The sequence below is a fragment of the Ricinus communis genome, chromosome 2, assembly GCF_019578655.1.
Source record: "Ricinus communis isolate WT05 ecotype wild-type chromosome 2, ASM1957865v1, whole genome shotgun sequence".
In the NCBI taxonomy this organism is placed as follows: Eukaryota; Viridiplantae; Streptophyta; class Magnoliopsida; order Malpighiales; family Euphorbiaceae; genus Ricinus; species Ricinus communis.
The window spans coordinates 3,242,839-3,300,740 of record NC_063257.1 but is presented as its reverse complement, the minus strand read 5'-3'; the positions used below and the strand labels follow the sequence as shown (position 1 = coordinate 3,300,740).

General features: G+C 32.4%; 6 protein-coding genes across 9 annotated transcripts in view; 4 read left to right on the top strand and 2 right to left on the bottom strand.

Moving 5' to 3' along the window:
* The first annotated feature begins 4,211 nt into the window (after window positions 1-4,211).
* On the top strand, window positions 4,212-8,100 carry LOC8278854 (protein ROOT INITIATION DEFECTIVE 3). Of its 2 annotated transcripts, none has more exons than XM_015717033.3 (8): window positions 4,212-4,534; window positions 4,614-4,742; window positions 4,812-4,945; window positions 5,052-5,199; window positions 5,403-5,602; window positions 6,572-6,699; window positions 7,233-7,480; window positions 7,670-8,100. In XM_015717033.3, exons 1-8 carry the CDS (start codon window positions 4,325-4,327, stop codon window positions 7,844-7,846), a joined length of 1,374 nt encoding a protein of 457 aa, XP_015572519.2. In that variant the 5' UTR covers window positions 4,212-4,324; the 3' UTR covers window positions 7,847-8,100. The 2 variants fall into 2 exon arrangements, with proteins under 2 accessions (XP_015572519.2, XP_002510201.2); XM_002510155.4 differs by having other exon boundaries at window positions 4,215-4,534; window positions 4,614-4,727.
* A 5,913-nt stretch (window positions 8,101-14,013) lies between these two features.
* LOC8278855 (transcription factor HEC2) lies at window positions 14,014-15,352 on the top strand. Its single transcript, XM_002510156.4, has one exon. The coding sequence runs from the start codon at window positions 14,301-14,303 to the stop codon at window positions 15,123-15,125; it is 825 nt and encodes a 274-aa protein (XP_002510202.1). The 5' UTR covers window positions 14,014-14,300; the 3' UTR covers window positions 15,126-15,352.
* Window positions 15,353-32,219: 16,867 nt separating this feature from the next.
* LOC8278856 (uncharacterized) lies at window positions 32,220-35,698 on the top strand. The gene is made up of 5 exons (NM_001323749.1): window positions 32,220-32,535; window positions 32,665-32,858; window positions 32,974-33,007; window positions 34,603-35,213; window positions 35,441-35,698. The coding sequence occupies exons 1-5, from the start codon at window positions 32,220-32,222 to the stop codon at window positions 35,696-35,698; spliced, it is 1,413 nt and encodes a 470-aa protein (NP_001310678.1).
* Window positions 35,699-36,128: 430 nt separating this feature from the next.
* LOC8278857 lies at window positions 36,129-41,398 on the bottom strand. Of its 2 annotated transcripts, none has more exons than XM_015720807.3 (8): window positions 41,041-41,398; window positions 40,700-40,877; window positions 40,475-40,576; window positions 39,727-40,407; window positions 39,256-39,616; window positions 38,449-38,530; window positions 37,561-37,810; window positions 36,129-36,441 (listed from the first exon to the last, which is right to left on the bottom strand). In XM_015720807.3, the coding sequence occupies exons 1-7, from the start codon at window positions 41,233-41,235 to the stop codon at window positions 37,604-37,606; spliced, it is 1,806 nt and encodes a 601-aa protein (XP_015576293.1). In that variant the 5' UTR covers window positions 41,236-41,398; the 3' UTR covers window positions 36,129-36,441; window positions 37,561-37,603. The 2 variants fall into 2 exon arrangements, with proteins under 2 accessions (XP_015576293.1, XP_002510204.1); XM_002510158.4 differs by having other exon boundaries at window positions 36,129-36,429; window positions 41,041-41,397.
* Window positions 41,399-46,715: 5,317 nt separating this feature from the next.
* LOC8278858 (trimethylguanosine synthase) lies at window positions 46,716-51,759 on the bottom strand. 2 transcript variants are annotated; one of them, XM_025157690.2, is made up of 12 exons: window positions 51,507-51,757; window positions 51,332-51,386; window positions 51,181-51,223; window positions 51,011-51,096; window positions 50,837-50,929; window positions 49,860-50,611; window positions 49,432-49,598; window positions 48,677-48,908; window positions 48,412-48,547; window positions 47,828-47,922; window positions 47,567-47,690; window positions 46,716-47,256 (listed from the first exon to the last, which is right to left on the bottom strand). In XM_025157690.2, the coding sequence occupies exons 1-12, from the start codon at window positions 51,572-51,574 to the stop codon at window positions 47,170-47,172; spliced, it is 1,938 nt and encodes a 645-aa protein (XP_025013458.1). In that variant the 5' UTR covers window positions 51,575-51,757; the 3' UTR covers window positions 46,716-47,169. The 2 variants fall into 2 exon arrangements, with proteins under 2 accessions (XP_025013458.1, XP_002510205.2); XM_002510159.4 differs by having other exon boundaries at window positions 49,860-50,929; window positions 51,507-51,759.
* Window positions 51,760-53,826: 2,067 nt separating this feature from the next.
* The window catches only part of LOC8278860 (THO complex subunit 5B), a 4,694-nt gene continuing 618 nt past the window's right edge, over window positions 53,827-57,902 (top strand). The window contains exons 1-8 of the mRNA XM_002510161.4: window positions 53,827-54,372; window positions 54,468-54,758; window positions 54,850-55,189; window positions 55,290-55,627; window positions 55,732-55,988; window positions 56,313-56,910; window positions 56,989-57,117; window positions 57,662-57,902. The exon at window positions 57,662-57,902 is cut by the window's right edge and continues 618 nt beyond it. Of these exons, the coding sequence (XP_002510207.1) occupies window positions 54,160-54,372; window positions 54,468-54,758; window positions 54,850-55,189; window positions 55,290-55,627; window positions 55,732-55,988; window positions 56,313-56,910; window positions 56,989-57,117; window positions 57,662-57,902 (2,407 nt within the window). The 5' untranslated portion in view covers window positions 53,827-54,159. The remainder of the gene's footprint in view (window positions 54,373-54,467; window positions 54,759-54,849; window positions 55,190-55,289; window positions 55,628-55,731; window positions 55,989-56,312; window positions 56,911-56,988; window positions 57,118-57,661) is intronic.

Below are 57,902 nucleotides of genomic sequence, written 5' to 3'. Positions count from 1 at the left end.
TAATTAACCGTAGTGTATATAAAATGGAACAAAGGTACATTACAGCAAGTTTAAGGCTGCAACAATAACATATAAATTCAATTTGTTTGCCTTTGTTCGGCTGAGAGTTTCTATGAGGCCATACCCTACATACAGTGCCCTATAGAATGTAGGTTGGATTTTCCAGAATTTGATAACGAATCGTCCATTAAATTAAGACGTTGTTTGCTTAGTTACAGCTCTTAACAAACTGTCAAAATAAAAATTAATTAGAAGTAGAAGATGGACACATATTCTCAAGGCTGCTTTTGCCTGTACGACAATCTATCATGCCATAATTAAATTAGTAGTTTAAGGTCAGACGATCACATGTGTAGATCTCACGTTCATCTATGCCTGCTTGTGTGTGCAATTGAATTTGGGTTGCACATGTGTTGCTTGCTTAGCTAATCTCATCATATCTGTGAAACAACAATATTCATTCCAATAGTTTTTCATAATTGGAAACAAAAAGTTACTTCCTTAAGACCCAAAATTAATTATAATTGTAATATGGTCCGACGAAATCCTTCTAATAAATGTGATTAAGAAGCAAAACCACTCATGTCTTGTCTTCTAGTATACCCGTATATGTCTGCTGATCTCTTACTCTTGAGACTGCATGTGCCCTTCTTCTTTTTGCCCCATATTCATCATTTTAGGTGAAGAATTCATGTAAAAGGCAGTCTAGTTCTCAACACCACTGCTGTAATCAAAACCATAAATACCTTGTATAAAAATTATTGCATTGAATTTATTTGGGTCAGGCTCAGTTAAGGGAGAAATTGTGACATCTTTTCCTCTGATTGACATTCATCAGTATATAACCCATGTTATCTAATTTCTCACAAGCAAGATTTCTGTGAATTGCAATTTCAATTACTCTATACAGTGTTCATGCATGATCGTGTAATAACTTTTAAGAAAATTCCATTAGTTAGTATATTGATTATACTATTAAAATCAAGTATGGTATGATTCTAATTGATGAAACAGCTTTGGGTGCAATCAATCCACGCAAACAACAGCAATCTATCTTGAATGTGTGGTTTCAATCAGAATTGAATTTTTTCTTAAATACGATGCGAATCTATTCAAGTCCATTCACATGGTTTTGTGATATGTGCTATGGCAAGTAAAGTGTAATTGGATTGGGCAAGTAACTATATTCAATTTAAAAGAAAAAGAAAACAATTTTTATTTTGACTTCCAAATAAATGTTGTTAATACATTTGGTCACCTCGATAAGTTAAGAGGCACGCCATAATTAAACTTCTTTTATAGTTAATGTGAGCTGGGTCTTCCTTTTTCCCTTTTCCTGATAAGTTGTCATGATTTTTTATTTTTATTTTTTGATATGAGCATAAGTAAATGTATAATATACATGTGCATACTGCATAAAGATGGCTCTAGCTCGTGAAGAAGCTGGTGAAAGTAGCATCGCAAAATACGTACCATGGTTCATTTGCATGATCAACTATAATGTCTGTGTGTGTCAGACCATTGATCGTCTTTCATGGCATTCCATTTATATCATCTTCAGCAACTGATTCTTCAGGTTCTGCATTTTCTTGTATTAAGAATATTGCATTCTTTGATGCATGCACAGAATGCTTACTGAAATATGCCTAAGAAGATTTATCCCTTTTTTACTAATCCACTAATTTATTTCCCAATTTTCACTTCCAAGAAGGTTTAATTACCATATTGTCGTAACAATAGGTTAATGATCACTAAATTTTTTTACCTCGTCTGCATTTTAGCGATGAATTAATATAAAGTAGAAAGTTTTCAAGCCAATTCTTTTGATTTTGGAAAAACTTTATCTTTATTAACATACTCTTTCTTCTACATATTCATCTCCCCCTCATAGTCGGAAATAGCTAATAATTAAGACTCATTCAAAGAAAATAGAAAATTTGCTAAAGGCCTTTCCCATATTAGGTACGAATTTTTTTTAATGTCAAATTAGATTGGATAATCATTTTGTGTAGCTATCTAAATGATCTTTTCTTTTTTATTTTGATTTTAATAAACGTACCTACAAGTTTTCAAATTTTTATTAATTAATATTTTTAATTCTAGTTTTTTTATTAACCAAAATTAGGAAAAGTAATGAAAGAGAACTTAAAATTAATATAAGAAATTTATTAAATCTAAATAAAATTAAGCTCTTTATATTTAATTTATCAAAGGATACTCTATACTATGAAAGATGTTTTTATATTTAGATATTATTTTAAATGTCCTTTGTTATATAAGGAGCACCACTGGTCTAATATATATATATATGTCTTTAGAATTATTTAATTTTGAGGGACTAAAGTGTTTTACAATATTAAAAGTTAAGAGTTATTTTAAAATTTTGAACAGCCATAACGTAGTAGAATATAAATAAAAATCTGTTATCTTATAAGCAAATAATAAAGATTTAGATTCTTAATAAAACCTCAGAATCAAAATTCTTAGATTCGTAATACTCAAAGTTGTTTTAGTAATTAACTTTTGTTCTGATGATTCAACCTTGGATAAAGTTATCGAGATGCACCAAGTCATGCAGTGACTTAGATTGATAATATTTTAAGTTCCTCGCTTTGTTATTTAAAATATTTATTAGAATTTAGCAGTATTATATTAAGTGATATAAGAAAATAAAATTACCTCTAATATCTTGGAAAGAAAATAAAACATTACTAAACTTAATTAGAGACTCATTAGAATTTGGAAAACTCTTAGATAGACTTGGTGTATCATGTCTGTCTCTACGTATACATCAAATTGATAAATAATTTATATAATATTTATTAGTATTATATAAATATAATATATATCAATTATCAATAATTAAAGTATAAAATACTCATGATATGAGTCACTTTCTTATTTATTGTAATGTATAAAAAAATTTCAATTTATTTGTTCCATAGTATGTTACAACTAATTAATAGAACAGTAATAAATATAAATATATATTTAATGTGTGTTTGTAATTCTGCAATTAAAAAGTCATCTTTATATGTTTAAGGCTTAGTTTGGCAATAACTTATTGGAAATTACTTTTCTAATTTTAATTTATCTCTTAAAATTTCTTATTTTAAATGTTATAAATTTAATTAATTATAAACAGCTACAAAATTTAACATTTTTCTAAATATTATTATGAAAGTTACTAAGAAGTTTTTAAAAAATAATTAATTATAGATTAGCTCATGTTTTGATAACCAATTTATTGGTGATAAGTAAAATTTTTCAAGAATTGATTCTAGTATATCCCTATAGTCATGATAAATTATATCATGGATTCAGGTCCATATATTATTATGAACTTGAGTCATCTCACATGCAAGCAGCTTTTTTTGTTTTCAGGGCTTTGTTTGATTATTTCTTAATTGTGTTCAATTTCTTTTATATACATATATATAATAGCAATATTACAAATTAATTAATTATAAAATTTATAATAAAATTTTTATATTTGATATTTGGTAAATTAATAATTAAATTAATTATTAACTTTTAAAAAATATTATATATTTTACCAAATATAAATTATTTTTTTATTTTAAATTTAAGCAAGACTTCAAGTTTAGATTTCTTTCATCACTCTAATAAAAAAAATTAATCTCATCTCATTTATAGTTAAAAACTTAATTGTTATAAAATTTTATATTTTATATTTATTATTAAATCTAGCATATAATTCTTAAATTTCTAATACAATAATTTATCATTGAGTCAATTTTAATTTTTAGTAAAAATTATTAATCGAATTCATTAACTAATTTAATATAATTTTTGAAAAAAGTAATTTTTTGACTAAATCAGCATTTTCATTATTAAAATATTGTTGTTTAAACGTATTAAATTAATAAAACTTCAAAAGTAAGAAAAATAATTGATTTTATATAATTAACGATAATATTTTAGTAATAGAATGAGTCAAAAGCTCTAATATTGTGTTAGCTTTTTTTTTTTTATTATCGAAATTTAAATTATATCAATGAATTTTTTTGATAATTTTTTATTAAAAAGTAAAGTTAAAATTAAAAATAAAATATGATGTTGAAATTTTAAAAATTTTAAAATTTCGTACTACATTAATAATAAGTTCAAAGTAGGAAACCTTTTTTTAAGTGGATTCGATAAATCGACCTCGTTAACGACGACGTTTCTTTTTCTAAACATCTGAACGGCAACGTTTCGAGAATTCCCTTTGCTACCGCAACGCTAAAACCCTAACAAAACCATACAAATTGAAACGTTTACTTCGTTTGGTTGAATCCGAGAAAGCGCTTAAACCAACGCAATGGAAGAAGAATTACTACTTGCATCGTCCTCAATTGACGGCGGCATCGGTTGCTGGGACCTCCAAACAGGCGCCGAGCACCTCCGCTATAAATCATGCGCCTCTCCCCCCCACGGACTTACCTGCGTAGGTTCTCGCTTCCTTGCCGCTTCTCAGCTGCGCGACTCTCACGCATCGTCAGGCTCCATTGTTTACTGGTCCTGGTCAAAGGTATTTAAATGCACATATACGGTTTGATACAGTTCCCCAATGAAATTACAATAAGTTTTAATTTTATTTCATTTGATAGCCTCAAGTTGAGGTAAAGTGCTTCCCTGAAGAGCCTATAAAACCGCTTGTTGCTAATAAAGAAGGCACTTATATTATTGGCGGAGGAATATCCGGGCATATCTACATTTGGGAGGTAAAATTTTCAACAGTAAGTATTCTTTAGTGGCCTCGATTTGATGGTGCTGGATAATTTTTAATGATATTGTACGTTCTATAGGTTGCAACTGGTAGATTGCTTAAGAAATGGCGTGCTCATTACAGGGCTGTCACGTGTTTAGTTTTTACCGAGGATGATTCTTTTCTGGTTTCTGGTTCAGAGGATGGTTCTGTTAGAGTTTGGTCACTTCTCATGTATGTATTGCTTTGTTGTAAATTTGCTATTTTTCGTAGTCATATTTTGGTTAATTGGGCATGATTATTGGGTAAAAGTTTGAACATTCTGTTTTTAATGAATCAGGATGTTTGATGAGTATCAAACGGAGCAGGCTAGCCAGCTCTATGAGCACAGCTTTTCAGAGCATACTTTACGTGTAACTGATGTAGTCACAGGTTATGGAGGAGGCAACGCAATTATTGTTTCAGCTTCTGACGATCGAACTTGTAAGGTTTGGCACCCTCTTTGTTTAAAATGGTTGCTTTTCAGATATATTATTCATGTTATTTGTAGTTTTAGCTATACTGTAGAATTGACATTTTTTTATAAACTACAGTTTCCTTGGGATAATTGCAATGCTCATATATCGCTTCTAAATGTCATTTTTCCTGTGAATCCGGTATCAAATTTTTATTCTGACATGTCTTGTCTTAGGTGTGGAGCTTGTCCAAGGGGAATTTATTGAGAAACATTGTATTTCCCTCAATAATTGATTCACTTGCTTTAGACCCTGGTGAAAATGTCTTCTATGCTGGCTGTAGAGATGGCAACATATACATTGCTGCACTCAATGCTGACAGTTCCTCTACCAAAAGTCATTGGTTGCATATAATTGGTTCATTATCTAGTCACAGGTTCGTGATTTATTTATGGCTGCACATTTCAAAAATATAAGGAACCTTCTAGCCTCTGTTTTCTGTTGTTACAAGTTTTAGTCTTTCAATCCCATGCATAACTAACAAGTGATGCGATGTTTTGATAGAATCTTGTGGTGTATGATCTGTTTGATATTAGGCCTAAGGCATGTGGATAATTGTTAGTCTCTTTATGAAAGGTTCATTCGCTTTTGGTCTCATTCATGTTGTAACAGTGGCTGCATATTTCTAAACAAGCTATGGGTTTAATTCATTGATTTATTATAATATATTCCTAATGGTTCTTAACATCTTTAAATTTTTTTTATTTAAATGTTTGTAGGTCTTGTGGAATCTATGACCTTATTGCTGCATGCTTTTGTAAAACTGCTTGGTATAAGTTCAACTATGTCACAACATGTAACTTGACAAGTTTAAAGAACTTTTCTTTCAGACTTAGTTTGCTAAATGATTTGTGATCACTCGAAGGGAAAGCATTGTTTCCCTTGATAAAATATTGAGTGTATAAATGCTTTAGTTTAACTGTGCCTTCACTTTATTCGGGATAGCCTTGAAGAATTCTTGCTCTTATGGATGTTGAACGAGGTGCTAACAGTAGATAATGTAAATGTGTCCAGGCAAGATAGAAACACCTTGCTTTATTGATGAGCTGGATTGCAATATCATTTCAATTTGCTTCATATGAAAGCTTGTAATTTTATAGTTTCATTCTCAGCACCCTTTTTCAAGTGAATCTAATGACCGCTTCCATACACAAGTTTGCAAGTATGGTTTTTATTATATGCATATGGCTGAATCTTATAGTAATGGAGCTTCAAGATCTAATATTTGCTGAAACATTCTGCACACTATCAATGGATTTGATTTATGTAACATGAGATTCATGAATGGTTTGGCTAAGAAAATTGTTTATCTTTTTCACTTACAAATGCTGTTTATTTTGAACAGTAAGCCTGTTACTTGCTTAGCATATAGTGCAAATGGAAATTTATTGCTGGCTGGATCAGAGGATGGCATTATTCGAGTTTGGGATCCTAGAAGCCATAATATTGTTCGGACCTTTAAACATGCAAAAGGTTCTTCTGATGAGCTTCTTTTTCTTAAGTTGCTTATAATTATTCACTGGCTCCTTTTTATTTTCATCATCTTGTTAGAGCTGTAAATCCCCCATGGAACACCAGTTTTCCTGCTAAGAATCATTTCACTCTGGAGATATCTATCTATGTTTCTAATTATTATCAACTATAACAATTTTCAGGATGTACATGAAGAAAGGAGTTTTTTAATATTATCCATCAAGAAATAAGCAACTCAGATGTGTTATAATCATGAACTCCATGACTGTAACCAAATTAATACAGCTTCAAACTAGTAGAAGCTAAGATTTGGAAACTTTAAATTACCTGGAGATTTGGTGCTTGGGGAGATTATCTTCTTGGGTTCATTGATTTGCCAGTAGAAGAAAATGCGGAATTCACCATTTTCTTATAGGAAATAGATAAATACCCCATGCCCCAATGCCAATGCCAATGCCTAGGTTTACATGTCTGAAAAGATCTCTTGATATTTGCTCAAGTTTTAGTGTGAGCTGATTTAATATTCCTTTCAGGTCCTGTGAACAACATTCAAATTGTTAAACGGCCACATTACCTAAATCCTCGTGCATCATCTATTGTGCAAGCTTCCTCAAGAAGGCACGGATCATCTTTACCTCCACCGCTGGACAAATATGTCAATTCAACAGACAAAAGTATAGGATCTACGGCAGTCGTTAGACTCCAGGATACATGTAACAATCCTCTGGATGTTTCATATGTCAGCTATCAAGTGATTGCTAATCAGATCAAAGAGCTACAGGTTTTCAACTGGTTAATAGATGTGCTTAATTTGCTTTATTAACTTAGACCACTAGGTCTTTGTCTCTGATTGCTAGTTCTATGATAACACTGGACAGATGTCCTATAGGTGTCAATGGCCCCTATAAACAGGGTAATTGTTCTCCATGCTCCTTGCTGGCTGATTGAATTCTTCTTTCTTTGTTTACAGCAACAAGGTTCTGCTGCTGCAGCTGAAATGGAAGTGGAGAGACTAAAGCTAGATTGCGCACAGTATATGCAAATGCTTCAGAAATGGAAAAAAATGTATGACAACTTGCACCAATTGTGCGTAAATGAGTTATTGGAGGGGGATAATGTGATAAAGAACAATCAAAATATAATCTGAGGCTACTTGTTTTTCTTTCCCAAGTTGCTTCACAGATTTTGGATGTACATTTAAGTATGATTGAGCGAATTGATCTTGACTTCCACATATTCTCACTTATGCGTCTTATTTTGTAATTTTTCAGAAAATCTTGGTAAACGCATTGTGTAACCGCCCTAAGATATAGGGTCATTTTTGTGAGCGAGGTTATTAATTCACAAGTTTGTGCTTTGTAACTTGCTGTTTAACAAGTATTGGACATTTTATTGCTGTAAGTGTTATTATGAAATGTTTTGTGGGAAATGCATCAGGATAAACAATAGCAACAGACATCCTTAAATGGACAGTCTGTGGGAAATGCATCGGAAGCAAACTTGACATACTCTAAATCTAAACAAACTTCTGATAAGGAAAACTTGGTTCGACTCTAAAACTAATCCCTCTGGACGGTAAAGGTATTTTTAGTCGTAATTTTTCAATTGCATGCAGAACCATGCCATAAAAGGAATATAGGGGAAGTTGTTACTGTAATGCCATGTTCTCGAACTCAAAACAGACTGGTCGCTAATTGTGATACAAAGCATCAAATTCTCTACAATAAGAGGAATAATTGACAGGGCATCGCCTATTACAAGGCCAATTGCATGGATGAGAGGAGATTAAACCGTTGAACATCCTGTACTTTTTTGACAACTTCTATTGAGCAAATTGCAAGGATTGCGTAGCCCAACAATTACTGTTGAAGGGAAAAACCTACTTAGCTCATCTCTCTTTTCATGACGCAAGTACCACTGGCAATTGGCAAAGCAAGATTTAACTGCAGTAAAAAGCCTGTCGACCAAACTATCTTCCCATCATAATAATAATACCCTTTCCTTTTGAGGAGTAACGTGTCCTGGTGACAATCGACTCCCCAAACGTTTTATCACAAGATGGATTGATTGACTGTCTGATATGAGCAAATTGACAAAGGAAAACGACCCGAAACTTGGATCATTGAAATTCATGAATAGAGAAGAAGAAAAAAATGGGACCATTTCCAAAGAATACATAAAGCCTATGTGGATAGTTAAAAATTGGATGGAATGAATTTAATCGATAAACTTTGACTCAATGATGATTCTAAGCGAGTTCTAAAATTGTTATGATATTGAACTGCAGTAAGAACTAATTAACCTTTTCTTTAGAATAAAGAACTGATTATTTTGACACTGCTAGAATTACGTTTAAAAATATAAGACTATGAGTCTGGATCAGAATAAATCAGCAAACAAATTATCTGATTAAAGTAAGTTCTTGTGCACAAGCAAATCGAATCAAAAGCTTCTTTTTCTTTACTTTTTCTTTATTTAAATTAAACTGTAATAATATGAATTTTCTTTTTTCTTCACTGAGCTTGCCTGCTGTTCCCGATGAGGGAAAGAAGGGTGACGAAAGTGGAAGAAACAACAATGATAAAAAAACATAAATGTTTGGTTTATTATATAATATTATATTGTAGAATTATGACAGTGGGCAAGCATTATAAAAATAAAATAAATGGATGTGGGGAAGAGAAGATAAGGTGGAGGCAACTGTCATAATGCAAAGTAAAAACACCAACCCAACAGCAAGATCTCTACCTTCTTGATTCTTTTTATCCAATCGAACCTCTTCTTGCAGAGAACATGTCTCTTTATTCATGTCATGTTGATAAAGAACATTTAAATAGAACACGCATTATGCATTATTTTAATGAAAGAGAAAGAGAAGGGGACTTCTCGTCATCAATCTGGACAGTGCTTTGAAATCAGGGTGAGAGAGAGAGAGAGAAAGGGTTCTCTGTGTTTTCTATTGGTGTTGCAGAAAAGAAAGCAGGAAATTATACAATCAACAAATAAATCTTTCTTTCTTTTTCTCTTGTACTCTTTCTCTATCCTCATCTACAAAGCACAACGGTCTTGTCCTCTTATTGATGACTGAAATTCCATTGCATTAATTTTTCCTGATATTACACAGGCTTTGTGGAGACCTGCAGGTTTTACCACTAAGCAAGCCACAAACAAGATTTTGTGCATATACAAAACTAAACCGACATATCAAGATTAATTAATTTAATGATAAACCTAGCAAAAATTTATTCATGTATTTAAAACTTAAGATAAGAAGATATAATTAATCACCATCGATCTTTGCATTATCCCCAAGACTTCTAGACGATATTAGTGCAAAGTTGCATGGGCATGCAAACGAGACATAATTAATCTAATTACCTAAAAAGTTTCAATCATTATCAAAACAATGCCTAACTTAATAGTGCGATTAGAGCCGTTACATAATATGTTCATGCATGATTTTACGTGCATGGATTGGACAAAACCCTAGCCAGTATTCTTCATCATATCTTTTCATTTTTCTTTTTTTTGGTTACAGCCTTCACATCTAGGGGACTGTATATCACATCAATGGGCCAGCAAGGCAAATTACTTGAAGCCAAAAAATGAATTAAACACTGTTATCTCTTACCAAAATAAGCCTTGTCGTCTTCAATATCTCTAACCGTTAACCCTTTCCGTAGACCCAAGATGTCTCCTTATCAACGTCTACATCATATCATAATGTGCTAAGATGCGGGGCCCACTAGTAAGAATATATATATTATAATTATAAACACTGGAAAAAAAAAATTCACCAGAAGGTGAAATCACGAGCTTTAACATAATCAATCAGAGCTCTGCGTCTGCGGGTGTATTGGCTGCAGTGATTTTTTTTTTTTTTTGTTCCCATTTATTTCGAATTTTAAGGATTAATAAAAGGAACTCTCTTCAAGCTCTTTACCTTTCATCAATTGGTATTGTTTCTCTGCTAAAAATGTGAAAAACATCGATTATGTCCTTATTGAAGGATTGATTATACATTGGCTTCATCAGTTAGCTCAATGCAGATACCAGTTCAAAGGGTAAATCATAGGGCTTCTGATCATTAACTTAATATTATTTGCATATATATATTACATACACTGATGAAGAGACATATCTTAATTACTTGGCTTGCTAAATGGGTCTTTTGTTTTTCTTATAAGCTTGATTAAATGCTTAATGAAATAAATCATTGTGTCGCCCATTAGTGGAGTTTGAACAGATAACCAAGTTTCAGTTGAATTTCGACTAAATGAAATGGAGACACGTGTCAAACATCTATGAACATTACATTTTTAGGAAGAAGAAAGCCATCATCCAAATCCATGGTATGTTCAGTATAAGTTTTCATGAATTAGGTCATTGTTGGTCCATTTCACATGGTATGTATAAACTTTCCACTCTAGGTGCATTACACATGGTATGTATAAATGTAAAGAATGAACAATTTATCACCTTCATGTACTTGAAAAATGCATAAACAATTGGAGTTTTGGGGAATACGAACCATCATTAAAAATTAAATGAGTCACAATCAGATACATCAAAATTATAATACTGACAAGGATGAATTTCCTTTTCCATTGATAAGTTGCTCCATTTCATACAAAACGAAAAATCTCGAATTTATACCATTATATATATTCTTCCATATGCACTGTTTTCTTTAGTAATATGATATAACAGGGAAACAATATTAAGAAATAATTATAGTAGTAATATCATTGATGAAAAAGGCTGATAAAAGAAAATCAACAATTGTGTTTTTTATTCTTAGATTATGTATACAGTTAAACGAGGAAAGCCAATCTGTGAACTATCACTAAGTTTAATATGAGTGATTAATAAATAATACATTCAGAAATCTCGTAATCATAGCTGACCTTTTAAAATTTCAAAATTTGTCCAAATATGTCATTATGCACTCGATTATAGCTCAATTGATGTTATTTGAAACAAGCAATAAGGACCTGCTCCCTCTGTGCTAGCAGAGCATAATCATAGAGAGAAATGTAATTGTTATTCGAAATGATTGGGTGTAAAATGTATATCGGTAGCTTTTCTAGTCTACTATCGAATTCTAGGGACCAACCCTAGATTGATGATAGAAAATATCAAAATAGGGAGAGTTAGTGCAAAGCAAATTTTTGTGAAATCGAAAGATGCATACAGATTGTATAATAAGAATCTCTTCTAGTTTAACTAAGATTTCAAATTCTAATTTTAGTTATATATCTGCGTTAAGATTATTAAGAGAGTATTTTGTCATTCGTAAGAGTCCTCTTCATCACAATCTAAATTAAATCTAGATATATATAGCAAAAAAAATTATAAAAAATAGAATTAATGGCAAAAATATTACGTTGACTGATAGTAGTACTAAAAAATAAAAATAAAAGAGTAAATGAGATTATGTTTAAGTCATAAATGATAAATACTAAGCATTGTGAATATAAAATTTTGTACATGAATAATTGAGTTAAGTATAATGTTTTCCATATTTTATTGGGTTAATTTAAGTTAGAAAACAAATAAGAATCCAGAATTTCCAATTTAAACAAGTTGGAGGATTTAGATAGATTTGCCCAACTGGATTGCACATCTTTATGGCAACATGGACTTAAAATTATGCTCGAATTCAACTGATAAGACAGGCTGATAGGGTAAACAGAATTGGGAAAGACAGACATTTTTGAGGAGTAAATTAAGCATGGTAAAAGATTGTTATTCCAGCACATGAAGCAGGTTTTTGTTTTGAATGGAAGAAGAACCTGATCCATCTCGAAGTGCGTTCCGCTTTGAATGAGAGGAGGAGTAGCTTCATTTTATTTTTAAGCTCTAGCTGTGAATGCTACACCATCAAGATAATGAATCGCGTTGAATTAATAATACAGTAGGTGCTCTCCGTTGGACCATCGCCACGTGTACGCCCACCAATTAATCCTACGTACCGGATTTTCTCACCGTCGGTTAACAAAAGCATCTTCATTCTTCATTTAAGGTGGTCTGGTAAGATTTCTGACACTTGTCATGTGAGTGGGGTTTCAGTTTTTTATTTTTTTATTTTTGGTTTTCCTGAAAGAAAAAGGAAGTGAATTTTAAGGCAGAGTTAGAGTTAGACTGTAATATATTATATCATACTCATAATCATTGATTCGCCATCTAAAGCACTTATTGGAGTCCCTGAAAACAGTTGGTAGATCTGAACCCTTCATATGGTGGGACCACTTACTTCATCTCTACTTCTCACTTTCTTTTCTTTTCTCTCTCAATTTTTACTTTCCTTTTTCACTAAATATCCTTTTCTTTTTTCTGCAGAAGACAACTGGATGCTAAATAACAGAAATAATTAAGATGTTTTCAGCTTTTATAAATGAAAATACTAATTAAACCGCTTTCTGATTAGATGAATCTTTTGTTATGTCGATTGCTATGTCTTTTTTATGGTGTTTTATATGTTTAAAAGGGTTCAAATCACATTCCAAAATTTATTCATCTTGCAATTTTACGGTAAAAGTAAACAAAACAAAGAATTAAAACTGTAGTTTCTTTTCTACGTTATAACAAATTGCTGTCTTGCATCTCACATAAATACTTACGATTTGACAAATATCTTAACCAAGTTCGACATAGACTGAATTGTTTCTCACCTAAAATATTTTGGTAGCTAATGCTTAATATTAGCAAAATCCATCAGGAAAGAATTCCATGTGCAAATTTTTCTACGAAATGCTCAGTTCATACGAAAGTTTACAAATACTAAGAGGAAAAAAGAAAAGAAAAAAAAAAAAAAAGCTGCGACTTGACCTTTTTAATGTTGCTAAATTTTTCAACCAAATGCAGGCATATTCCGAACAAACATTTATTAACCTAAAACTATAATGATTGATTTCTTTAAATTGTATTATATGATACACTATGTTAACAAATATGCAAATAAATAAACATATCACATATCTTAGGGAATGGACCTACAAATTAAATGGTAGAAATCAAATTGGAGAAGCAACATATATATAGGATACTTGTTTTAGCTGGGTAGCGGTGTATCACAGAATAGGGATTTTGACAAATGTTATCCGAGCCGTAGGTTCTGGGAGCAGAGAGATATGGTAAAAAAGAGAGAGCCAAAATAACCAAATAAAAAGAAACAAAAGCATACTGACTTTATATATGATGATAAGAGTACAAAAAAGTGCAAAAGAATAGTTGAATACGCATTTATATTGAAATATAAAATACATTTTTAGCCACTTGTTGGACATATTATATATAGGACTTTTCTTTCACACTACTGCTGGTAATGGTATGATAGTCTGTTCCCGATATCTCTTGTTTTTATTTATTTTTTCAGTATTCACTTCTGCTTCCATTTTCTTCTCTCCACAACCTTACCTCTTTCACTGCAAACTCTGATAGAACTCTTAGTCTACTCACTCTTCTCTTTTATCTTTCCCATCCCTCTGCATCTTCCCACTTCCAGTTTTTTTTTTCAGTTATTTCTCTCTCTTCTTCTCTTTACCCTTAAATACTTCTCTCTCTCTCTCTCTCTCTGAAGAAAGAGAGTGAACAAAGCCATGGAAATTGACCAGTTAACGTCATCTACTGCAACAGAAGATCAGATGGAGATGATAATGATGATGGACAAGCTCCCCGATTTCTTCGGTGCTTATAACGATGTTGCTCATGATTTAGCTCCAACAACTGAGTTTCCAGGTGCAAGTACTACTAGTACTACTGCTGTTAGTGCTATCCCACATTTTATGAGTAGCCCACATATTGCTAGCTCGCCTAGCTTTATGTCCTTGCCATCTAGTGTTCCATTCACTAATAATAACACCCCGATGCAAGATGAATCTACTCCACCATTTACATCCAATCTTGCCGCTGCAGAAAGATGGAGAGATATGGGAGAGTTCCCAGGTGCAAATGCTTATTCTACACCATCTCAGAAGAGGAATTCAATGGCTGCAATGAGAGAGATGATATTTCGAATCGCGGCAATGCAACCGATCCACATAGACCCAGAATCAGTGAAGCCACCAAAGCGTAGAAATGTAAAGATATCAAAAGATCCTCAGAGTGTAGCTGCACGGCATAGAAGGGAAAGGATAAGTGAAAGAATAAGGATACTTCAAAGACTAGTTCCTGGTGGTACTAAAATGGACACTGCATCTATGTTAGATGAAGCAATTCATTACGTTAAGTTCTTGAAAACACAAGTGCAGTCATTAGAGAGAGCTCAAGCCAGCAGGCCATCGACATCATCATCATCAACTGGAATAGGATTCCCTATTGCAATGTCTAGTGGAAGTTACTTTCCAATGGGAAAAGCATATCAGCAGCAGCAGAATGCTCATCATCATCGTCATCAAAATGTTCAACACTATGGGGATGCTTAACAAATTAGGTCGATTTAGAGTAAGTGCATAATGTAAAAAGTTATCAAGAAATTGCCTATTGTTTGTTTGCTCTTCAATTTTCAAAATCTTTTTAGCTAGGCTGCCCTGTAATCCATGTTTCATTGCTGCTAATAATTACAAATCGACGAACAGAAAAGACCAACTGTTCAAAGTTTGTAGGTGAATATTTTATATCAATTATTATTATGTATAATGTTTTTCTTCTTTCCTATAATTATTTGAGAAATCTTTGTATGACGTAAATGAGCTAAAAATGGTTGGGAGGAGCCACCTGTTTGATGATTTCATGGCAATCAAAATCGCGTAATTCTAACAACAGAAAATGAAGAATCTGACAATATTATATTGAAGTTCTTATAATATTAGAAGTGCACTGTATTATTGAACATAAATAAAGTCATCTATATAATATTACTTTATATATAAAGGAGAAGACCAAAGAAATATATAAAGGAGGTTGTTATTTGAGACACTGCATTTTTCTTTTGGTTTAGAAAAAAAGGGCCCATTCTCTTATGAATTTCTTAAGATAATATATATATGTTCGATAAACAAGATATTATTAGTGTTTAAGTGTAAGTAAAAATATTTTCATAAAAAAGAAGTGTAAATAAAAATACAGATTTTTTTATATAAATAATCAAACTATATTAAACGTAAATTTAACCCAACTTAATACCTTGTTATCATATTATTATGTACCTCAAGACGATATGAAATATTATCACACATATAAGGTTTTGGAGTGAGGTTGATAATTAATGATAATCAAGAGCTATTTATTATATGTAGCAATTAGCTGATTTTATTTATTAGCCCATCCCGAATATCATATCAATTTTATGTTCACTGAAATTTTTATTATCAAAGGTACGTGACATTGCTTGGCCGTGATGAATTGTTTTCTTCTTTAGCATATAATGTATTTGATCAACTTGTTTTCTTAATTACCAACCAAATATATGTTATAAATTTCAAATCCGTATTGACAATGAAAGGAAAACATAAAATAAAAGAAATACTTAACTGCATGTTACTTAAAAAATTTAATTTTTCTAGGACTTAATTTGTTGATTAATTTTTTTTTTTTTTGTTGTTGCAGGTTAAACATGAAAACAAATGATACATGGGTGTGGAGTTGCAAGAAGATAAATACCATTGATCTTCTCACTGGAATTTACTTAATAACAATGACCAGTGTGTTTTTCTTTATCAATTTCTGTGTTTTTTTTTCCCAATTTATTATTTACCAATTAGCGAAATGGTTTGCCCTTATTCCTTTTTTCCTTTTAATAGGGAAGTTGGCAGAAAAAGATTTGCAAGAAGAGGAGTACAGGAATGGCACATATGTATAGTGTATAAATGTTTCATTCATTGGTTAAGCTAAAGTTATTTTCTTAAGTTTTATTTAATAATTAATTAAATTCATTTTATGACATTCATGTTTTAATACACTAGCCACTAGGGGAGGCAAGTCTTCATAAATTAAAGGGAAAAGAAGAAAGAAAAAAAGAAAAAAAGGAGTTTTGGGCTTTGCTAGCTGCGCATATGACCGTGAGAACCCAGATAAGAATTTTAAAGAAAAAAGAATATGATGATAATAAATGATAGTGGATTGACAGGGTGTGCAAATTTTATTTGTACGTCTGCCGAGAAACTATCTAGAAATGGTTCTTTACTGGTAGACCCATTCGGTTCCTTTTGGTAGGTACATTAGAATTTTTATGTTTTTCTTGGTCAATTTGGGCAGGGTCGACATTTGTCTCATGAAATCAACTATTCATCCTTGGGATAACACTCGTATTATCTCAATTCAATATTTTGATTATGTCATGTTTAACCCACTTGCAAATTGCTATTCATTTTTACTTAGACCCACTGTGCTCCCATACTTTTCATCTATTGAATTATTAATTTATATTTGGGTTAAAAATATTAAACAATAGTAAAACTAATAGCAGTTCTCAATTCAGTGTACTTTTTTTTTTTTTTTCTCTAAATCATAAGAGGATGCTCCTGTCTGGTACGGGAAAATATGAGGTTGGCTGAAAATTTGTGATTAGGGATTTGTGAATATGAATTCTAATTGTCTAGTCAAAGAAAGATTGCGAGTATTGAATCTATTGTTTGTTATATATATATATATATATATTTGATTAAATTATATATTGCAGTCTATCAACTAATATAAATACAATTAATAATGGCTATATATGTGTTATTATATAATTGGTTTTTATATTGATACTTATTTAATATGTATTCTATTTATTCCATCATCCTGAAAAGATAAGTATTTAATTATTAAATTAATGTGAATCAATAGGTATATAATTTTTAAATAATATATAAATTTTTATTTAATAATAATTAATTATTTAAATTTATTAATTATATTACTGATAAATTTATTAAAATAATACTCTTCACGTCCCGTATTAAATGACTTGTCAGTTTTATATGTATGCTTTGATAAATTTATAAACTCAAATTAGTATTAGATTTTATCATTTTATTTTCACCTGTTCATAAATGGAGAATTTATAATGAAGCTATCATATATAAATTTCTAAAAGGGTAAACATTTATTCATTAAAATCTGATACATAAGTAATTAAATTATTTTTTCAATTTAAAAGGTAATCAATGATAATTAAAATATAGCAATAACTAATAAAAAAAGAAAAGAAAAGCAATCGGTGTTTAGATTCACCTAAGTTCTTATTAAATGACGGCAGATTTAAGCTAAAAAACTAAAATGAAAATACGGATCATATACCCCTTAACAAGTGTGAGGATAATTTTATTGATTTATAATTCCATGAATAAACATAAATTCAAATGAATAGCAAATAACTGAGTCAGGTGCACCGTCTCGGACAATGGAAAAACCTTAACACAGGCAGAGGAGAAGAAAAAGGAAAAGTAAAAGGGTATAGAAAGATTAGAATAGAAGAATGAGAAATCCACGTGAATCTCTGACAAAGCGGTGGCTTCTTTTTTTTTTTTTTTTAATTTTCCATTTTGCAAATGTGGCAAAGGGTGATGACGTCCTTGTCCTGCCAGCATGTTAACACGTGAAACTCAATCTGCTGGGTCAACGCTTTTGTCTCTTTCCCTTACGTGTCGCTCCACCTCATCTTTTCCTCCCCGCCCTTTTCTTTATTCAATTCACCTATTTACCCTCCCTATTCTTTTCCTTTTTTACCTGATTGTCCCTTCTCTAATTTTTAGCTCCTTCCTTATAGGATGATGCATCTCCTCGATTTCCTTCTATTTTCTTTTTCAGAAAAAGGAACATTTATTGAAGGAATAATTCGTTGCACTTACTACACTATATGTTCTTTTAATAAGACTTGCCACTGTATATATGCTAATCTCATATAATATTAATTTAAAACATAGAAATATTACTACAAAATTATAGTTAATTCCCGCTTTCAATTCCGTTATAGAAAGACAAAAGTGATTATTAACCTTTTGAATTTATTAATTTATTATTTAAATTTTTAAATATTTATTTTTTATTATTTTAATTGAGAATTTTTAATTTCTAAAAAAATAAAATTTAATAAAATTAAATTAAATTAAGACATCTAGTAAAATAAAATTTTAAATTTTAAAAATTAAGCGATATATAATCTTCAAATGGTCATACATATATATACAGACGTTTTATTTTCCTCTTTAGAATGAAAAGAAAAATACCTTTTTTTTTTCTTTGCGAGTTGGTTTTTAGTCTAATCAGATTCTCCAAGGATATAAAAGTAAAAAAATTGAGTTGTTGTATATTCTAGAGCTGCAAAACATTTCAATTTAACCAAAAAAAATTCATATTAATAAAATTTAAATTTAATTATCTATTTCTAAAATAATTTCACTTTTCACTGGACTAAGTCGCTAATTTAGCGAAAAGAAAATCTTAAATGTTTAAAAGTGTACAAAGTTATCATCACGATTGTTATTATGAAATTCTAATTATTATTTAGATAATTTAATTTGTAAAAAGAATAATTGCATTAAGATTGTCTAAATTTTTATATAATTTAGTTATACATTTATTTTTATGTGTTTGATATTAATAAGTATTTCATTTATGGCTTTAGCTCATTAAATTTATTAAATTGGTTATATAACTAAACTAAATACTATTACATTTGACTATATAAATAAACTCTAATGTATGAGATGATGTTTTACTATGATGAAATTATCCTTAATTTAAGATAATCTTTCACCCTCTTTTTATTTATTTCTTTTCTTTTTTATCTATTCAACTGTAAGTTAAATTTTAAAAAGCTTTTCTAATTATTACATATTACAACGAACACAAAATTCATTGCTTATTTATAAACGAAAGAATTTTGTAGAATTTGTTCCAAACACAAGATAAAATTAATTAAAAATCAGAAATAGATAAAACATGAAGTAATTTGCAAAGGAATATAAAATACCGAAAAGATTATGAAGCTGATTGTGGTTCCCAGTTTGTTTGAGCTCTAAGTTTGAGTCTTGTTAGTGTATTCCATATTGTTAAAATAGTTAAAAATAAATTTAACTAAATAAACCCAAAAATAACTTATAAATGATAATAGTCAACTATTCAACTTCTGGGCATTTTGAGTTACGATGGAAATAAACTCAATTGGACTCCAATGACTTATGATATATTCAATTGAAATTTATTGAAGATTTATTTTGTTAGAGAAAGAAATATGAAAAATAAAGAATAATAGTATAATAAAATTGAAAGAAATATTTTAGTATTAATTAATATAAATTTTTATTTAGTTAAATTAACTTTTACTTCGTTCAAAACATATCAACTTTAAATTTATAAATAAATTTTATAAATTTTAACCAAATAGAATGCTACTTGTTATTTTCTTTTCTCTTTTCGAAAGAATATGAGTGAGTTGAGGACACAATGATACTTACATTTCCGCCTCTTCATTTATATTAGTTAAATAAATCAGAAAATAAATAATAAATAATAGAAAAAGGCTGTCGATATTTATGGAATGGAAGGTGGAATTTGGTTAAAGTTTGATAAAAGAAAAAAAAAGAAAAAAAGGTACATATTAGAGGGGATGAGGAGCCAAGATAATGTGCCTGATAAAGCCAAAACCGAGTTGTCATTGTTCTCTCCTATGGCTGCTCTGCTTGCCACATATAAACTTTATTTTCAACGACCCCTTTCTCCATGGTTCTCGTGCTGCACCATGTGCTTGTGCTGAATGAGTTCTTTGAAACTCGCTCCAGCATTCCGATTGGAAATTGATCATAAACCGGAGATTTAAATTAAGAGGTTACAATTTCGGAACAGCACTTAGTTACGCACTGTGAATGTGATCTCCTCCATCGCGTTATTGTTTTGTTTTGAGTTTGTCAACAAATACTAAAGGGCTAAAAAGCCGCTAATACGACCTCTGGGCCTGGGCTCAGGAGCTTCATACATCGATGATGATCTATTCAACTGTGTTTTTTAGAATGTCAATCCATCCTCATTATTCTACTCTAAACCAACGTATAAACTTGGTTTAAATACCAAATCGTCTCTAAACTCATTTGCCAGAAAAAGTAATACAATTATAAAAAAATATTTATAAAATACTAGTGTGCTTATATATACAACGAACCTGGTTTTATAGAGAATAGAAATTACAAAGACAGATGGTATATAATGCCAATGTAAATTTTTGCTTTTTGAAAAATAACAAGGAGAGAGAGAGAGAGAGAGAGAGAGAGAGAGAGAGAGGGAGAAAATAATATGTAAAAGAGGGTTGATTCAGTGTTTGAAGAAAGAGAAAGAGAGAGGATAAGGTTGGTTTGAGGCAAGGCATGTCGTTGCCTCCCGATATAAGATCGAAGCAGAAGAATGTTTATGTCTCAAGCATCATGCATGCATGCCTCACCAAAACCCATCTAACTTTCTTTATAAAAATCCAATTCCCATTACGTTCAATCTAGGAGATACAAAACAATTATTATAACCTAAACATTTTATGATAATAATAATAATAATAATAATATAAGAAAAAGAGAGGAGAAATATACATATGTAGTGTGTATATATATATGATGGTCAAAGAAGCTATCAGAGAACCCATGTGAAGCTTCCCATAAAGGTCCCAACATCCAAATATTGAGGGATTCCTGGTGTAAAGATGAGTTGCTTCCTTGTCCTGCGAACTAAGGGCAAACACCTCTCACTGCAACATATGTGCGCTGTATTTTCTCAGACACACATTTAATACCCTACAAAATATCATATGGGGCAATACTTATTACTATCAGTACCAGCCCTCCACCCGCAAACAGACGAAATTTGCACTCATTCTTTATCATTTTATTTTAGTACATAAGAGAGAGCCACGTTCATTCTTTTTCTTTCTTATAGCGTCTTTTATTCAATTAAACAAAAATAAATCAATATCATTTTTAACTTCTTAATATTTCAAGATATAATATTACTTCTATTGATTTGAGGGATAAAAAAAAAAAATCTATAATGATAAAACATACAGTCACTTAGAGTAAGTTAAAAAATAATTAACTACGAGTCTACCTCCAAGATTAATCCTTAACTCTTATCTAAAGTTCTCAACAGCAGTCAGCTGAATGATAATAGAGCAGCAATCTCTAAAACTATATAAGATATTGTATTCAAAGTTCAAGTTACCAGTAGTGATTATATAGCTAGCATAATAGAGAGATTTAGGTAGATAAACAAAAGCAAAGCTAAGTTGATACAGGAAGCAACATGTATATGAGAAAGTTATGAAAAAAAGACATGGAGTAATGGACCACGCACAGAGAAAAGGAAAAATAATAAAAGGAGAATGATTAAGAACAAGATATTGAAAAATATGTATGTTGGTTGGTAAGATTTGGGACACTGTCGAGAAAGACAAACAATATAATATTTTTTAGGCCAATATTCTTCTTCCTCATTTTCTTTGTCTCATTTGATGGTCGATTGCATTAGATTTTTTTTATCCTCTAGAAGAAAGAGGACATATCTAATCATGTTTTTCCCCTCATCTTGTCCCTTTTGAAAAGTGGGCTGTATCCTTTTCTTTTAAGCAAATCCATTAAAACCATCATCGCCTTTAATAAAATTATCGCTTTCATCTTTAAATTTCATAAAATGATAAGTTTTTAGTCCCTCAGAAAATTAATAGATGAGAGACTGCTGTTATCTTATTAAAAATGAGGGATTCAAATATGATGTGAGGATTACAATGTACTTTTTCTTTCAGAATTAAGAATAATTTCAATAAGAGAGATGAATGAATTTGATCAAAATCAAGTAAAACTTGATTATTTGCTGTTTTCTTTGTCATACAAATTATTGAAACTTCTTACATATTCTGACGTCTACAAATGGGATAACCAGACTAAATAATTCAACACCCACCGGCTAAGAAAATAGAAGGAAAGAATATGTAAGAGTAAAAACGTTCACCTTCTGTTCAGCATGTAACTGGAATTTGTTATTTTGTATTTTACGAGTTATGATTAGTGATGCTCTCATTTTATTCAAGTTTTATTTTATTTTCAATGGAATCGATCAAACACTAGAATTCCCAACTGTTATAGTTTAACCAACAGAAATCTTTTGACCAATTACATGTAACTTAATTAATGTTAGATTCGTCTTCAGAGCTATAAGATTTTATATTTTAAGTTCTACTCCCAGTAAATTAATAAATAATAAAAAAGACATAAAATTATATTTGTACTCTGCATATGATGAACCAGTCAACACTGTGTGGACTAGTACTACATGTTGCACAATCCAAGGCCTAAGTACCCTACAATGAGATCCAGCCCAGTTAGAAATTAGACCTTTACGTTTGAACTTTGAAGCCTATGTATGCATCCGAGGTTCTGAACTCCATAGTTAGAAATTGGACCTTTATGTCAATTAAAATCTGAAGTTTATTCATAACATGTTATTGAGTATAGTAGATGAAATATATCAGAAGCAAAAGTTGAGCGCCTTTAGAAAAATAAGAATCTTAATCTAGATATGCTACAATTAACCCGCATGATTGGTTCTAACTCTTCAATTGTTTACAGGCCAATCTTTTTAGGGTACGGATCATCATTAAATTGCAGAATATGCTGCCAAGTAACTTTCATTTTCTGCATGGACTCGACCATGGACCGAAAGAAACACTTCTGCCAAAATGAATTGTTGCTGGAGCCAGAAAGGACAAGTTTCCTCAGAATATTTCTTCTTCTTTGCTCATGTTTCTTGGGAAAGACAGGCTCTGATAACAGCCCCAGTCACAAGACAACAGCTAAGACTAAATGGCTAGAATTTATCTCCCTTCTAGCTCAAAAAGTCTTCCTTTTATGCAGAAATTCCATGGCTATAATGGGGGACATAATAGAGATGTGATTAAATCTTCTATCCAGCAATGGCGGTGGTATTCTCATGCTCTTTTTCACCATTTTGAGAGGCTTGATACGACTTTGCTTCTGCAATAAAATTAATTACTTATCGTCCTTGCTGGGCAATGTGAACTAAAATTTTCCAACTGGATTATAGCTCCCTTGCTTGCCTATGAATGCAAATGATATACATAATGCTTATGTTAGTAAAGGAGAGGGGTTTGCAGGAAAGTTAGCCTGGCCAGACCGGTCTTCTGCGGAATTCACATCTATCATGGGAAATCTAGACAAGCGAGTAGAGTTACACAGGAACACTACACATGAAAAAGACACATATACTTCATCATTCATCATTGGCTTTATTGGCTTCTAAATTGTCTTACGAAAATAAAGCCTTCATCAGAACCATTGTCAGAAATCATTGGAAGGTAAATGCATTGATACTGTAACACGGCTACTACCCCTAATTATATTTAAACTAGTCCTTTATGTCATCATTTCTTTTGTCCAATATTCAGCAAATTACATTTGCTAAAATAATGTTGCACCTAATATTAAATGTGCAACAAAAATTAAAGTTACGTGATTAACTTGAAACTTTTTGGATGTAATAAAATTAAGAGTAAAAAGTCAGCTATTATTGTTGAACCAATTTCTTTTTTCCCTTTTACATGGGTAGATGGATTTCTTGGGGTTCTTCAACTTCTACAACGGTATGATCATGAAACAATGTCTTTTTTTTTTCTTTTTCTTTTTCTTGTCTCTTTGAATCTAACGGCTAGTATCAACTAACAATTCAAGGCTTCGAACAGAGTACCTTGATGAACCATCAACTCCACTGTTCATGTTTCAAGAATCAACCTTAGACCCTAACCTGATTGTTGTCTCATTCAGAGGCAGTGGTCCATTTGATGCACACGGGTGGTCCAAAAGTTTTGACATTTCATGGTACGAGCTTGAAGGGATAGGTATCCACCGTGGCTTTATGAAAGCCCTTGGTATAACAAAAATGGTTGGACTGAAGAAATTGAGCGAGACATAGACAAAAGATATGCTTACCATTGTATCAGGCAAGTGTTGAGAGAGGCTTTCCACGAGAAGGACCAGGCAAAGTTTATATTGACAGGGCATGGATCAGGTGGAGCATTAGCATTATTGGTTGTGTTTGTTCTAGTTTTTCCTGATGAAACTGGAAGGAGTTTGTTTGAATGTGTGCATCAGTGATTAATTTGTTTTTATCTCATGTTCAATTTAATTCCTTTTACCAAGTCTTTAGGAGTTTGTTAAGCAGTTATTGCCTTAGTGGCATTAGTTGGCACAGTTGCTGATTTTCAGCTAGTTAGTTGCTTTTTCAGTTTTAAATCAGTGTATTTAATTATGAAATTATGCCATCAATAATAATCAATCTTTTTCTTTCAATTTTTTATTCTCGTTTCTGTAAAACAAACTAACAAACCGGTATCAGAGCACTTTTTTTCTTAAGGGATATGTGAGTGAGCCAAGAGAAACCTCCTACACAACCTTACCTTTCTTGATTCTATCCAACAAATGGATTCTGAAACACCTTTTACAGCACTAGCTCCACCGATGTGTAAGGGTAAAAATTATCATCTATGGGTAGCCAGAATGGAAGCTCACCTAGAGGCGAATGATCTATGGGAAGCTGTGGAAGAGGACTACGAAGTTCCTCCATTATCTACAAATCCAACAATGGTGCAGATCAAGAACCACAAGGAGAAGAAATCAAGAAATTGAAGGCAAAAGCTACCTTGTTTGTTGTTGTCTCATAAGAGATTTTTATAAGAATCATGAACCAAAAGTCAACATTTAGTGTGTGGAATTTCCTCAAAGCTAAACATGAAGGAGATGAAAAAGTTAAAGGAATGCAAGTGTTGAATCTGATTCGTGAGTTCGAGATGCAGCAAATGAAGGAGTCAGAGACAATTAAAGAGTATACAGATAAGCTTCTTAGCATTGCTAACAAAATAAGGTTGCTTGGTTCTGAAATTTCTGATTCTAGAATTGCTAAAAAATTACTTGTGACTCTTCCTGAAAGATTTGATGCTACTATATCCTCCATGGAGAGTAGCAAAGATCTGTCACAAATTACCTTGGAAGAACTAAATAGTGCTTTTACAGGCTCAAGAATAAATGAGACTGATGAGAAGTGAAAGTTCTGTGGAAGGAGCATTGCAGGCTAAACTACAAATCAATCAAGGAGAGAAAGACAAGAAGAAGAGTAATAAGAGGAACTTCAGTTCTCGTGATATAGCTAGTAGCAACAAAGGAGAAAAGAAGAGAGAATTTTCTGCTTGCAGACACTGCGGCAAAAAGGGTCATCCTCCTTTCAAATGTTGGAAAAGACCTGATGTGAAGTGTGAGAAGTGCAAAAAACTTGGGCACCATGAAAAAGTATGCAAAAGCAATTTCCAACAAAAGGATGATGCTCAAACAACAAGCGAACAAGAGGAAGAACAATAATTATTTGTAGCATCTTGTTTTAAAAGCAGCAGCTTAAGCTCAAGTGAGTGTTGGCTCGTAGATAGCGGTTGTATCAATCACATGATTGGTAATGCAGAGTTTTTTAGAGAGTTGGATAGATCACTAGTATCCAAAGTCAGAATTGGTAACGGTGACTACATTGCTACCAAAGGAAGGGGAACTATCGCTATAGAGAGTTGCACAGGTACTAAATTAATTTTTGATGTTATATATGTACCTGACATTGATGAGAATTTATTAAGTGTTGGGCAGCTAGTTGAGAAGGGATTCAAAGTCCTTTTTTGAAAGGAAGCACTGTACGATCAAGGATTCTCATGACAATGATGTCATAAGAATTAAAATGAAGGGCAAGAGTTTCTCGCTTGATCCGATGGAAGAGGAGCAAGCAGTTTATGCTGTTGCTATGACCAACACAGAGACTTAGTATAAAAGGCTAGGTCATTTCCATCATGCAGCAATTTTGAATATGCAAAAGAAGGGGTTGGTTCGCGGTTTGCCTCATATTGAGCCTGATCCACCATGTTGTAAAGCGTGTCAATTTGGTAAACAAAGACTTCCTTTCCAACATGGAGACTAGAGAGCCACTGATAAGCTGTAATTAATTCATACAGATGTAGCTGGACCTCACAAAACTCCTTCACTCAATGGGAGTAAATATTACATTATCTTTATTGATGATTATATAAGAATGTGTTGGATCTATTTTCTTAGGTTCAAATCAAAGGTTGCAGGTGTGTTCTTCAAATTCAAGAATTGGATTGAGAATCAAAGTGGCTGTAAAATTCAAGTGTTGCGATCAGATAATGGAAAAGAGTACACCTCTAATGAATTCGATAAATTTTGTGAAGAGGCTGGAATAGAGCATCAACTTACAACGCCATACACTCCATAATAAAATGGGGTCAGCGAGCGAAAGAACAGAACAATAATGGAGATGGCTAGATGTATACTTCATGAGAAGGATCTTCCGAAGGAATATTGGGCTGAGGCAGCAAATACAGTAGTATTTCTGCTAAACCGACTTCCCACAAAAGCAGTCGATGAAAAGACCCCTTTCGAGACATAGTATGGGTATAAACCACTGATAACAAATTTGAAAGTATTTGGTTATTTGTGCTTTACTCATGTTCCCAGATGAAGCGAGACAAGTTGGAAAAAAGAGCTGAGCCTGGCGTATTCATTGGATATAGCTTGACATTTAAAGCTTATAGAATTTTTCAACCTGACACAAGATTTTATTAAGTAGGGATGTAACTTTCATGGAGAATGATAAGTGGGACTTCAACAATGAAAAAAATCAGCAGTTTGATGATCAAAATCAAGATGAGTTGAGTGATGATTCTCTAATACGTGGCGCCAGATCATTTGCTGACATATACCAGAGATGTAACGTTGCTGTTCTTGAACCTTTAGGATACTGGAAAGCCGAGAAGGAACCAAATTGGAGAGCTGCAATGAAGGAGGAGCTGTGCATGATTGAGAAAAATCAAACCTGGGTGCTAGTTGAAAGGCCTCCACATCAGAAAGTAATTGGAGTGAAATGGGTGTTCAGAAGAAAGAAAAACGTAGATGGCTCAATCAATAAATATAAAGCAAGGTTAGTTGTGAAAGGGTACACTCAAGTTTTTGAAGTAGACTTCTTTGATACGTTTGCTCCTATTGCAAGGTTGGATAGCATTAGAATGCTACTAGCTATTGCAGCACAAAAGCAATGGAAAATCCATCAACTAGATGTAAAATCAGCATTCTTAAATGGATTTTTTGAAGACAAAATTTATGTTGAGCAACTTGAAGGATTTGCTGTGAGAGGCCATGAAGAGAAGGTGTATTTATTGAATAAGGCAGTGAGGCTTAAAACAGGCCCCAAGGGCCTGGTATAGCAGAATTGATGAATATCTACTGAACTTAGGCTTTGTGAAGAGTCTTAATGAGTCCACTTTATATATAAAAGGTAACACTACTGATTTCATTGTGATCTCATTATATGTTGATGATCTTTTGGTCACTGGCAGCAATATTGAGCTTATTCAATAGTTAAAAAAAGACATGATGCAAGTCTTTGAGATGACTGAACTTGGAGAAATGTCTTACTTTCTCGGAATGGAAATTAAGCAAAGACAAGGTGAAGTTTTCATCTGTCAACAGAAGTATGCGAAGGAAATCTTAAGGAAGTTCAACATAGAGAACTGCAAAAGCGTAACTACTCCTATGTGTCCAAAAGAGAAGCTTTGCAGGGACGATGGAAGCGAAAAAGTGGATGAGTCACACTATTAGAAGTTTGATGGGCTACTTAATGTATCTTACAGCAACAAGACCAGATATATTGTTTGTTGTAAGTGTTCTTCCTAGATTCTTGAATTGTGCTAATGAGTCTCATCTTACTGCCGCAAAAAGAGTTCTTCGGTATTGTCAAGGGAACCTTAAGTTTTGGGGTTAAATTCAATTCTTCAACAAATTTCCAGTTGCACGGTTATTCCGATAGTGATTGGGGTGGATCGTTCGACGACAAGAAAAGCACATCTGGTTTTTGTCTCAATTTTGGATCAGGAATATTCTACTGGAGTTCGAAGAAACAAGAGATTGTAGCACAATCTATAGCTGAAGCAGAATTTATAGCTGTTACATCAGCAGTTAATCAAGCTCTTTGGCTGCGGAAAATTCTAAATGATATAAACTTGGTACAAAAGACAAGTACTGAGATTATGGTGGACAATCAAGCAGCAATAGCCATCTCTAATAATCCAGTTTTTCATGGAAAAACCAAGCATTTCAGCATTAAACTTTTCTTCGTTAGAGATGTTCAAAAGGATGGTGCAGTACAACTCAAGCATTGCAAGACTGAAGATCAGCTAGCAGACATATTTACAAAGCCTCTTGCAAAGAATAGATTTGAAGATCTAAGATAAAAACTTGGAGTTCGCACCTACTGATGCAAGGAGGAGTGTTTGAATGTGTGCATCAGTGATTAATTTGTTTTTATCTCATATTCAATTTAATTTCTTTTACCAAGTCTTTAGGAGTTTGTTAAGCAGTTAATGTCTTAGTGGCATTAGTTGGCACAGTTGCTGATCTTCAGCTAGTTAGTTGCTTTTTCAATTTTAAATCAGTGTATTTAATTATGAAATTATGTCATTAATAACAATCAATCTTCTTCTCTCAATTTTTTATTCTCGTCTCTTCTGTAAAACAAACCAAGAGAGTTTACACATTTGGGCAGCCAAGAGTTGGGGATAAGCAATTTGGTGAATTTATGACCAAGAAATTTGAAAAAGTACAATGTAAAATATTTGAGGTATGTTCATTGCAACGATATGGTGCCTAAGTTGCCTTATGATGATAATAATCTCTTCTTCGAGCATTCTGCCCCATGCCTTCATTATGATTGTAGCTACCAAGGAAATGTAAGTCTTTTTCTGTTCTTTCATAATTAATTTATCGTAGTTTTCTTTTCAAATTAATAATAAATTATGAATTGTATAAAAAAATTTAATTATTAATTTACATTCGTCGTGAAAGTGATAATACATTTAATAAAAAAAATTTAAAGTAGAATCTCTACTCTCAAATACAATATAAAGTTAACTACGAATTCTTATAGTTTAGCTACTTTTAATTAATTCACCTAAGATTACAAAATAGAAGTGTATTACAAGAATTGTATTTCATTTGTTTGGTTTTCAAAATCATTTATTAGTTACATTCTTAGCCAAGAATGACTTACCTATGGTACATCTGAATTCAGATTATGCAGGCAGATTCAAATCACAACTACTTCTCCCTACGCCCAAGTACTTAATTGCCATATGGGAACTGATTAGAAGATTTTTCATTCCCTACATGAAGGGTCCAAAGTATAAAGAAGGCTGGCTTATGAGGTTGTTTAGGTTATCTGGTTTACTGATTCCAGGATTATCAGTTCACAGTCTTCAGGAATACAATAATTTTAATAAGTCAGGATCCTTCCCTTTATCTCTTCAGAAAAAGAGAAATTGTGTTTTCATTTTACGAATTATTGATAAATATGAGTAAAAATAACAGTTATATTGGGACCAACTTGCTTTAAATTAAAATGCATATTTGAATAATTGCACGTGGGGTATTCAATTTGTTTGAAAAGTAAACCAAAAGTCTGGTATTAAAAATTCAAAAAAGCCAACTCCTTGTATAATTTGAAGAATTTAGTGCATGTAGAAATATGCAAGTTGGATGATGGGTCAATCTGAAAGTCGCCATAACTATTCTATTACTTGTTGTTATATGTATTATTAGAGAAACATAATTGAAAAGGAAAGGAAGGTCCACTAATTAAAAGCATTTTGTAAGTTGAAAATGAATGAGAAATGTTTACCTCTTAGCTCAGGAGTTATCCTTCTTTATATTAGAACCAGCAATTGCCATTGTTAGCCTTCAGTTTCTTTAAAGTACTTTGGAATTAAAATGATATTTTTTATTACAAATCACACGCTTCTTCCTTCTTAGAAAACAAATAGTTTATTTCCCTATAAAAAAATCAAATCATATTAAGTGTTCAGACAAATAAAAGACTAATAACAAAATAAAAAATATTATAAATAGTAAATAATTAATCAGTAATATTATAATAAAATAAATAATTAACGATTTTGTTTGTTTTTATTCTTTATTCAATTAAATAGCTTAGTAAAAGAAAATTTGTTTAATTTACACAAAACGATAAATAATTGAATTTCAAATGGATAATGAGAGTAAAGTCACTCTACTGTTTACAATATTCTATTACATATTTAAATATTTTGTAAAGGATTTAGTTTATCATCTTATGAAAATTGTAATTCAAAACGATCCAGCATATATTGTCTATTTTCAAATTATTATTTATTTAAAAAATTATGGCATATATAGCCTGAAATAAAAAGTGAATAATACAATTAATATGGACAAAAATACAAATTAATACTTTTAAAATTTAGCTTAATCGTATCATAATAGGTCTGGGGATTATGAAATTACGAGCTTACGCTTCAATTAAAATTTATGCATCTGTTTCTCAAAAAAGAAAAAAGAAAATCTATGCATCTGAAAGAATAAAATGGAAATATGCAAGACAAATTAGAAACAACTAAAATGGAACATGGAAGATAATTAGAAACAACTTAGAGTAAAAAGTGATTTCCATACAGGAAAAAAAGAAGACAAAATTACAACAACTTGTAAAGAGAGACAAAATACTAGTTGCTGAGACCCAATCAAAGATGGGAAAACCTTAATATTGGCTTATTTGGTTTGGAATCAAAGCAGCCATTTGTAAAAGTGAGGTAAGAGGGCCAAAGGAAATCAAGAATGAGCTTCCTCAACAAATAGAGGATACTGTCTTGTTTCGTCAGGAGGGGATTGCTTAATGCTTACGTTGATAATAATGTTGCAGAAGCACGTCGACTTAAATTATTCTAAATTACCAAATACAAAAAAAGCGCGTACTGCTACATCTGTCTCTAGTTAATTAATTAGCATGAGCCTCTAATCCCACTTCTTTAACCACAATATACAATAAAATAATAAAACAAAATCATGTTTCAGAAGAAGGAATCCCGCACTAGACGACTAAAAATAACTTCATGCTCCTCATAACATTATTATAATTCACGACTGTAGGCTTAAAATTATTATTTGAGGATAATGATGATTGGATGATGCTTAGATATAAAATATACATCCTGAAGATGACAACAATGTTCTCCACTAAAGACCCTAACTAATGAACAAAGCTCCATTAATCAGTCCTTCATTATTTTCTCTGGGTTCGCCTGATTATTTCTCAGGCGGAGTGGATCTTAGATATTGATACCTTGAAACAAAAACACCCATCCCAGTTAATTAGTTAATAAAGCAATTAGAATAATACCCAATCAAGCAGGTGTACAACTCTTACTTCTGATTTTTGAATTGTCTGCGCCAACCTACCAAAAGCCACCAACCAAAAACAAAATCACGTCAGGTAGCTATTTTGTTGTCTTCCCTTCAATTTCTTAGCCACTTCTTTTCCTGGGCATCAAACCCTACACTCACTCACTCTTCCTACAAATTATAAATACAGCAGAACGTCTTGTCTTGCTACGCTTGCAAGAGACGTTAGGAATATAGAAACCTAGTAGTACCCTTCATCTTTTTCTCATTGCTTGAAATCAAACCATGGCCTGCAGCTATGATGGTGATAACTTCTGTTACAATAAGTTGTTGCTTGATCCCAAGGAAGCAAGCTTTTTTGATCTCATATACCTTCTATTTTCTTCTGATATAAAGAGTAGAAGATTTGTTGAGTGCCCAGAAGAGCAAGAGCTAATAGATTTTAGCAACCGATGGCTCATTTTCATCTCCGTTCTTGCACAGAAAATCTTCGTGTATATAAGGGATCCTTTGGCTGAAATAGGGCATGCAATAGAAACGTGGTTAAATCTTGTCTCGAACAACGGCGGGGTTTTCTTGCTATTCTTCAAGTTCTTGAAAGGTAATAACTTGAGCTATATTGATTACCCATGTATGCGTTAAATCAAGAACTGGTCTATGGCAGCCATACATGAAACATGCAATGAAGTAAGTGCTAAAAATATGTATGATTATGGGGGTCTAAATGCAGGAAACGAGGTGAGGACGGATAGATCATCACCAAGTTTCAGATCGCTAATTGGGAATCTTGATCAAAGAGTAGAAATGGACAAGAGTATACAACCTGGCAACAGAAAGTACAACTCAGCATTGGCTTTGATGGCTGCTAAATTGTCGTATGAGAATCAAGCCTTTGTCAGATCCATAGTCACAGATCACTGGAATGTAAGTACAATCGAGAAATGCATATACTCATACAAATTATATTAGAAATGCATATAAATGTAAGACATTCATTTCAGTGATGGAAACTGTTTGTCCCTTTCTTTTTTGGGTGCAGATGGAATTCTTGGGGTTTTACAACTTCTGGAATGGTAAGAAACCATTTGTACAATACAACACTAACACTTATGGTTGATCCAGGTCATCTTCTACAAATTAAATTCTGCAGGCTAATGGCTTGTGCTGAGGTTGTCTAAAACATGATTAGTCATCTTCATCAACTAAATCAGATTATTTTAAGATAGTAAAACTTGAATTTTTTAAATTTTTCTTCTGAATTATTTTAATGAACCAAATCCTTTTATATAACAGTTATTTGAATTTAAAGGGCATGAATTAAGTAATACAATAAACCCAACATGAGAAGATGCAACTTTTATTTCATAAATATATTAGGATGGAATGGGTTGACAAGTGAATTAAACAATTGGTGGGCGGTGGAGTGCGTTAAGTTAATTACCAAAATAGGTTAAATTCCTAACCTTAGGAGAACTGTATATATATTGTTTTCTTTTCTTCTTTCCTGGAAGATGGTCCTAACTCCTAGTTAAATTTAATGGTCCAAATGTGAAAAAATTCAACGATTGTTGGTATAATTATTTTTACGCATCTAAGTATCTTTAACTTTTTACTCTTATTTCTTAATAATCCTATATGCCTAAATTCCTCTTTCTTTTTAAATTTTAAGCCAAAAAAACTTTAAAATCATAGATATGGTAATGCTAATGCTATGCGAAATAGAAGAATTGCTCAATTTGAAATAATATGAACGTTAGCTTCAGTTGGCAATGCTTCAATTCAAAGTCAGACATAACAACATGACAGTTGTATTTTAGAAGTGAAAAGTAAAGTCGTGCATGTTTAGATGCTAAAGAGGTCTTATTTACTTGCCTTATTACACACTCCAGTTGCTAAGTGATTTTTAAATGATTACTTGGACACTTAAAAAGTGGATTATTAAAAGATGGAAAAAAAAAAATACTTTATAGAAAGTCTATTTGCTTGATTATAAAGCCAAAACCCATAGATGATTTGAAACGACAAGTTATTAAAGTGATAGTAGTAGGGCAAATTTGTTTGCTTGCTGAAGTTGCTCTAGATTTATAATTATGCCTCAAGAAATTGGACCTCCATCTTTTGTCCATTTCAAATTTCCTTCTCAGATTAGAATTCTATCTTACACATTATGTATATAAATGTACTTTGCTTTTCTTCTGAAACATTATTTCATTCATATATCTCTCTATCATGTTTAGATTAGTAATCCGTCTTTTTAATACTTTCCTTGAAGTAATTTAAATCAATAATTTAAATCTTGATTTATATCATTATTTGATGATTTCTTTCCTAGAAGTTTGAATGTATGGAGTTGTGCTAGGATACAAAAATTTCAACCAATGGGCAACCTAATAAAAAGCCAAGTAATTAGCTTCTGACTTTGTAATTTTAAAAACTTACTATGTAATTTATAAAGCATATAGAAAACGTAATTAAAAAAAAAAAGTGACAAGATGGTTTGCTTGAGATTCATTAGTTATCTTCTTTTTTCTTTGCAAAATTCTTCATGTTTTTATTCCCTTATAAGTCTCGAATAGATCTTTAAACTAATTTATCACCATTAGCATATCTTTGTAATTTTGCCAATTGATGACCAAGATTAACTAATTTGAACATATATGCTTCACAGAGCACCAGAAACTGCCCTCAACACAAGCTTTTATGCTCCACGACAAAAAAACTGACCCTAACCTTATAGTGGTAGCATTTAGAGGCACCGATCCGTTTGATGCAAATGCATGGTTGATTGATGTTGATCTCTCCTGGTATGAGCTTCAGGGCATTGGCAAAATCCACCGCGGCTTTATGCAAGCACTGGGGCTACAGAAAGATGGCTGGCCTAATGAAATTGCACCATCTAGTGATGATCATTTATATGCATACTATGAACTCAGAAGAGTGCTTAAGGATATACTAAACAAGAATGGCAACGCTAAGTTTATAGTGACAGGCCATAGCTTAGGTGGGGCATTGGCTATATTGTTTGTGGGTGTTTTAGCTATGCATAAGGAGGCTTGGTTACTTGATAGAATGGAAGGTGTTTATACTTTTGGGCAGCCAAGAGTTGGGGACAGGCAATTTGGAAGGTTTATGGAAGACAAGTTGAAAGAATATGATGTGAGGTATTTGAGGTATGTTTACTGCAATGATTTGGTGCCTAGATTGCCTTATGATGATTCAGCTCTATTGTATAAGCACTTTGGCCCTTGCCTCTACTACAATAGCTTCTATCATGGGAAGGTCAGTTTTTGCTCTTACTCACACACATCTTTGTCTACTTTATCAACTTCTTCAAAAGCTATTGTTATTTGTTGGGTTAGGAGCTTCATAGTGAAACAGCCATCTCTATTTTTGTGAACTCCTGTAAAATTTAGCCAAAAGAATTATTTCTCCAACGTTTGTTCTCATTTGATTATTTTCTTAAGCCAATTTGTTTTATCAGCAAATGACCAATGATTGAAATGCAGGTTTTGCGGGAAGAGCCAAACAAGAATTACTTCAATTTGTTATGGGTTATACCCAAGAACTTAAATGCTTGTTGGGAGCTGATTAGGAGCTTTATCATCCCTTTCGTGGGAGGTCGGGAGTACAGAGAAGGCTGGTTTATGAAAGTGTTTAGATTAGTAGGATTGTTAATTCCAGGATTATCAGCTCATTCTCCTCAAGATTATAACAATGCTACCAGATTGGGATCCCTGCCTCAACAAGACCTTCACCAAGATTAGCGACTGACAAGACCCTCAGTGGTTCATTGATCCTAAAGCTTCAGTTTCGACTCACAAAAGATTTCTTGGAAAAAAAATTTAACATTAATATAACATGTAATTCAACATTAATATACTCTTAAAAAGTTACTATTGCTTTGTATTTAATGATTTTAATAATGATATATTCTTAATATTGGAATACTTTCAAGCTTTTCAATTATTTTCAATTTGATATCTTAGCCTAGTTTTAAGTTGAGACTACTTAAAGAATAGGCACAATGTTCCAAACCTCACAAAAGTAAATAAATAAATACAGAATAAAAAGCTTCCTAATTATCTTTCAGCGGCAAGTGGCCTCTGTTTCTAGCTCAACTGCTTAGTTTTAGCAACTCCAGTATATATAAAAGACGCACAACCGAAAAAGAAAGAGAAATTCGGCACTCTTTAATTGACTAAACAGAATGCATGGTGTGATTAATCCCATTCTGGTATTTATTTCAAAATTGACAGCAAGCCAAATAACGGCATTTCAAACTTCAAGGAAAAATGTCATATATATGAGAGAAGAATACAAGTTGTTCATTTACATACGTACACTCATTCATACAAATCTTTTGGAGCCAAGAATCTTGCTTCTTATCTGAAATCCTTATGGAAATGCTGCCCCTGCAAAACCGCATTGACACCAAAATAGTCGTCTGCTGCTGTACATTACGCATCCTCTGCTGCAGGTGTAATTCCACTTCAACCTGGCCAGGGATCTAGCAATCCTTTACATTGGCATTACCATAACCAGAAGACAGGTCTTATAACTTTTTGCTACTTACACTTTGATGTCAAATGTAATTTTATTTGAAATCAAGGCTTAATAGTAAAATAAATTATGTACTTCCAATTTATTTTAAATTTAAAATATGACATTAATTTCAATTGTACCTTTTAGCGAAATGATAAGTGATATGACTACAATTTAGGAGATAATAATAGAAAAAAGAAGTTGAGTTAGTATCAAAATTGTTGAATCAAACTATAATTAAAAACATATCACTTAAATAAATATACAATGATCTAACAACAGAAATTCTTCTCTAATTTTAAACTCATCTTTATTAGGGTTCAAAGGAAGATTTAACGATCTAACATCTTGTTTAATTGTACTCTTATTTTTCTCTAACCTCTTAATTAAATCTTACTATTATTTTTCTCTCTGTCATTTGGTGCAGCAGTCAAAAGTATATTGGCTAAAAATGATAAGATAATTTTCTTTGAAAAGTCTAGGAATGAATTACTAACTATAGTGTTGATCCAATTTCCTTACTCTATCACCGAAATTATAGCCATGTCAGCAAAATTTAGCTAAAAATTTAGTTGGAAGTTAAAATTGAAATTAATATCAAAATAATATTACTGATGTTGAAAAATAAAAACTGTGTGCTAGATTTAAAAGTGTAAGATTCATGAATTATTTAGCAATTAAGCCTTTTCTTGTTATAATTCTTTTGACCTCAAAACCATAGAAACAAAAACAATCACCACATTTCCATGGAATGTCTAAATTACCTTCGTGTATCTACAAATTAACGTTTACGAATTACCTAAAAGTGTTCAAGGATTGCTATAAAATGAGAAAGCAAATGAAAAAGCGGACCAGCATATTTGATGTGAATGATTGCGGGAACAGAGTGCAGTTATAGGTCAATTAGAAAACTTATTTAACAACCATTTTTAATCTAAGTTAGCTAAGCTCGTTAGACTCAATCTCTCAGGGAACTGGATGCTGGAGAAAGTCATGTAAAACATCTTTTTAGCAAACCACTTTTGCAAAACTAGAGAAAAGATGGTAAACATGCTAGAACAAAGACGGTCATCCAAGAAGTTACCAGGTATGTTAAGCTGGCACAGCAATAAATGCAAGATGGGAAACTAGAAAGCATGGCACGTGAAGCAACCACTCAAGGAACCCATCTGACGAGTTCTGCGGAATGATATAGCCTTGTGTGAAGTCCTGGACACTTGGTTTGCCTGGTTGGTTAAAACTGAGCTCCTCATTTCTTGGGCTCTCTTCTGAGCTGATCTCAGCTTGTTCATAATTTTATCCATTGATGATGATCTCTTCCTTTCAAGTTTCATCTGAAAAACATGTTAAGTTTGTAAAGCCAATAAAATCCTCAAACCTCTGTTTTTACAAAATTCAGGGCCAAAAACATGGACGCCTACAGGCAGCGATACATCAAAATCTAGACATTCAGTTGTAAGCATGCTTTGTTTTTTACTAGAAATACATATTTGACAATCATACAACTCGTCATTTTCCTTTTTCATTCATGTTTAATAAAGAAAACTGGATGTCTTTTTATTCCTTGGGTACCTCAGAAGAGAAAGAAAAGATTGAAAAAGATTATCTCAGAAAAGATGTCCCTATTATATCAGCATTCAACAACACAAATAGAGACATAAAATTGCTAATCTGTCTGAATCGAAATTAACAAATGAACCAATTATACCAAGCTCTGCATCATGGGCTATCAGCTATGACCCCATCCAACTCAGCAACCAACAATGACACAATTTACTTAAATTAGGCTTTCACTTGCTAAAATTCTAGCACTAGTGACAAGCACGTGATGCTAACAAATAAACAAAAAGAAGTGCTTAAATTATGGTTAGGAAAGCATATTAATTTCTACCTAGCCAAAGTTGATCAATATAATTGATAACATCTATTTTTACTTGAAAAGTATATGAGAAACATGCAGGAAGAAAAGAACCTCAAGTTTCCTTATCGCTGCTTCAGCCTTTGCCTTCTGCAGATTCTCCCACGCAGTTATTTTTGCTTCCTCTCTTTTGGCCCTGGAAAAAAGAATGATGTTAGTATGTATCCTTTTTACTGGAAAAATGTCCTTTGCATACTTCTCAAATATTATGGTGTATCATTCATTAGTTCATCAGCTTTTGATACCCTGGACTAGCAAAACTAATTCAGTTGCACCGCCTAAATTATTTTGGCAACTCCCAGGGACAGGAAACCAGGAGGCAGTTAAACTATCAGATAAAGAATAACAGAGAATAGAGTGATAATAATAACAATAGTAATAAACAAAGAGAAGAAAATGTTCTTGGCTTCTTATCTATCATTGTGGAATATCTATCATCTTTTAATTGCATGAGCAAATAGTAGCATTGTTCAATGACAGTATCTTCATCAAGTACAAATATCACCAAATATTATAACGTGCAGACTCTAGTTGACAATCTCTGCTGCACATTTCCCAAAAATTCCAGGATGCTCAACAATTTAAAATTTGCACTCGCCTGTATTGTTTTATTGTGGAAGAATGATGGACCATCCTTCTGTTTTATCCTAGCTAACTTAAACTACTTGGTAATTACCCAATGTTAATTATCCCAGGGACCTCCAGTTCAAACAAGGGGAACACCTTATGTTAAATGAATGGGACAGTTTTTGTTAGCGGAGGTTCAGCGGCACTGATAACTAAAGATTACTGGATTCACATAATATGACCAGCTGAACTATCAAAATAAGGGAATTATAAGAAATGCAACAGAACACTTACTTAGAAATGCACTTTGCAGCCTCTGAAACATCCCAAGGTGAAGATCTGGCATCAACAGATTTCTTTCTCCAGTCATCAACAATTTCTGAATTCTTGCCCTGGTTGCGGGACCTATGTTTCTTAGACCATCTGGTGACAGTTACCCTCTCATCCACCTGCACATCCCTTACCTGTGACTTAGAGGTATGAACACTCTGCACTTCCACGATAGGTAAGATGGAAGGAGTGGATGCAGAGAAGGAAGTCCTCATGCTTGGAGATGAATGGTTACTACCCTCAGGACTCATTTGCGTTGCCATGTCCCTTCTTGAAACAGAAGATAAATCAGTAGCTGCATCCTTAACACCATCAAGCTTCTCATCTGTATATCCGATCCAATAAGAATTAGCCAAGATCAGAATGACACTAATCAAACATACATGTCAATTCCCAACTAAAGAAACACTAGAATGCAATTGAACTTTCTTTTACCTTGGGAAGCCGAGGAGGACTGGGGCAGCACCTCAGAGCAACCATGCACACTAACAGAACGGGCCATACAAGGTTCAGTCCGTACAGGAAAGGCAACACCATTACCATTGGAGCGCATACCCAATCCATCAGCAGCAATAACACCGGCGGAAAATGGAGAAGAAGCAGACATAAAATTTCCCATATTGCCCCCATCAAACACAGGCATAGCAGGAGAATACAAGGAATAATAGGCAATCCCAGGAGGACCAAGAGGTCCACTCTTAGACTTGGGCCTCCGTTGAGGAACTTGATTAATCGATGTTCTCATTCCACCATCTCCAGAAACAGGACTAAATATCCATCTCTCAGCATCCTCCCATTTTGACGGCAAAGTCCTTCCGTTGGGCAACAATAGAGATGCATTAGCATTTGCTTGCTGTCGCCTATTATTACTAAGATTATGCAACGGCACTCGCTCTGAACTCCAACCTTTCTGCATTCCAACACTGGCGTGGCGATAATTTGGAGTCCCAGGGCTAGGAAATGTACCCGACTTTCTAGACGATGTTGTACTCTTTTTCATACCACTTAATCGCGGCGATGATGCTGCAATAACATTGTTCAAATCCAACGACGCAGGTCTTCGCCTATCTGCCTTCTTAGTAACCGCTTCAGATCTAGATCTCCGTTCCTGACACTCTACATAAACACTAACTTTTAGCTGACAAACTAAATATTGGACATTTCTTTTTTTCTTTTCGTTTACCTTTAAGAGCAAGAGAAAAAGAGTTTCTTGCTGAATCTATGAGATTGCTGCTATCCTCTTCTAATAGTTCTATGGCAGCTTTGCTGCTGTCTTCTTTTTGAACTGCATAATAATAAAAATGATAGAAAAGCAATAATAGTGAGCGAATTTGAAATTTTTAGGATTTGAGTTTTTGTTTTTAAATTTTTTTTTTTTGAAAAAAAAAAAACTCAGTAATAGCTGTACCTTTCACTTTTTCGACTTTTTTGAAGAGACGAGAGTGAGCGTGAGCGTGCTGTTGCTTTGTGTTGCTACTGTGTATAACGAGTTTGTTTGGATCTGGATCTCGATCTGGACCACTCAAAGTTTCGCGGAGTTCATTTCCTCCGCCAACACCAGAACCAACTTCATGTCCTGCCAAATGCTGCTTCAAAACAAATAATAATTAAATCAGTCATTGTCCCGACGAAAGTCTTGAAAATTTTTCACCAATGCATTGCAAAATGCGGAATCAGTTGAAGAAGAAACACCATGCAAGTTGCTTAAAACAATTCAATTTAAGCTGTTAAATATTGTTAAGCAATTACGAGCGAAATTTCAGAGGCAAGAGAGTCCCGATCATGAGCATCAGAAGCAAAAGAGCAACGATCGACGCTAGCAGAAGCGGAAGAGAAGAGACTGAAGTTAGACTCAAGAGTGAAAATCACAGAGTCAGGGCTTGCATCTCGAGCTCTATAACCCGATCGCGATGAGCTCCGTTCTTGGTACACTAGCTCCGCCATTTTCAAGCTTTCACTTGCTTACTACTGCTTCACATCTCTTATCTAACTACAAAAGAAACAGAGAGCGAGTGAGATTTGGCTTATCTGGCTATGAAGAATCTGTTTCTGTTGCTGCCGCTGCTGCTGTTTGTTTCCATGGCAAAGGCGCGTTATATGGCGGGTGATAACAAAAGAATTATCAATGTCATTATCAGTTTGTTTTTTTCTGTTCTGATTAAAAGCAGTTAAAAAATTAAAATGAACCAAACGAAAAGACAAATAATTTTCGGCTAAGGGTCCGTTTCTTTTTGTTGACATCCCAATTTCTTAAGGGTTTAAATGGAACAAACTTTATTTCCGAATATTTTAAAGCTCTTTTTCTTAAAGGAAGATTTTTTTATTATAAAAAATTATATATGAATCATATTGTTCATTTAACTTAAAATCAAAATTTTCAGGTAAATATATTTAATATCTTAAGATTTTAAAAACTTATCTTACATTACTATTAGGAAAACGATAGATGTTTATAAAGTGACTTTCATAATGTTTTACTTCAAGAAAAAAAAGGAGGAGACGGGCCCTAATAATTATTGTTTTGTTTTAAGGAATTTTTTAAGTTATGATGATAATGATAGGTTGACATGAAATGATTTTGTTTTTGTTAATGTTTAATCAAGTGCAGAGTAAATGGGGTTTTGCACCTTTTAATGTAATGGGGCCTAATTTTACATGATTACCTTGACCTTGAAAGTGAATTTTGACTTGATTGTCAAATTGACAGTAGGGCCCCTTATTACCGTACGCTAGATTTTCTGCGTTTCCTGATAGAAACGCGTGTGCAGGGTATTTGTGACTTTATGGTCACTTGGAAAGGACTTCCTTTCCTTTTCTTTATTAATATTAATGAAACAAGGAAAGAGAATACACGCAAGTGCACAGTATAGATCCATGCACTATGCAGGTGATATTTTATAGGGGATAAATGACGTCATTCATTGCGATGGACTTTTACAAATGGGTGAATATTTAACTCACTTTGCTTAAATAAAATTATTTTATTTTACATTAAATATTATTAATTTTTAGTCAGTTTAAGTTTTATTTTTTAAATTTTATAATAAAAAAATTAATAATTTGTTGAATTATTTATAATTTTACAATTATATAAATAATTAATATTTTATAATTCTTTTCATAAGTTATGCTAATTTTTCTAAGTAATACTAGTTGAAAAAAAATAAATAATATTATAAAAATTAATTAATTTTATGATATTTAAAAATTTATATAAAATTGATGAATTTATAAAAATTAAATTTTATCATAATCGGAAAATAAATTGCTAAATTATAAAAAATGATAATCATTTGTATACTTTTTCATTAATTATACCAATTTTTTATAAGTGCTACTAGTTGTAAAAAAAAAAATTAATTTTATAAAATTTAATAATTTATGAAAAATTGATAAATTTATAAGAAATGTTAAATTTTTTATAATTGTACAATTTATTGCTGAATTACAAAAAAATAAAATCCACATATTTCTTCTTAAATTAAACTATTTTTTTTATATATTTTAAGAGTGCATGAATTTTAAAACTATCCTACTTTAATTGGTAATACAAAATTACAGATTACCAATTTTAAAAAAAAAAGAATATATAAAAATTATCATTATTTTATTAGTGAATTAAAATAAAGTATAATTAATTTGTTTTAAAACAAACTAACCATAAAATTTATCTTTTTTATTCATAAAAGCGTGGACGTGCATTACATAGTACTACTTCTTATATTTGATATAAAGACGAAAATCTATTTAATGCAGGAAAATAATTTAAATTTGAAATCTAGTGTTTTATACATTCGGTATTTTAACTTTTTTATTTTTATTTTGGTGTCTAAACTATTTTTTTATTCAATTTAATATTTAAACTTGCTAAAAATATTCAATATGGTGTCTCTGGCCAGTTTATAGATTAATGTACTTATTTAACTTATTTTGAATAGTGAATTGACTTTAATAAATTTCTTTAAAATAATATCATTTTTATTTCATATTTTATTTTATTTTCTAATTTTATCCATTTTCAGCATTACTATTTTTTAAAAAATTTATTTATTTTCAAAAGATTAAACCAAAAAAAAAAAATCATTTGGTTTATCTCATTCAATAAAATAAAAGTTTAAAAAATTAAATGTCATTTACTTATTCTTTTAGTTTCATGCATTCACCTTAAGAAAATAAAAATAAAATATATTCCTTCACTTCAAAATAATAAGAGAAGAAAGAAGAAGATAGTAAGCGTTTTAAAAAAATAATTTTTGAAAATAAAAAAATGATGAGTTAAATTTTTTTAAATGAATAAAATTAAAAGAATTTAATATAATATTTCTTTAGTGCTAAAAGAAGATTTGATAGAAAATTAAAAAAAATTAAAAAAAAAAGAGAAAAGAATAAAAAAAATTGTAAGTAAGCATGAATAAATGTATTTAAGTCATTTTATGTGTAAAATGAACTAAATTATTACTTTAATCTATAAAACCTGTAAAAGACATCATAACGTATATAAATTAGCAAGCTCAAATATTTGATTGAATAAAAAAATAATTCAAACATTGAAATAGAAAAAATTAAAAAACTAAGACATTAAATTATAATTATCCTTTTTCTTAGTAAAAAATTCAAAATATTTTATCTCTAAAAACAAATATTCTTGCTACTTAAATTATAATTCAAGTGTCAAATAGGTAATGTTAGTGACGAAATTCATAAGTAGGTATTGAATGGAGTGGATTTTTCTTGATGAAACTGAATGTGTTGTTTATTATATAGAGACAAGTCTTAACAAATCTAACATAATTTGTCTTCATGAAACTGATGAGGTTGCATATGCCTTGTTTCTTTTTCTTTTTTTCTTTTGATCGAAACACATGCCTTTTTGATGGAAGTGATTATTCATTGCTAATTGTTCCTTTTCCTTCTTCTTATGAATAGTCACTTGCCTTGTTTGTATTTCTGTTACTTTAATTTGTTTATTCTTTTGTCTTTGTGTTTTACCGTAAATGAAGTTGTATTTTTACATATTCGGAAACCATTATCTTTTTTATTGGATGCTATTATATCTCGCTTAAATAAAGAATGAAAAATACAAGTAACTTATAAAGATTAGAAGTCATTTAATAAATTACTAATTTTAATCATTTTAGTATTAATGGACGTCAAATTCAATTATATTAGTTAAATTATAGACTCAATTTCTCATTTACTCTTACCTTAACTAATTAATTCAAATATTTTAATAGCTAACGGTAGCGTGCTGCTACACGTATATCCTCCTCCTGAAAGAAAAGCAATTTACTATAGTTTGCAAAAGCCTCTCAGAATTTCCAAGAAACACTTTTGTACTAATGCATTAATAATAAACTTTCTTCTTCTGAAAAAAAAAAAAATTAAGATTAAGAAAGCACTGCAATTAGACACGAAACCCAATATTCAAAGAGAGAGAGAGAGAGATGGGTGAAAGAAACATTTTACCAAACAGCAGAATGATGGTGATATTGAATATTATAATTAAGGCATGGGAAACTGTCTAATTGATTTGATTCGAGTAGTTTATGTTTGGTGAGGAAAAGGAAACACAGCAACAGCAACAACTGCCAACAGTAACAGAAATGGCGAGAGAGAGTGGGGTGGCGACCATATCCTTCTGTTCCCATAAAGAGTGCCGCGCTGAGTGGTCAAAACTCAAACTTTGGTTTTGTGCTTCCACTTTAATTATATATTTTGTCTCGTCAACTATATAAGCTACTTAATTTTGTTGACGATGCCTCCTCCTGCATGCATGTGATCATCTGCCTAAACCTGCGACTTTTCTTTTTTTCTTATATTATTCTTACCTTCTTTCCTGATATCATTTGTGCTTCTTCTTTTCTTTTTCTTTTTTTCCTTTTAATTGCATATGACATTACCAACATTTTTTTTTTTAGTGAAACACCAACATTATATAATTAAATCTTTACATTAGAGGTTAGTTGATAATTTTCCTCTGAGAGCCTAATATCTTTTTTCGTTTTTTTTTTTGAAAAAAAATTGTTTAGCGGTCAAGTAGGGACATGGCGGGTCAACTTTTGAATACTGAGTTAAGTTCATTTTTTTAATTCATTCAAATGCAATTTTTTTTTTTTTTTTTTATAAATGATTCAGATGCAAATTATTCATGTCAAAACCAATGAAAAGAAAAAGGTGCAAATTATTTTATAATTTTATCAACTTGTAAGATGTAAAGCAAACTCACTTTAAATTCAGATTGAAGCTAAGAAGTAATCTAGTCTACCCAAAATGAATCTGTGAAAAATGGCACATTATTTTTGTGCAATTAAATGTTGGTACCACCTTCTGTAGATGGCAGCAGGTTGACAGCCTGGACCTTTACCAATGTGAAACCGAGGGTAAAAATTGTACTGCTAACTAACTGCAAACGATTAGGACACTGATCGATCTGCCATTACCAGCGGAAAGTTCTAAGTTGGAGCACCACTAGAAGATGCTACTATATACCATTACAATCTAAAGCTACACTAATTGGCACCTGCAATGCAAAATGCAAGTGTGCGGTGAATTTTTAGCACCTGGGTTTTGATTGCGACATATGAATGCTTCGATAACAGTAAATTATTGTTCGTCTTGTCTTGACTCATTGGTAAACTGCATGGAGCTTTTATTATCCTGCCCAGTTTATGAATTCTGTGTCTCAAGTCCTATCCCGCTCGTGACTTGAGGATTGACCCAATTGTTTATTCCTTTCATTTTCAATTGATCTTGCACAATTATATGAATAAAGTGGATTAGGATTTAGCATTTGACCCTCGTCCAAATGCATAAACATTGAGGTTTATTTGTTAATTTCTGCAGACATTATTTGCAATTATTGAATATGTTTTTCAGTACCAATATGGTCTATCCTTTCAGATCAAGAAATCAACTTGATTAGGATATTTTTTTCAAACTGACTCCTCTTAACAACAAAGAATCGATCTATTATTGCAAAAATAAGCTTTCCTAGTTCACGGATGTACCCAATTTGAGTTCCTCAATGGTCATGAAAATGATGGAAAATGAACTTGATTGGCTTTTATAATTAATGTAAGTGTAGGTCAAATTCTAAACTCAGACTTCATTAAAATAAAAAATGAAGAATCCGTAGTCCGCGTTATTCTCCATTATCCCACAAAATCATCTGCAATTATACTAATATGCCATTTGCTGTAGATAACAAATTTAGATACACCAACCTAACCTAGATATTAGTTGACTAACAAAACCATGGAAACTAACCCACACCTACCTCTCTGAGCACCTAATATTGAATGACCATAAACATAGTAGGGTTGCTACCTGAAACATGCAAGTGTACCGTCCACTCGAACATGAAGGAACCATCACCGCAGCTTATAGATCCAACCACTTCATCAACAAAGTTGGAACACTTTCAATGGAGAAATTAAAGTTTGGCAATTGCAATTTCCTTGTAGAATGGCAGAAGCCAATTGTGACACCTCCATCGAACAAGATTGATAATTACAGACAGGGAGTGAACTTTACTATGTCTATTCTACACCACACAACACAACCATCTTTTCTGCCAGGTGATTTTGGAAAATTTCTTCCATTACATGAGATTTTACCTGGCACCTGAATGTAAAGTGAACTCGAGATACTGAATTAACCGTCTCTACTTGCAGCCTAATACGTCGGTCAATTGTTTTACAGACAACTTTGATACAGGAGCAGAGCAACACACATTTAGATCACTATCCTATTAAGTAACAATGTCTAAGCAAAAATAATTAATAAAACAGCTCATAGAAATTGTACATGACGTCCAAGAAAAAGCACAATTCATCTCCAGAATGACGTCAGTCCCTTTCACCCCACTGCCGATGTTAATTACAGCGGATCAGTGCCCTCAACTATTGTGTCACTGAAGTAAGCAGTTATTGCCTTCAACTTGCCATTCAAATAGTTTTTCTCAACCTGAGGCCATGGGAGACAAAGGTAATGATTATAATTCGACAGCATCTGTCCAAATATTTATCAACTTCGAGAAATAGTAACCAAAAACATACAGAAATTCCAGGCTATGTTGTGCTTTGTTAGTGGAGCTTGTTAAAACAATTATGCAATTGATCTAAGCAGGTGAAAACAAGAGTCTTTCTAGAAAAGTAAACAACCATGTCTAAAAAGGAAAAATAGGTAGAACGCTTCTCCAGGACGTTTTGACAAAACTTACACCTAATAGCTATACAGAGGAAAGGAACAATGAATTAGCTCAGTTAAGAGTTACCTCAAGCGACCATGGATGGTCAGATGATAAAGTCAACTCTGCCAATTGATTGAAATCAGTATTTCTAGGTAGAAACATGACAACTTTGCGAGCAATTTTCTTGGCAGTGTTAAAGAGAGTATATCTGTGCCGGTACATATCAGATAAGCATCACGTAAATACCAGTATTAAAGATAAGCTAAAAGATAAAGTATGAAGCTATTGGTCCTCTTTTGCTTTCCATAAAGAGACATGAAACAGAAAATAGAAAAGAAGACATACCCATCTTGTGGCCTTAGCATTGTTATAATGTTGTAAGTTTTCACTTTAGCATAATCAGGTCCTCCCCAAGGAGGTGACAGGAAGACAGTGTCTGCCTGAACAGAGGAATGAAGGCCGCATAATGAGGACGATAACAGAGCTCAAATTAAAATATAGCAGGAAAAAGAAGGCATTTATATGAGAAGTGTAAAAAGAATTGGTTGAAAATATATATCCAAGAAGCACATTTCTTTTGAAACCTAAAATGATTTGTACATTGCCCAGGATCCCAATTCTAAAGAACAACTTATCCATATGCAATAAAGAAGCACAACTGTCAACCAGGTGAACAATACACGATGGCCTTCCCATTAACAAAATCATCCCTAAATCATAATGACATACAATCATCTCATAAGAGACAAAAGAAAGGAAGCAGACATCTCAAAATGAATGAAAATAAAAAGGCAAAGATATCCAAACAAAGATCATGTTCCAAACTTGAAAATATTAAGGAAGAAAAAAAAAACCGAACTTTTTTCAGCACCCCCAGTTTTCAAGCAACAAAACAAACTTTTCAGCATGCAACAAGTAAGCGTTTATACCTTCAGCTTTGGTGCCAAGTTGAAGAAGTCGCCAGTTATAAAATCTATTTGGTCAGCTACCCCATATATGGAAGCATTATGATATGCATAATCAATCTTCTTTGGATCAACATCAATTGCAATAACATGTTTGCACCTGAAATATTGTATGATACAAAATCAAGCAAGTACCCGGAAAAAATAGGGAGATCATTTTGCTAATGCAAAATCATGCCTACTGGAAATATGAATGAAGAAACATATTATGTATCAAGATATCACTCACCTCTGTGCAAATTGGATTGCATTGCCACCAACTCCAGTGAAACAGTCAATTATGGCGTCACTAGCACAACGTATTGCTTGATGCCTAGCGATGGGTTCTGGAGTTACAGAAAACCATCCTTCCTCGTCCATTCTTATACCATTATCGAATCTGGAGAACAGAAGATACCTTTGATGCCAATATTTGTCAATATTGGCAGAGAAGTGTTCAAAAATTTCTTCACATTGAAGATCTGAAAAATGAAATTAGTTCATTAGACAGATTTTTCAATACTTTTTCCAAGACCAGAGAACGAGAAATTTACTAAACAGCACTTAGTTGATAACAACAGTTACTCCAATGGGATCCATAAGCACAATCGCATAATCATTAGCAATTGTTTATTGATTGCCAATTGGCTTCACTGCGATAACTCGCTTATTGTAAATAAACTCCCAATGACAATACTGTGCAAGCAATTGAGCTTGCATATATAATCAGTCTTTACTAATAACTACAGATATAAACTTAAGCAAAGAGAAAGCACAAATAAAATAGAAAATACAAGTATTAGAACAAAGAATTTTAATGTTCTGGTTTACCCAAAAGGAAGCAATACAGCAGGGGAACCAACTAAATAATCCTAAATACAAACTGTTCTCACTTAGATGATTGTGGCAAATAGTTAATCATAAGACGAAAAGCAAAGAAAGAGAAGAGCAAACTATACATATACACATGCATACACAAAAACAACGAGAGTGCAAAGGAATAACCTTCACTATTTGAGGATTTCTTATGAGCAAGCGTTTTTCTTGCTTTCCTTTTCTGTTTTGTCATGCCAGATTCCGGCTGGGTATATAACTTATCTGTTGCAGGATCACAACTTTCCATTTGCATCTTATCATTCTCAAGAACTTGGTTAGTTATCATACTGGTGAAGCTGCAAGAAAATCTTGATTTTAGCATTGGGCAAGAAGCTGATGGCAGCGACACTCGATTAATGCTATGCTATAGATTCAACGTCATACAGCATTTAGTTTCTCTACAGGCAGAAAGAATCTAAAATTGATTCTACAATTATGACCTGGAGAATGATTGAACCTAGTTGTGAGGGTTTGTGTCCTCGTGTATTCAAAATGTTGCATAAAAACTTTATATGAGGTTGAACAAAAAATTTTAACTCAAAACTAAGGCACATTACCCACTGGAATTCTCTTGTGCCTCAAATGCTAAGCATGATGTGATTTCATCGTCGCAACTTGTACTGATCCTCTGAAGTTCATCTTGAAGCTCAAAACTATCATTTTCAGGTACAATCATTTCAGGCAAATTGCTGTTGGCAGTGACAATCATTTTCACTGAAACCTTATCTGATGGCCAATGTATCAATCCATCATCATTTGGATGTTCCTCCAAACGCTTGAAATAATTTAGTGAATTGCTAGAAGTGGAAGGGGCATCATTATTTTCAGTCACTTCCACAATTGCTCCATTTGATACATCAGTGACACTATCAAATGCTAGGTGTTCCATACCAGCAGGTGGATCCCATGTAGAAGTACCAGTTTGGATGTTATAAAAGTAATTTCTCATGTAGTAATTGTCCCAGTACACCCTCCAATCTCTGAGGTTATCATTGTAGCCATGAGTTTCTATTCTGTTGCATTCGAGCACTTCTGAGTTCTGAGACAATTCAATAATTTCAGTACCTCCTGCCTGCTGAGTACTCTCCTCACTGTGAAGCCTTCTAACTTGTTTATGATTGTGAGTAGCAGAGGAATCACTTAGGCACTCGGACTCCAAGCTTCCACCAAGTTTTTTCTCACCATGGTCAACACTCACATCCTTCAGCTGGCAAACTGGTGAAGGAGGAGCATCTAAATAGCTTGAACTAAGTCCTTTTATAATTTCATCGTTTGATGCAACATCGCTGAGTGTTACAAGCTCATTTTCCTGTTCATTTTTAGACAGATCATAAGAAGTCCCATCAAAGACAGCACTATATATAATCTTAGTTGAACTTGTAGCTTCTTCATCAGCAGGACTTCGGGAATCGCTGATATCAACTGCAACATCATAATAATATGATTCACTTTGGCCCAGCATTGACATGCAAGATAAAGAATTGCTTGTGTTATCAAGGAAAGCAGTAGGAGATACAATCTCCACCTCACTCACTTTCATAAATTCTAGAGCTTCATCCTTAGCTTCTTTATATCGACAAGAAAGCTTCCCATTCCTCCTGCTTTTATTCATTCTATTATTCCTCGTCTGGCAGATTGTTGAAATCATTAAGTAACAAAAAACTAATAACGGTTAACAATCATAGCAAGACAATGTGTTCGGAGGTACCTTCTTATTGGACTGGAAGGAAACGGGAAGCCCTAAGGCATCCATCTGCTTGGTTAATTCTAAACCCTCTGGAACTTCACTAAAGTCTGAAAAATTAAGGGGAGAAATTTAGACAGTAATAACTGCGACAACAGTAAAAGAAAAAGAAAAGGAAATACGATGGCACCAACCTCTGGTTAAATCAGTGATGTTTGAGCTGGTATCATCATAATCCTGAGGAGATTTCGGCATATGAACAAAATAGATACGCATAAAAAACTAAACAGAACTAATATACTATTAGCAACTATTGACTAGGTAATTAGAATCCGCAGAACTTACACTTGTGGACTCAGGAAACAAGCAAATTTCTCGCGTCTCTGTTGAGCCGTCTTCCCTGTGGAAGTTGCAATTTAAGAGGTGAAGAAATAGAAGGGAAAATAAGCATCAGAACCCTAACTACTACGACAGAGCAAAGAAGGATAGAATGCAAGTGAAGTAGAGAAAGAGAGATCACCATATGTAGACCTCAGTGAGCTTGAAGAGAGAACCAAGAGCTCTAATTGCATGACCTTCAATTTCCATCTCTATGAGTCAACTTTAGGTCATAAAAAAATCCCAAGCGACTCCTTCCGTCTCGCTTTTCGACTTCAGTCACCGGTTTATCGGCCACCGCCGAGCTCTGCCTTTTTAAATAAGGCACGCACGCTGCTTCGAAGCGACGCAGATTAGTATTTGCTTTTAAGGCTTTAAGCAGCTTTTATAGCTTAAGCCTAATTACTAAATCACAAAAATGTCTTCGCGCTTTTACAAGTTTATCCGTTTGTTTTGATTTTTATAATCTTAATTTTTGCTACTCTTGGTTTTTTTTTCATTTGTAAATAAGCTGCTCTCGGACTTTGAGACAATTAACTCTTGCGTTGGTTCCGAAAAATAGTAGTTAAACACAAAATTTAAAAACCTAATAATATCATATAAATTTTTCAAAAATTATAATTCCCATATAATAGAGTAAGATAATTAACTATATTAAATTCTTGTGTCTTCGACCAAAAATAAATAACCGATTGAAATTATACGTTATTAAGATAATTAAAATCTTTTAAATCGAGGACTTATGTTTAAAGTATTAATAAAAATTTATTTGAATTTCAAATAATTTGAAAAATTAAAAAAATAATATAAAGTTATATCATGACATTATAAGAATGTAGACTACTTATTTCTACCCTCTAAATAGTTATAATAAAATTTTGAGTTAGAGATGCTCTTTTTTACTTTTAAGTCATCAAACTCGACAATTAAATATATAAAAAAAATTATACATAATTTAAGTTTCTTTTGTAATTTCATACAATTATTCAACCAAAATTATATCTTAATACTAATTTGATTACCAGACACTTATTTTGGACATAAATTTCAGTAGCCAATGACTTTATTTTTTAATGATTAAATAGAAAAATAAAAAATCAATCAAATTCATAATCACAAATGTATTTAACAAAAATAATTAATTAAAATATTTAAATAATTACTTAAAATGATATAATATTATTATTTAATATAACTCATTTATATTGAAAATATTTATTTTTATAATTCTTTTTATATTTTAGATGTGGTTGAAAATTAAAATTGTTACTAATAATATTAAAAAATGTATAAAGAAAAATCGAAACACAAATCTCGCCCTACAGAGTATAGAGTCGGCACGTCATCTTTCCGATGAGGTTGGAAATTAATTGAATTCCCAAGATTAATGGTTTTTTCTTTAACCTTTTTACCTTTATTTCTTTTTGTCATTTTATAACTCTATTTGTTGGTTTACTTTAGATTTTAGCCACTACCACTGGCCTTTATTTTATTAATCATTTTATAACTCCATAATGCTATTGATGTTTAATTGAGATTATTAGTCACCACGAATGATATTTATTTTTTAATATTTTCTATAAAGTTACATTTTATCTCAAATTTGTTCATAATTTATTGAGATTCTAGTAATAAATGTAGTCTTTATAAGAAATTTTTTAACTATTTACCAAGATAATTAGATTCTCATTCCTTTTATTTAACTTTCTATACATGTTATGTATATAAATATTTATAATCGAACTCACTATTATTTGTGTACTATTATTAAGTTTAAATGAAAAAATAACACTTTGAGTGTTAGAAGTTGATATAAAATAACAATTTAAATATTTTAGTTTGAATCCACTTAATTATATATTTGATCTTGTAATTAATTTCATTTCATTTAAGTAGAAATATGTAATAAACACTTATATCATATAAAATAACAACTAGTGATTATAATTTTTAATAATAATTCTAAGTGATTGAAAATAAAATAGTAATTAATTTTTATAAAAATATTTAAATAAAATCAGGATTGGTTCACACACACACAATATATATATATATATATATATATATATATATATATATATATATATATATATATAGAACTAAATTTAATTTCACATAATGATTAAAAGTTCTGATAAAATTTAACAAAATTTTAATATTATTTATTATTAAACTAAATTAATAAAAATATAATTAATTAAAAATTATAAAACTCTATTAATAAATTTATCTGCCATTTTCTTTTCTTTTTTATATCGTCATATATATTATAATGATAGGTTATTGTTGACTTTTTAATTCATGTAATAGAATATTGTTGTATTAACATTTATAAATATTTGCAATTATATTATAAATAAAAAATTGCAATTGAAAAAATTACTTGCGTATGTATTTGTTTATATAAATATACTCAATTAATTGGAACCAATTTCCGTAGAGTAACAAAAGGAAAATAAAATAAAAAGAATTAAGAAAACGAAAAACTACAACAGAATGCACATAATATCAGACAATAGGATAAAATTGAAACATCAAAAAAGGAAAGGATAAGACTTAAAAATGCATTGGTGAAAAGAAAAAAAAAACAACAACTTAAAAGTGCATCATTTATAGGCTGGGGTTTCGTCTGAATTAATTAAATTCGAAAATAATTCGCCCGCATAATACACGACGACGTTTTAGTAAAACTAATACCTCCACTCTATGTGGTATCTTAACCCTAAAAAATTCGAAGAAATAACATAGCCGGAAAAAACGAGACGACGATCGAGGAACGGAAGAGAAGAAAGAGAATGGAGGACGGAGAAATAGTGGAAGGATTAGCAATGGAAGAGGAACCGGAGACAAAGAATGGGAAATCACCTTACGAGATGCTTCGAGAATCCAAATCTTCTGTGGAAGAAATCATCTCTCAAATTCTATCCATTAAGAAGGATAAAAAACCTAAATCGGAGCTCAGGGAACTCGTTACTCAAATGTTTCTCCACTTTGTCACTCTCCGCCAGGTCCCACACACTTCACTTTGTTTTCACTTTCAACTGAACAAACAAACATAAGTAAAATTTGCTAATGTAGGGTTTTGATTTTATTTTGTGCTTAGGCGAATCGATCGATTTTACTAGAAGAGGACAAAGTGAAAGCGGAAACGGAACGAGCAAAAGCGCCGGTAGATTTCACGACATTGCAACTTCACAATTTGCTGTATGAGAAGAGTCATTATGTAAAAGCTATAAAAGCATGCAAAGATTTCAAGTCTAAGTATCCTGATATTGACCTTGTTCCTCAAGAAGATTTTATGCGTCATGCTCCTGATCATATTAAAGGTCCTGTTTTGTCTCATGATAGTTCTCACAATCTGATGCTTAAAAGACTCAATTATGAGCTCCACCAGGTAAACTTTTTCTTTGGGGGGAAAGGAAACACATTTCTGATTATTCTATGCATTGTTATGTAAATTTAATTTTTCGTTTTGTTTAAATCAGCGAAAAGAATTGTGTAAACTTCATGAGAAACTAGAACAAAGAAAGAAAAGTTTGTTGGAGATTATTGCCAACCGGAAGAAGTTCTTGTCGAGTTTACCTTCACATCTTAAGTCGCTTAAGAAAGCATCGCTGCCCGTACAGACTCAGTTAGGGGTTTTGCACTCGAAGAAATTAAAGCAGCAGAATTCAGCGGAGTTACTTCCACCCCCTCTTTATGTGGTTTACTCTCAATTTGTGGCTCAAAAGGAAGCTTTTGGCGAATGTATTGATTTGGAGATTGTTGGAAGTTTGAAAGATGCACAAGCTTTTGCTAGACAGCAAGCAAATAAGGATACTGCTGGTAAGTGATTATCCTATGGTTCTGCCATATAATCTATAAAAGATGTTGTATTTATGGTGTGACATAGAGCAGTGTTATAAAATGTTATGGAATGGACCAGGCACATCTACCAATGTAGAGGCTGCGAGGTTAGACGATGATGCCCCTGATGAGGAAGATGATGGCCAGAGAAGGAGAAAACGGCCAAGGAGGGTCCCAAGCAAGGAAAATTTGGATCATGCAGGAGTATATCAAGCTCATCCACTTAAGATCACACTTCATATATATGATGATGAGGTTTCTGATCCAAAGTCTTCAAAGCTTATCACTTTGAGGTTTGAATACTTGTTCAAGTTGAATGTTGTGTGTGCTGGGGTTGATGGATTCCATGAAGGACCTGAGAATAACGTCTTATGCAACTTATTTCCTGATGACACTGGTGTTGAGCTTCCTCACCAGGTATGGAAGATTACTTTCATTGTTGCAAATATGACCCTCTATCATTTGATTTCGTGTCTGTCCTTTCTTTAATTTTATCGTAACTGTTGTGGATATTGGTACAGTCAGCAAAGCTCTTTGTTGGAGATGCCCCTGCATTTGATGAAACTAGAACTTCACGTCCCTATAAGTGGGCTCAGCATTTGGCAGGGATTGATTTCTTACCAGAGGTTGCACCGCTTCTTAGTGGCCATGAAACTGCAAGCAGTGAAACAGCAAAAAATGATGTTGTATCGGGTTTGTCACTATATCGTCAGCAGAATCGAGTCCAAACTGTTGTGCAAAGAATTCGTTCTCGGAAAAGGGCTCAGCTGGCTCTTGTGTGAGTCACTTCTATATCTCTGGAGTCATGGATCATTAGCAGAAGACTAGTCAACTTAACAGGGAATGGGTGCTACAATGTGATTAAATCTGAATATTGGCCTTTATAACTTGTTCATTTTGCTAGAACTGCAGTTGGCATCTTTTATGTTTTAGTTATATGAAGTGGCTGATGATATGGATTTTCTGAAGTTTCAATACTCTCTGCTTTCTTTGTGTTTGTCTTGCTTCTTATTTTGGGATATTTTTTCAGTGTTCATTCTGGGAGCTCCCCTTAATGTCTCATTTATTGCTCTAAAAGGGTATGAAATTTGGATATTTACAGGGAACAGCTTGATTCACTTGTGAAGCTTAAATGGCCTTCTTTGAATTGTGAAAGCGTTCCATGGGCTTTACATGCACCCTTATGCAATCTGGATGGTTGGTCACGTTCTGGGCCCCCATGTAATCAGACTTCATCTGAGCCTGTCATTGACACAGATCTAGTACAGGAACCCATGGATGTTGATGTTGATAGAAGATCTGGCACTTCAAAGGAAGAGTCTGAGAGTGCCAGAGAAGATGGGGAGCTTCCATCCTTGGTTGCTCCTGTTATGAATGACGTTAAGCTTACTCCTTCAAAAATATCTACTATAGAGCATACTAAGCAGCTGTCTTTAATTTCAAAGAGCATAATATCACCCATTAGTAAGGGAAAATCACAAAGTTTGAAAAAATATGATGAAGATTCGGATTTTTTACTGGACATAGAAAGTGATAAGGATGAGATCGCAACACTTGAGCTAGAGGTAGAAAATGAAGCTTCTGCTCAATGCTGTAAGATGGCCAAGAAGTTGTGGGTGGACTATGGGGTTAAAGAATTTTCTCTTGTTTTGACAAGGAAGGTGAATGCTGAAGGAAAGAGTGTAAAATTAGAAGCAAAGGTATCTTTGCTGTTTTCTGCTATTCATTGTCCTCTCATGGACTTTTGACAAGATAATGTTAATTCCTTTCTGTTGCAGGTTAAGATCAGCAAGGAGTATCCTCTTAGGCCTCCTTTTTTTGCTGTGAGCCTCTACCCTACTGGAGAAAAAAAGGACGGAAATGATGGATCAGGATGGTGCAATGAGCTCCGTGCCATGGAAGCAGAGGTGAGTAATTGATTTAGGAGATGCTCTTAGCTTTAATCTCAATAGAGATGCGACTACTTAACTGAATTCTCTAGTAATGAGTGTCATTTCAACAGTATTAACTAACTGCTTGGTTGCAAGCACTTGGAGAATGCGACTGGGGATGACAATAATCATTCCCAGTTGTGGGTTCTAATCCCCAGCTTCCTATGAGAAGGAAAACAAGTAGTGATAACATTATTTCTTCTCCTGTTGCTTTAGGTCATCACCAATGTCAATTGGTGAGAGACTCCCAAGTTGTCAGGTTAATGCTATCTCATCCTTGCCAACCAAATAGGTCATGTTAATGGAATGTGGAAGGAAGCTTTTATGTATTTCTTTGCAATTAGATTAATATTTTGGATGAGAAACATCCATCCTTTAGTTTGGTATATGGTAGTTGATTCCGATCATTGATAAGATTCTGAACTTAATTGTAGTATTGATGTTTGTCTTGATTATCACATATTGTTAGTATGTATTCTTGAAATGCTACTAATTCATGATTGTTATCTATGCTTTGCAGGTCAATCTTCATATGCTAAGGATGCTACCATCTGATCAAGAAAACTATATCATAGCTCATCAAGTGCGATGTCTTGCAATGTTGTTTGACTATTTCATGGATGAGGAATCCCCATTTGAGAAAAGGAGTACTTCTGTGGTAGATGTTGGTTTGTGTAAGCCTGTAATTGGCAGGCTTCTTGCCAGATCGTTCAGAGGAAGGGATCGCAGGAAGATGATATCATGGAAAGATATGGAATGTA

Coding starts and splice junctions, on each gene's coding strand:
- LOC8278855 (XM_002510156.4), top strand. CDS start 14,301: ATGGAAATTGACCAGTTAACGTCATCTACTGCAACAGAAGATCAGATG.
- LOC8278854 (XM_015717033.3), top strand. CDS start 4,325: ATGGAAGAAGAATTACTACTTGCATCGTCCTCAATTGACGGCGGCATC. Junction 4,743..4,811: donor GGGAGGTAAAATTTTCAACA/GTAAGTATTCTT, acceptor TACGTTCTATAG/GTTGCAACTGGTAGATTGCT. Junction 4,946..5,051: donor AGAGTTTGGTCACTTCTCAT/GTATGTATTGCT, acceptor TTAATGAATCAG/GATGTTTGATGAGTATCAAA.
- LOC8278856 (NM_001323749.1), top strand. CDS start 32,220: ATGGCCTGCAGCTATGATGGTGATAACTTCTGTTACAATAAGTTGTTG. Junction 32,859..32,973: donor TAGTCACAGATCACTGGAAT/GTAAGTACAATC, acceptor TTTTGGGTGCAG/ATGGAATTCTTGGGGTTTTA. Junction 33,008..34,602: donor GTTTTACAACTTCTGGAATG/GTAAGAAACCAT, acceptor TATGCTTCACAG/AGCACCAGAAACTGCCCTCA.
- LOC8278857 (XM_015720807.3), bottom strand. CDS start 41,235: ATGGCGGAGCTAGTGTACCAAGAACGGAGCTCATCGCGATCGGGTTAT. Junction 40,577..40,699: donor AAAAGTCGAAAAAGTGAAAG/GTACAGCTATTA, acceptor ATTATTATGCAG/TTCAAAAAGAAGACAGCAGC. Junction 37,811..38,448: donor CAGCGATAAGGAAACTTGAG/GTTCTTTTCTTC, acceptor CATGTTTTTCAG/ATGAAACTTGAAAGGAAGAG.
- LOC8278858 (XM_002510159.4), bottom strand. CDS start 51,574: ATGGAAATTGAAGGTCATGCAATTAGAGCTCTTGGTTCTCTCTTCAAG. Junction 51,097..51,180: donor CATCACTGATTTAACCAGAG/GTTGGTGCCATC, acceptor TTAATTTTTCAG/ACTTTAGTGAAGTTCCAGAG. Junction 48,548..48,676: donor GCAATCCAATTTGCACAGAG/GTGAGTGATATC, acceptor ACAATATTTCAG/GTGCAAACATGTTATTGCAA.